Here is a 72,089-nt window from a genome sequence, read left to right as displayed (position 1 = left end):
GCTGGGATACTGAGCACAGTGGGTACTGAACAAGGCTATCATAGGATTTTCATTAGACTCCCAGTGACCAACAAAGGCCCCCTTGTGTTACCTGGAACACTTATATCTTTATGTTTGTCCAGCTCTAGGTAATTTTTCCTCCCATAATTAGCTTAACATGAAGTATACATTTTTTCTGTTCCCTCAATGAATTTGAATTAAGAAATTCTTTTGAAATTCTCTCTTTCATTTTTCTGGATCACTTACACCCTTGTTTGAAGTCCCTGTTATAGAGGTCTCAGTACTTTGAGTAGATGACTACCTGTAGCATCCACAGCCAACCATCTTTGCCTCACTTGTATATGGGGTCTGAACCAAACCCAGCCAAAATTTTATATGTGCATTCTAACTTAAATGTTTGTTATCAAAAGTTTGATGTGGAGACTTCATCTGATGTGGTGGAAGTTGGTTGGGCTCCTGGTCTATGCCAGAACTCAAAATGGAAGGTAGACAAAAGAAAAGTTTGGTAAGGAGCCAGGTGAGGAGAGGAGGACAGTGCAAAAGTCTTCATGCAATAGGCAAACTTGGCAAGCCCCTTGGGACAGGAGTGAGAAGCCCAGAGCAGGGTATGTGCTCCCCATCAGTCCACCACCAGCACAGTATGGCACGTGCAGCATGGGCCAAGGCGTACACGTGTTTCCTGCAGAGCTGACTGTTGACACAGGGACCTGTCAGAGAAGTCAGTGGCCTAATGTAATAGTCTTGTCCTATGTAGATGATACAATTACTTGTGGACTAGAGAATTGGTAGTAAAACATTGTTAGATGAACTAGTAAAAATTCTTCAGGATGTGTGTGAATGTGTGTGTCCTAAGAAGAAAACAAATTGAAAAGTAGTTCAGAGAGAACTTCATTTATTTATTTATTTATTTTTGGGTCCGGTCGTGGAGCCTGAACTCTGGCCCTGGGCGCTATCCCTCAGCTCTTCAGCTCAAGACTAGCACTCTACCACTTGAGCCACAGCACCACTTCCGGCTTTTTTCTTATGTGGTGCTGATGAATCGAACCCAGGGCCTTGAGCATGCAAGGCAAGCGCTGTACCACTGAGCCACCTTCCCAGCCCCAGAACTTAGACAGCCATGTTTTTTTGTTTTTTTGTTTTTTTGGGGGGGGCGGGGTCCGGTCATGAGGCCTGAACTCTGGGCCTGGGCGCTGTCCCTCAGCTCTTCAGCTCAAGGCTAGCACTTTACCACTTGAGCCACAGCGCCACTTCTGGCTTTTTTCTTTTTGCTTATGTGGTGCTGAGGAATCGAACCCAGGACCTCAGGCATGCAAGGCAAGAGCTCTACCACTGAGCCACCTTCCCAGCCCAGAGAGAACTTCAATGACAAGTGTGGGACTTAGGTGCACAGCAAAATAGATCCATTACTATCACAACAAAAAGGTGAAAAGGAAGGGCTTCCTTCACTTATTTTTACCTACCCTTACAAATCCCATTGTGTTCAAAATAATAAGAATAGAAATGTATGTGTTGATGCTTAATGTTGTACAACAGCTAGTTTATAAATGACAGCAGAGGCCTAAGGTCTCTTCTGTGTGCGGTCCCTGAACTCTCTGGAAAGGAGGACTATACTATTGAAAGTGAAGTTATGTCACTTGTAAGTTTGTCGTTTAAATTCCAGAGGAAGCACTGACTAATTTAAATGAGTAGACTTTTTTTTTTTTTGCTGGTCTTTAGGCTTGAACTCAGGGGTCAGGTGCTGTCCCTGAGCTGCTTTTGCTTAAGGGTAGCATTCTACCACTTGAGCCACAGCACCACTTCTGGCTTTTTCTGTGTATGAGAACCTGAGGAACCAGTTCCTCATTCCTGGGATGCAAGCACTGTACTACTTAGCTACCTTCCCTGTCCTATATGCACACTTTTTATGTTAAAAGAAGAAAGAATAGGTTGGTATGTAGTATCCACTTTCCATGTGCATTTCCAAAGGTTCAACCCCTCAAAGTGAAAGGAAGAATGTAGAAAATGGAATGACAGGAAGTATTTTGTTATAACTACAAAGAAAAGTAAAACAAAGGCAATGAGCAAGTAATTAGGTTTTTGTTTGTTTGGGATTGTTTCTTTTTTCTTTCAATTGTTAGCTGTGTGGTTTAAACTAAGGGAGGGCCTGGTATATTCCCTAATCTTCTCACTAAAGGCTGGCAGGCTACCACTTCTAGCCATACTGTCACTTGTAGTTTTCTGGCATTTAATTGGTGATAAGTCACAATGAATTTTCTGCTGATGTGGTGCTGAGGAATGGAACCCAGTGCCTCATGTATGCAAGGCAAGCACTCTACCACTGAGCCACACTCCCCGCCCTGCCTCCATTCTTAAAACAGTGTGGTTGGGGCTGGCAATGCTGGCGAGTGATAAAATGCTTGCCTAGCATGCATGGAATACTAAGTTTGATATCTCAGTAGCTAATAAACAAGAACAGCCCCCAAATAACCCTAAAAGCACTGGTGCTGTAGCTGAAATGGTAGAGTGGTAACCTTCAGCATAATGAAATTCAGGAACAGTTTTCAAGCCCTGAGTTTTAACCCCAGGAATGTCAAACAAGAACAACAAAAACAAGATGAAATGAGCAAATGAAACAAAAAACCCAATGTCAGCAAGTTTCATTGATAAACACAACACACAAACGCACACATAGACACACACGCACACACACAAATAGACTTTTATCAAACCATATTCCTCTCCTTTACCATGTCTGCTCACCCTCCCTGCACCAACTGCTACCTACATCCACTGGAGAACTTACTCTGTGTTTCTCTTGTTTTTGCATTTTTAAAAATTTTATTGTGAAGATTAAAATACAAAAGTATCAATAGTCATGAGAAAATTCAAATCAAAGGTACAATAAAATAACCATTTTATACATGTTAATGTGGCCATAGTTTTAAACAAAACAACAAAAATCCTTCCAAAGTCTAACAAAAGCTAGGAGAGATGTGACAACAATGTGAACTTGGTGCATTTTTCTTGAAAGACCCCTCCCCAACCAACCAGGCCCTGAGCCTCTTTGTAGGGGAACAGAGTTTTGTATCTAACCAAGCTATTTCTGGCTTCTGTAACATGCTTTGCTTTTCTATTACCCCACACTCCCCCTTTGATAACTAACCTCACCAGTTAATCAACAAGCCCACACCCTACTAACTAATCCCACCCCGCAGTCAGCCCCCTGGTGTGAGCGAAGGACAGGCGCTGACAAAGGTCACTTCCTCATACCAAGGGCGGGAGACACACAACTCGGCACGTACACCGAGGGACCCCCTCGAACAGTGATTGGCCAAATCAGATGATTTGTTTTAAAAGGATTGGCTGCCTGCGTGCAGACCAGGTTGTAACACTTTAAACTTACTGGCTGAAAAAAGCGCGGGCTCTACTGTAACGGACAGAGGGGTCCCATAAAAGGACCATCCCCGGGACTGCTCGGGGTTCCCAGCCACTGACCCGAACCTTGCGGATCTCGAGGTCACGTGCACCTGGGAACCTGGGCATGCCCAAATAAAACCCTCTTGCCTTTTGCATCTGGTGTCGTCTGACTGGTGCTTGGGGCAGGGAGGTCCTGATATGGGGGACACCCGAAGTCGGGGGTCTTTCATCTTGGGGGCTCGTCCGGGATCGCCCCCTGACCCACTCCAGTTCGGACCCACCAGGAGGTAAGCCGGCCTTTGTCTTTGTCTCTGTCTGTCTGGTGTTTGTCTCCGCGCAGCGTCTGTACTATTACGCGTAATAGCTCTGTATCTGGGCGGCTTGAGAAGGAGCTGACGAGCTCGGACTTCTCCCCCGCCACCCTGGGGGACGCCTCAGGGATTAGAGGGGCTCGATTTTTCGGAGCTCATGTCTGGAGGAAGGAGGGAACGTGGAATCTCTCTCCTTCCCAGGGAAAGGAGGGAACGTGGAATCTCTCTCCTTCCCGGGGATTTTGCTTCCCCGTCTGAAAATCTGCTTTCGGTTTGTGACCGGAGCCGCGCAGCGTTTGTCTTAACCTGTCCGTTTTTGGTTCTTTTTGTGTTCAGTGTTGGTTTAACTCTTGTTCTTTTTAACATGGGTCAGGCTGTTGTTACTCCTCTGTCTTTAACCCTAGACCACTGGAGAAGTAATCTCTCTCTTCCTGGCCCCGCCCTGGAGTCCTACTCCAGGGTGACCTGGAGGAAGGAGGGAACGTGGAATCTCTCTCCTTCTCGGGGAAAGGAGGGAACGTGGAATCTCTCTCCTTCCCGGGGAGTTTAGCCGTGGTCGGCCACTCCCATCTGAAGTTGCTTTTTCTGTTTGGCGCCTGTCTGTTTTTGTCTGTTTCTGTTTAGTGTTAATTGTCTCTGTTGTCTGTTTTGTTGCCCTTAAAGGGATGGGGCAGCAACTAACAACCCCCCTTAAGTCTGACTATAGATCACTGGAAGTTACAGCCTAAGTCGAGATTGTCAGGTTTTGGGAACTTGCTTGTTTGTCAATTATGAAATTGCCACTGACCACCTGCGAGTGGCCCCAGTTAGATCTCAGCCTCAGGCCTTGGCTTAGGGGGTCTGAGCGTGGGGGAGAACCTGTCAGTCTGAGGGGATGGCCGCTAGGGACTTCTTTCCCTTGCCCCAAGATGACTGGGAATTCTCCTCTGCCTTGGAAGGCCCCTGGGTCAACGTCTGCAGGAATCTAAGAGAAAAATTTCTCTGGAATGAGTAGAGGGGGTGTTGAGTCCCCTGGTAAGTGGTGAGATGTCGCCCCATTCACTGAGACCTGATTTTGTCTTTGTGGCCACTTGTTTGTCTTGTTAACTTTAGTGTGTTTGTTTTATGTTTTCTGGGGTAGGAAAGTTCTGGGTGAGTGTGGCAGGCTCACCCAGCAGACTCTGGATTCAGCTTGCTGAGTGAGAACAGCACAGAGTTCCAGTAGGGATAAACTGGGGCCCATTAGTCCCCAACTCAGCCTTTGGTTCTTGTCTAGTTCTGTTTTAAAATTGGTACCAGTTTTAAATGTGGATCCTTGGTTTTTGTGTGTATCTGTGTTTTTGTTATTTATTTATTTAAACATCTCTGAGGGAATAAAAGTTCCAACTGGGCTTGGTCACAGACCTGCTATGCCCACCCTCCCTGCGAGGCATGGAAGGTTACTGGGCTAGTTTGGTTCCCTTCAAGCCTCAGGCTGCACCTTCTCCCAGTGGAGGCTGCTGGAGGACAGGCGAGGGCATAGAAGGCTGTGTGCCTGGTTTGGACTTTTCAGCTAGTTCTGTCTAAAATTGGGTAAAATAAATAAATAAATAAATCAGGCCAGTTTTGTTTTAGGTGACTCCCTCCCCCAGCCCTCCTCCAACTCAGAAGAGATTCAAAAGCCTTGCTAACAAGCAAGCTCTGTGAAAATGAAGCCCAACAAAGGTACCTAGTTCTAAAAGAAATACTGTCTTAAATTTTTGTTTAAAAACTTTAGAAGGCGTACATACAACTGATTTTGATTTTTGCGCACTTTAAGATCTGTGTGAGTGTTTTGTGTGTGTCTGTGAACGTGTTCAAAGATGAAAATTGTCAGCATGCTGTAACAATTGGGTGAGTTTAAATTTAAAATTCAAAAGATTATGAGGTTTGGACATTACCAAAAATTTTAAAGAATCTTCACATTGTTTTAAATGGCTTTTTAAAGATTCTTTAACTTGCAAATTAGAAAATCTGGTATTTTAAAAGCTAATATTTTAAAATGCATAAGTCTGTTTATACTGTAATCAAGTTATCTGGCTTAACAAAATGCATTGGCAGTTTGGCATTTAATTCCCTTGGCTAAAATTTGGGGAAAAATAATAAAAATTTAAATGTAAAAGTTAGTTTAACACTGTCAAAGATGTTACCTGTTCTGTCTGTCTAAAACTGTGTATTTCATTCGAGAACCAAGAGAAGAGACAGGGGGAAAAACTTAGAAGCCAACAGAAGACCTATCTTTAGGGGTAAGGGGTGAACAAGCAGAAGTGCAGTTCAGCTGGTCATGCATGGTGGGACAGGCCCTGGGAGGAGTCCACCCATGGTGAGGCAAGCTGGCACAAAAGCAGTTCATCTAACCCTAAAGAGTCGGATTGGGTGTGTGCCTGCCTATTCCATAGGAGGGGCCAAGTGGCCCATCGTTGTTCTGTCTCTTTTCCCTGTGGATAGCGACTGAAAACATGATTAAAATGAGTGATGTGATGATCTGATTAGTATTGCTAAAACTTCCCCTTGGATGTGTTAACATTAAAATTAGGAAGGCCTTAAAAAGAGGGTTAAAAAGTTATTTGTATAATGTGACTTGCTTTTAATGTTTACAATTAGGATGTTTTTAAAAGTCATAAAGACGCTAAGTCTAACTTTTTGGTTCAGTTATGATGATTGTTATTTTCTCATTAAGGAAAAATTGTCATCTGAGTTTAAAAATCTTAATGTATGTCTGTTTTAAAACAAGAAGCCAAGAGGCAATGAGTGACACTTGGCCTCAAGATTTCAAGGGATCTTTTCAAAACGCAAATAATAACTAAAGTATAAAATATTAAAGGTGATTAATAAGAGGTTTAAAAAAATAGGGAATGGATTTTTGGATATAAAGTTTAAATGTAAAATTGTTCTTGACATTGGCCTCAATGTGCACAAAGGAAAAATTAGGATTACCAAAATAATTGCTATTCTAGTTTGCTCTTATAGGTTTTTCGAGTTTCCAGCAAAGTCCAGAGCAAAGCACAGAGGATTCCTATAGTTTGTCAGATGTAACTTTGACTCTTAATAAGTTTCAGGTAAGAGCATGCTTAAAAGCTACTTCTATGTTGACCACCTTGTTGCTTTCAATTGGAGTAAAGTGGCCTTTTATAAGACTCATTGATCTGCAAACTGGTTCAAAGCCAGCCCGGGCAGAAAAAGGTCCCTGTGAGACTGTCACCTCTACTCAGCCAGCAGAGTGCTGAAAGAGCAAGCAGAGATGCTTTGGGACTCACAGTGGCAGAATACTAGCCCTGGACTGAAGAGTTAAGGGACAGCATTCAAGCCCCGAGTCTGGGACTCAAAGTGGCAGAGTGCTAGCCTTGAACTGTAGAGCTGAGGGACAGTGCTCAGGCCCCGAGTTCAAGTCCAGCAACCAGCTAAGGAAAATGCCAATGAGGCATTTATCCAGTGTAGAGAAGACACTCCTGGGACAAAAACAATGGAGGAGCATCCAGAGGCAGTAAGCCACTGCTTGGATGGCAGAAATGTCAGATCCTAGAGTCATTTGTGCGTGGCCCTTCAAAACTGATCAGAACCGGGAGGTCATAGGAAGATAGTTTGGAAGCATGCCTAATGTTCATGACTACCTTGTAAGGGACAGGAACTTGCCAGTCCTCTGTGATAGTAAAAAAGCTAATGTTATAAAATATGGGGGGGTAGTTTAAATCTTAACCCCTTTATGTGCCAAAAGCTCTAATTGGCAGTAATATTGAGCTGACACCAGTTACATGAAATTCATCTTCTCAGGAAAAAGTTTGTAAACCTGAGAGTGTGTTTCTATTGATATCAGTCTAAAGGCCTGCAAAGGTAACTCAGGCATTGTGTTAGGGTCACTAGAGATCACATTCCTAAGTCATCCAGAAAGATGCTTTTACAAACCAGAGTGCTAAACAAGCTACACTGCTATAGCTGGAGAAAAGGTCTGTGCAGTTGTCAAAAGTTAAATATTGTTCTTAATGACATCTAACCCTGATGGCCTCTTTGTAAAATAGGCTAAGGTTATAGGCTCCTGGCTAGGTAAGATCAACGCCCCTAAAGTCAGCTTGAAGAAGTTACAGAAGATGGACCTTCGCCCTTCTACCCCCATTTTAAGATCAAGGGTCCAGAGTCAGTTTTGGAAAAATGAGGCAAAATAGATAAAATAATTTTAAAAAAGGGCATAAAAAATAGTGTTAACTCTTGTAGGTGTGCAAGGTGTGGAGACTGCATTTGTCAGAGATGGTTACAAGACTAAGCCTTCTGTGTCTATTTACTAAAATATCTGGTTAGTAAAAAGTTGTGATTTTGGTAAATTGTCCTCAACTATTGTTTAAAAGATCTTAAAAACCAACAGGATCAAAGCCTGCCAAGCCTATGCAATGTATCCTTAACCAGTCTGTGTAGGAATTTACAGCCGAGCATGGGGTGTGACAGTCCCTTGGAGCCACTGAGAGATCCTGCTGTTGCTGCTGCTGCTGCTGTTACGGTTGCTGCTGCTGCTGCATACCCTAATGGGTAAAGTTCAACGACGGCCTGACAGTCACTTGGAGGAACTCCTGCTTGATTCCATCACCTGAGTCTGCTTCCTGGTTGACTGCTGCTAAATCTAAGATCTTGTGGGACATTCTTTTGGGTGATATCCAGAAACCCTCTCTTCCCACAGTGGATATTGGGGACAAGGATATCACTGGCTTGCTTGTCTTAGGCACTTCAGTGCATAATGACTGGAAATCCACTCTATGGTCACAGCCTAGTTTGGCTCTGGTATGGTAATAACCTGAGTGTGTTATCAATGGAGGTAATACTCTTAGCCTTAAAATCTAGCAAGCTTCTGCATCACAGTGGTGCCTTAAGGCTGTTCTAAGATAAAGGTTCTGCAAGCCAAAGGAAAATTGGGCTTGTAACACTGGAATTACCCCGTGTGTGTCAGCAGCCGTTTTTAACCCAACTAGGGATTATTGTGTACTAGTGCAAATTTGGCCCCGCATCACCTACCATCCCGATGAATTTGTCCTCCAGTATTTCGAGAACCCTGTGTACAGGGACAACAGAGAACCTGTAACTCTCTCCCTAGCTGTTCTTTTGGGCCTTGGAGGAATAATGGCCGGAATCGCCACAGGAACCACAGCCCTGATGAAGGCAGATCAATACATGCTCCTACATCAGGCTGTAAATAAAGACTTAAAGACCCTAAAAAAGTCTGTCCGGGCGTTGACAGACTCCGTAAGCCCCTTAGCTGAGGTAGTCCTCCAAAATCGAAGGGGGTTAGACTTGCTTTTTCTAAAGGAAGGGGGCCTATGTGCAGCCTTAAAAGAAGAGTGTTGTTTTTACGCTAACAAAACAGGAGTAATAATCGAGACCCTAGACAAACTCAAAGAGAGGCTAGATGAAAGAAAGCGGGAATTTGAGTACCAACAGAGCTGGTATGAAGGATTATGGAACAAGTCTCCTGGTTCACTACCCTATTATCCTCCTTGATGGGACCACTTATACTACTAATGCTAATCCTTACTTTAGGCCCTTACATTGTGAACCGCTTGATACAATTTGTAAAAGACCGCCTATCGGTAGTACAGGCCCTAGTTTTGACCCAACAATATCAAGCCCTCAGGCAACAGGAAACTGGTAGTTAATATGAAAAAGGACAACACCGGCCTCTAAGGTTAGAGGCACTAACAAAAGAAATGGGGGAATGAAAGACCCCCTCCCCAACCAACCAGGCCCTGAGCCTCTTTGTAGGGGAACAGAGTTTTGTATCTAACCAAGCTATTTCTGGCTTCTGTAACATGCTTTGCTTTTCTATTACCCCACACTCCCCCTTTGATAACTAACCTCACCAGTTAATCAACAAGCCCACACCCTACTAACTAATCCCACCCCGCAGTCAGCCCCCTGGTGTGAGCGAAGGACAGGCGCTGACAAAGGTCACTTCCTCATACCAAGGGCGGGAGACACACAACTCGGCACGTACACCGAGGGACCCCCTCGAACAGTGATTGGCCAAATCAGATGATTTGTTTTAAAAGGATTGGCTGCCTGCGTGCAGACCAGGTTGTAACACTTTAAACTTACTGGCTGAAAAAAGCGCGGGCTCTACTGTAACGGACAGAGGGGTCCCATAAAAGGACCATCCCCGGGACTGCTCGGGGTTCCCAGCCACTGACCCGAACCTTGCAGATCTCGAGGTCACGTGCACCTGGGAACCTGGGCATGCCCAAATAAAACCCTCTTGCCTTTTGCATCTGGTGTCGTCTGACTGGTGCTTGGGGCAGGGAGGTCCTGATATGGGGGACACCCGAAGTCGGGGGTCTTTCACTCTCAGGTATCTAAAACTATCATATAAGGGACAAAAAGTCCTAAAAAGAACTGAATATAGAATTACATAGAAATATGATCCAGCACTTCTACACTTCTACATACCTTAGAGAAAAATAAAGATTTCTATAAATACCATCAAATAAGGACTAAGTTTCAAGAAAGACAAATACCACAAAGGAGTCCAAAAGTATTTACAGAGATTAATTGAACTACTTATAGCACACTCAGTCCTGTACAGCAGTCAAAATTATGTTTGACCACACTTTTTCAGCAAATCTATTAAAACTTCATTACGATAGTCTAATGTTATTTTTGTGGATGTGATGGCTGACCAGATTCTAGCCAACCTTTACCATCCATGAGAAGTTACCTCCTAGGTGTCATTGAATCACAAAAAAGTGAGGTAACTTTGTCCTCACATTAAAAAATGAGAAACAAACTAAAGCAAATCTGCACTTAACTTAGAAGGCAAGATTTGATCATCTACTAAATCTACAAGCCATCCTTAGCTTTTTTAGAAACATGTTCCTAAAGCTGAGTCTTTTTTTTTTCTTTCTGTTTTTCAATTTTGGACACAGTTAGGTTCATAACATGGAATGTCAAACAGAGTGAGAAATAAAATAATCTCATCAGAGATCCTTTCATTCTTTCTTGCTTTTGACAATGAGTAAAGATTCTGGAGCCATGGCTTTGAGAGAAGCCAAATGAGAGAGTCAGAAAAGAACCTGTGTGATTTTACCCTCGAAGTTTCTGGTCAGAACATGATAGTGGACTGGAAAAGCATAAAGCCTTCTTATGGGAGAAGAAACATTCCTGAATCAAGTAGAGCATTAAAGTCTCCACTAAAGACAAATCCACAGAAGAGTGAAGTCTTATGTTTTACTAAACAATATTAACAGAAAATACAACCCAAAATGTAGATCCATAAAATTTAAAAGAAACAACTTATATAGGGATGTGCTTTTGCTCATAATTGTTGGTATACAGGAAATTCTTTTATCCAGCATCCTGGTTTTTCTTACACTTACCCACAATGGTAATTGATAACATAAAATACATAAACTTTGCAGTGACATTTACAAAAAGAGAAAATCTATTCTGTTTACTTCAGTGAGGTAGTTTTTGATAGGAAAGACCATATGAATCCTTTAAAAGCAGGTTTTGCACATTAGTAATGGGTTTTCCTACATCACAAGAAAGTTTTCTTACTTTGAAAAACTTAAAGTGAATTTATTATAGTCTAAGTGTTCACATTCACAATACTTAAGCTGAGGAGTGTTACAAATTTCCTCATACACCTTAGTGACTGATCATCCTGCCTTGAAAATGTCAAGTTTTCTATTTCATATTATTGCATTAGAATAGAATGTGAATTTAAAAAAGAGCATTGTAACTGGGCTATCATGTCTAATAGCTTTAATCTTAGGTATTCAGAAGGCTGAGATCCGAGGAAAGTTAGTATTATTCTCACCTTTAGTCCTCAGCTCCACCAAGATCTGAGCTCCTCCCAGACCTAGAGTTCCCTCAGTACAGCTGGCCACTCCCTCTCTCATCTCAGACTCACCTGAGCATGTACTTAACTCAATTCCTGCCCCCCAGATCCTATTGCAACCAGAAGAGGGACAAATGCTTGTGCTCCCTGTCCTGGGAAATATGGTTCTTGTAATAAACCTTATAATAATTTTTCTCCTGTGCCTGCTTGTGTTCCCCTGGGATGGACATGAAGGAACCCTGCAAGGATCACAGATTGAAGCCAGGGGATATGAAAGTCTGAGAGACTTATTTCCAATAAACTACCAAAGTAGTGGGAAGTGGGAATGTGGCTTAAGTGGTAGAACATTATCATGGAACCAAATAATTTCAAGGTCATTTTCAGACCCTGAGTTCAAGAATCAGGACAGGCACACACATATCAAGTGCATTGTATTGTATTCAAATTATATTTTAACAATTGTTTTTGGTGTACATGTATAGGAAATCTCTCTGATTTTTTTTTGTCGGTGTGGGGCCTGAACTCTGAGCCTGGGCACTGTCCCTCTGACCTTCAGCTCAAAGCTAGCACTCTACTACTTGAGCCACAGTACACTGCTGGCTTTTTCTGCTTATGTGGTTCTGAGGAATCAAACCCAGGACTTCATTCACGCAATGCAAGCACTCTACCACTGAAACCCCTGCCCAGCCAGGCTCTCTCATTTTAAGTGATGTAATATAGGCTAATTAAATTAGTGGAGAAATTGTAATTTGTCAAGAACAGACACATTAATTGGAGTATATTGGTGCCAGCAGCATTTTGAAAGTTTCAAAAGCCCTAGAAAGTGCAGAGGATGAAAAGAGGATCAATACGTTTATATAAGACATTTTCAAGGAATGTTTACCATTCATTGGCTTCAATTCAAAAAACCAAGTTCATAAAGTCACATGTGTGCATACCAGAATCTCTAGGTTCAGGAGTATAAACGCACAACTCCTGACTCTCCTTGTCTCGAAAATCAGAGGTTTGTGAGCCACTTTCTGGCACCTGGAGGAACAAGTGCTAATGGCAGCACAAACCTATGAGCTCATAAAATATCATCCACCCCAGACTGGAGAAAAATATGAAGGGCCGACTCTGGCTAGGAGCCTCAGATCGCTTCCAGTTACAGCTCCCAAGATCCCCTGAAAAAGAGAAGCTGGGCTTCTACCTCTTGGCTCTGACTATGGAGTGCAAAGCTCTACTTCAGAGCACTTCCAGCAGCAAGGGAAAAGCAAAGTAACCCGAATTTGCAAACTAAAAACACCAACAGTGGGCAAGGAGGGACTGGTGCCTCTTCCCCCCACCCCTGCCTCCCTGATTCCCCCCCCCAAACGCTCCCTCCCCCCTCACAACCTCCCCCCTCCCCCGCCCACACAATTTCAAAGGATCTGTACCCCCATAGAAACTACAATTCCCAGAATGCATGCACAATTCACCTAGAGGAAGTGGGCTTGTTACAGGGTTTTGATTGGCACAAGGCACTTGGTCCTAAGTGTGCAAGGATGCATGGGGACCTTTCTCTTCCAGCTGTGGAATCTTAGGTGAGTTTCTTCTTGAAAATTCAGTTTACCAACATAAATATTGTGAGACCAATTAAAAACACAAATGTATTAGAAGCACTGCATAATTTGGCTTTTTAATTCTTAGTTCTTTTAATATAATTGAGGTTATGAAACTACGTAGTTTTTGTTTTTGTTTTTGTTCAAAAAGTACGTTCTGCTGAATATAAATTATGTCTCTGTTTTTCCTTAAAGTTTTGAATATCTCCCCTCTCATTTTACAACAGTATTTGCAGCTGGGTGCCAATGGCTCATGCTTGTAATCTTAGGTCTCAGGAACCTGAGATATGAGGATCCCAGTTCAAAGCCAGCCTGGAAAGTTCATAAGTCCTATCTCCAACTAACTACCAAAAAAAAAAAAAAAGGAAGTGGCCTTGTGGCTCAAGTGGTAGAGAGCTCACTTTGAGCTAAAAATGAAGGGACAGCGCTCAAGCTGGGTTCAAGCCACAAGATCGACCAAAAAAAAAAAAAAAAAAAAGGTACTTGCCGATAGTAAACTGATTGATTCTGGCACCATCTTACCCTGCTGTAATATGTATACTGGAATAAAATAACAAAATTGGAAGACAGATATACTTTATAATCTTTGAATTAAATTGATTTGTCAAATTCTACTCATTACTTTCCAAGAAACTCCCAAATTCCATCTATGAAATTTTAAGGAGTTTTTGGTTATTTGTGTCTGAAATTTGTCTTTCCTTATAAAGTTTTTCCCCCCTTTTGTTGTTGGTCCTGTGGCTTGGACTCAGAGCTTGGGCACTGTCTGTGAGCATTTGCTGTGCTGTACTTGGCTTTCTTTTATTAATTGCTTCAGGGGACTAGTGAAAACTTTCCTCCCAAGGCTTTCTTAGAAAATGGTACTCCTCCTCCAAGACTCTTCAAAAAAATGGTTGTCTAGGTAGATCAGGATGAATGTGGGAGGAGGTAGAGTTCAGGGCAGGTCTATGTTCATGTGAAGCTTGATTACTTGCTCCAAACCAGTCTGTTTTTACTTTTCTGTTTTGCATATCCTATTTTGTTTTGATTTTCTACCTCTTCTCGAAACCTAGAAGCTCCTGTCAGCAACTCTAGGCCACATATCTAGGGGTCCTCAGACTTGTCTTCCCAGACTGCATCCATTACACTATGGAATAAATCTTTTGCCTCCCTCCCTCATATCAGACATTCTAAGCTTGTCTCTTAAGGGTTTTTTGTGATTGTTGATGATCCTTTCCCCACATCATGATTTGGAAGGATTGTGTAGGAAATTTTCATGCCTGATATTCATTCCTCCAGCGTAAGGGTTTTCCATCCCTCTTTTAGTGGACCTGAGCTTTTCCTCATGAAAATGGAGATCGTGAGACACTTTTGGATGAATAGACGGCAACATTGGAGCACCTATAAAATATGAAGGAAAAATAATTATTTCTTTGTGTAAAAGTTAAAAGTAAGTTCCTGAGAAGCAAGGACATAAGGATCAGGTAAAAATGGGTGCTTCCTGGACTAGCTGTGTCCCGTAGTTGTCATTGTTCTTGGTTACATTTTTCAAACATTTATTTCTAAGCATTATGTTTATTATAGTAGTTTAAATAGAATTTACTTTGTACATTATTTTTGAATTGTTCATTGCTCACAGATGTAAGTCTCATTATTATACAAATATTATATCCTCTTACTTCATTGATCACAGTTATTGACAATTGCTGATCCTGAGGTAGAAGGTACAACTATGGTAAGGTATTCAGGGATAGATTAGGGTTCTGACTTCCTCTGGAGGAAAAGGTGAACCAATAGAAAAAGATGGAGCTTATGCATAACACTTGTAGAATTCCTTAGGCAGGAGATGTGGTGCATCCCTCTTGGGTTCCACTATGCCCAGTGATTCCAATGGTTGTGATGATCATAGCCCTGGAGGGCCTGTGGATTTCACACCTTGTCCACAGTTCTGGTGGTAGGAGTCTCCCAGTATGTAAGGTAGGACTGGTCTCAGAGGAGTGATGTGATCAGTGGTACCTTGCTGGCTCCGATGTTTTTCAGTTTATGTGGACAAGCTCACCCTGACATCTTGAGCCTGACTGCTGCCATGAGGCCTATTAGTTCATAATGCCTCTCACCATCCCATACCTCTGTTTCAGAGACCTGTCCTGTTTCATGGTTTTGTATCATTTACTGTGCAAGCTTGTGTTATGTATCCATACATGCTAGTAGTTGGGCTGGCTATGGTTTTCTAAGGTGGGGTGGTTTTTCCTGCCTCTTGCAGGAACAATTGTTTTCTCACTAACTGCATGAGTAATCCTAGCTTACTATGCAATCCCCATAACTTACATTGTATGTTCAGTTGATAGAACAATGGTATAATAAGTTTGGGTCTCTGTTGTCTATTGAGGTTCAGAGAACTCTTAGCCATTGCTGCAGATTTTGAGGAATATTGGTTGCCCTCATTATTGCTACTGTGACACTCCTTGCTACTTCCCTTTCCACACTTTACTCCAGTCTGGGGTTTGATAATTTGCTTGAGGTTCAGGAGTTTGTGCTGTCATTAGCCTCTGGGCCTTCAGATGCAAGAACCTGGTCCCAAATATCTGAGAGCAAGCTGGGTGATTTTCCAGACCAGGAGAGCCCAAGAGCCCTGCATTTGTACTCCAAGGCCAAGGAATTCTTCTATTAACCCATGTGACTTTATTTGCTTTGCCCAGGTATAAGAGGAGTACAGGAAGAATTCTATTGAAATTGTGACAAATATGACTGCCTTGAGTCCTCTTACATTGCACTTGTATTTGTGGCTTCTGTGTTGTTTTTCCTAGGGATAAGTTAATCTGTTTGGCTTGAGTTTTTAATCTCTTGGCTTGAGTTCACAAGCGTTTGTACATGACTCTGTTTCTAGAGACAGTTGTACATGGGATATTGGAGTAGTGAGTGTTGGTCCTGTATTTTTAGGAATGAAGCCTACCCATGTTTGAAGCAGAGCACCCTATGAATAGGAATTTCCATCCTAAATGGACAGACCTTGTCAATTCTGAGAAGCCCTAAAGGGAAGAAGCAGAAAAGCACAGGAAGAGAAAGATGTTACTAGCTTCCCTTGCCTTATGCAAAAATTGTTGCTACTTCCCTGAGCACCAGATTCACGTGGTACTCTTTCCTACAGCACTCTCAATCACTGTGTGTTGTTGCAAGATTTAAACTAATTCCCAGGAATTGTGATGCGCTGTATTGAGGAATAAGCCAGTGCATAGTTATCAGAGGGTACCTAAGGCTGTGGTTTGGGATGGTGGGGTAATTGTTATGACTGAAAGTATATATTCATGTAGTAATCCCTAATCCTCTTCTTGCTAATTTATTCAGCCTGTTACCACTAGGATTTTTAGTATGTCATCATGCCAACTCATGTTAAATGTCCCATCTAAGGATTTGCTAATGCTAGCTCTTATCGCTTGGTTGTGCCTGGTAGTACAGAAAGTATTGGTCAGGGACATTTGGCCTTAAAAGAAAAATCACAGAAGAAAACTTGAGGTTATATGTCTTACTCAAGGTTGTATGCTTTGTAGGTGTTGCTTATGTTCAGGTATGTCACTCCCATATGCAGTATTTTATGTTGTATCTTTAGGATGGTCAAGGTTCTTCCCATGACTGTTTAGGGAAATGAACATTAGGGACTTATCAAACCTGGGTTTACCTCATCTTTACTCATGTCCCTTTGGCCAAAGCATGTTAAATGTAAATTGCAAGTTATTGCATAGATGTGCAATGGGTACAGTGAAATGTGCCATTTGACAACTGTTGTTGAAATATTATAACACAAGAAATCTATTCTGTATACAATTTTTCTCTAACTTTGGGTGAAAACTACTGAGTTACATCATATATGCTTTCCCTGGTGTTTAAATATATAAGTGAATGAGGTAGAACACAAATTCCAGTGGATTCCTAGGATACCTTTGCATTAAAAAAAGCAGTTCCTACATCCCGAAGTATATTCAGTAATAAATACTTTTTGTGGAAATGTGATATGTTTTTGCTTTCAAGTATTCAATAATATTTGTGGGAACATTCATTTTTTCGAATTTAATGTGTACATAAACATAGAAATTAGTTGGTTTAATAATATCTATCTGTCAGGAAATGGATTGGATTTGTGTTTCTTGTAGACTTTAATGCTTTGTCTGAGATATGAAAGATTCTTTTAAGACAGCTTTATGGTTTTGCAGCTCATGTATTATGTTTGCAAGAGAAAATTCTGGACCCAAATTCTCACGCATTCATTTCTGAATACGTCATTTGCCTTATATCCCAGCCATGCTTCCAGAGTCTTCTGTTCATTGTCAGCAGCAAGACAGAATGAATGGATCTCTGGTGAGTTATTTATATTTCTCATTTGTTTTCCATTCCATTATATGCACCTAAAGATGACCAAGAATTAAAAATCCTACAAACCACACAGATTTAGCCTCAAGAACATATTCATAAATCAGATAAAGACAGCTTGTAGATTAGGAGATAAAGATTTCTTGTAGGTTTAGCAGATTAAATGGTTATATTCTTTCTAAGTTGAATTCAGATTGGCTTCAGAATGTCTAGGTTTCATCTTGTCATAACATGTAGTCACACCTGTTATGTGATGTAGTGACACCAAGCAGGATACATCTCATGGAAGGTGAAGGGTAGATTGCAACCAGATCTCATCCTCATGAGTAACATTAAACTATCTCAATGAAATTTTGCTGGAATTGCTGAAATAGTGTGGTCATACGTACCTTCGTGTGTTCTTAAGGAATGATTATCCTATATGTATTTAAATTACTCTCCATATATACTTCTTGGACTACTTCATGGTCTTGGTCTTACTTGAAGCTGAGGCTATATTTGTTGCTAAACTTTATGGTCGTTGTACAAAATCTTGTTTGTTTTCTAAAGTATCCTCACAAGATTTCTTTCCTCTATAATCTCTCTCTACTTTTGGTTTTCTACTCACTTGTGTTGGTTATTTTTCTCTTTCTCTCTCTTTGTATCTATCTTTGAATCATTTTTTCTTACTTTTCTCATTCTCTCTTTCCTCCATATGTCTCTCAGTTTTTTCATTTCTTCAATGATCTATCTGGAAATTAGTTTTTCTTAATGATTATTTTTAGTTTGCTGACATGGCTCTTAGGATTGACATTTTTCTTACCCACTGTATAGGAAAATTGTTGCCTAGAGAGTTCTACAGGAATCCAGAAACAAAGAAAGTTAGAGAAACACAAAAACATAAACAGATAGACTTAGGGGAAACCAGGGTTCTGAAGCCTCTCTGGCACTTGGTCTCTGGTTGTCAGTAAGCAAGCATAGTTCCTTGAGTTCACACAGGGAAGATTCCCATTGATAACATGCAAAATCGAAGTATCTATATTAATTTTACAATCTGAGCCACAACAGGTTGTTAGGCAAACATGTTTCCTTATTCTCCTGAGACAGAAGCCTGGTGCCCAGAGAAAATGCAGACATGAAGTTCACCTTACCTAGCCTTCAAGGTGAACAGCAGCTCATTTTCAGATGCTATCTTTCCCACCGTAAGGAAAAGGCCTGCACTCCAGTCTCTTAACCCTCTCCAGAATTCTCTTTTAAGCCTTCTGCAGCCAGCTCTCAGTGCTCGCAATGCTGTCAGGCTGGAATTCCAACCTCTCAAACCTTTTTCCCCCTTCAGCTCAACTTCAGAGTTCCATACAGAAAAGGACGTCTTTCCTCCAATTGATAAACTACAAGAAAATTTGATTTCACCTGATTCTGTTATCTTTGCTCTAACTTCATTTGTCATGGTACTCAGTTTTTTTTTTCCATACCACTACTTTTAAATATTTTCATTCACTGCCAGTATAAGATAGGTAGTTTTGATTTAAAAAAATTAATACAGTGATGAGGATTTCTCTATTAGAAATATCATTTGTTGCAAAATCTCACAGAAGTTTGCTCAGGAATTGATTTTGATCTCTGAGGAATTTTGCTATTAACTAATAAAAGTGGAAATATGTCTTTAGAGATCTACTGTAGAAATGACTCAGGAATATTTAACACATTTGAGCATTTGGTCATATTTATCATTTTTGTCATTTTGAGTGTTCCCTGAGTCTCTATCAATTTGCCTCCACCTTCCATGAAGGCCTATTAAAATGAAAATCTTCTTAAGGAACATTTTATTCCCCTCCCACCTATATTTTGTATTGTAGAATGTAGAGAAAGTTCACAAAACTTCATGGTAGCAGTTCTTATTTACATAGGAAGGAAATATCAGGTTGTCTATGACCACATTTCAATATTTAGTATTTAAACCAAACATGGTTAACCTAGCATATTTTTATGTGGGAACTAAATCAAATCTTATAAGGGCTCAATAAATCATTAGCTACGTTCTGGAGTACTGTTACTGTTTTTTGAGCATTCATGTGGACACTGCTTTTCTTTGATCTAGTAATGTTCTATGTTCTGTATACCATGTGATATCCTGAACGTGTTCTGCTTGCTTATGGGAGTACTTGCTAATAGAAGGTCTAAATAGAATTTATGGTGAAGCAGTAAATGTAAATGCAGAGAAAATATTTTTTAATTCATTGTTACCCTTATATGTACTAAAATTTTATCAAAAATAATAATATAATTTTTAGACACCACCTTAGACTTAATGTCATCATGCCAGATTATTATCCCCTTAGAATTTTTATCTTGTCTTTATTGCTAGCAGCAGAAATGTGTTTGCATGCATTACGGAATCTGTAACTTTTTATTGGTCTTGGGGCTTGAATTCTAGGCCTGGTTATTGTCCCTCAGGTCTTCAGGTCAAGGTGAGTGCTCTACTACCACTTGAGTCACAGTGCTACTTTCAGTTTTTTGGTGGTTTACTGGAGATAAGTGTCTCATGGACTTTCCTGCCTGGGGTGGCCTTGAACCTTGATCCTCAGACCTCAGCCTCCTCAATAGCTAGGATTACAGGCATAAGCTACCAGTACCCTGCAAATCTGTGTATTTTAATGACCAGGTTTATGTATTGTCAAATATTTCTAATTTGCTATTTAATTTTCCCTGTGAAAAAATAACATAGCCAGCTGCAAACATTTTATGTAAGACAAAAGCATACCTGCAGCATAATGGAATTCCAGATTGGAATTCTCATGACCCAGGCCTAATTTCTTGATGGAAATGTGCCATTACAGAAGCTGATATCATTTGATGATGTGGCTGTGGACTTCACCTGGAAGGAGTGGCAGCATCTGGATCCTGGTCAGAGGACACTTCATAGAGAAGTGATGCTGGAGACCTATAGCAACCTAATATCCGTGGGTGAGCAAAGGTCACTTTTATTTGGAAGGTCAAGTGCTTTTATTTTTGTAGACATTTGACTATGTTATTTAGGTATAAGATTCCTGTCCATTCCCAGGTAAAGAACTACTAGTATAAAATCCAGGCAAATTCAGGTCTGGGAGCTTGATGTTGTTTGCCTTTCACACTACTGCTTGAGCCACAACTCCATTTTGGATTTTGTTTTGGGGTATATTCTGGGTTTCTGTGCCCAGGTTGGTTTCAAGCCTGCCTCTTCTGATCTTACCTCCTAAATGTAGTGTTACAAGTGTAAGCCTTTGGACCATTACATTTTGTTAAAAAAAAAAAAAAGATTCCAGTCCATAGGAAGTGTCATTTCTTTCTAAGGGAAACTTCAACTCATTATATGTAACTCAAGAGCTAATTTTATTCTCATTCATTAAGAAGGCAAATTAGTTGTTGGACAAAAGTTCTAAACTATGATCCACTAACAGGAAACTGACTTCCTAGTCTTGGGGGTGATTATTATAGGTGGATCTACAGTCTAGATAGAATATACATTACTACTGTCAGTATTATCTGAAAATCAGTAGTTGAAAGTGTGAAAGTGTGTATTTGTAAGCCAAACCTGACATAGGTTGCATTGCTTCAAGCTTGGAATCCTAGATACTCTGTAGGCTGAAATCTGAAGATTTTGGTTTGAAGCCAGCCACTGTAGAAAAATGAACATGAGACTCTTATCTCCAATTAACCATTCAAAAACTAGAAATGTAGCCAAGACACAAACTAGTAGAATGCTAGATTTGAGCAAAAGAGCTGAGTTCAAGCCACACATTGGCAAAATAAACCCAAAGCTGCGGGAAAGTACACCATGGAGCTGTTAAGAATTGAGAAACCATGGGCTGGGAAGGTGGCTCAGTGGTAGAGCGCTTGCCTTGCATGCTTGTGGCCCTGTGCTCGATTCCTCAGCCTGAAAAAAGCAGAAAAAAAAAAGCCAGAATTGCGGTTGTGGCTCAAGTGGTAAAATGCTAGCCTTGAGTTTAGGAGCTGTGATACAGCTCCCAGGCTCAGAGTTCAGGCCCCACAACCGATCCCTCCACCCAAAAATAGAACAATTGAGAAACCAGATTTAGGAGCAACCCAGTGAACAGGATGTGTGCAACATTACATTAATGATGACCCAGCAAGAGCAATAGTTCTCCACTATTTCTTATTCACAGGGCACTGTGTGCCTAAACCTATATTGATTGTGAAGCTGGTGCAAGGTGCAGAACCATGGATGAGAGAAGACTCAGAAGAGAATTTCACAGGTGAGTTAAAGCATCTTGAATAGTGATGTTGGGTCCAGAGCCCAGTGGGTCTGTTTATCTTGAGCTCTACAGAGCAATAGTATTCCTAGTGCCCTGAGTCATGTATGGAAGAGAACTAGGTGATCCTTTGTCTCAAGGGATTGTCAATCCAGAATTCTCGTGGAGACAAACTGAATTTGATGTTCCAGTGTAGTTAATGTTAGCAATTCTTTTTGTCTGTAGAGAAGTCATTCATAGAGAGAAAAAGACAATAAGAAATATAGTAAGGAGATCTCATTTTATTTTAAACTAGTAGTGATACTAGCAAGTCTTCATGTCAGACATAAATAGAAAAGAAAATATATGGAGGAGGGAGAGAAGGGAATCCAAAGGTCAGGGAAAAGAAGGAAGAAGAGGAGACAAAAGAGTAGTAGAGAGAAGGGAAAAAGGTGAGAGGGAAAGGAGGAGAAGAAGACAGGAAAGGAAAAAAGCCTTATGGCATTAGATTTGACAGTAAATCCTTAAATCAGACACCAAACGTGACTCATGCAAAAAACAAACAAACAAACAAACAAAAGCCAGGCTCTGGTGGATCACACCTGTAAACCTAACTACTCAGGAGAGTCAGATCTGATGATCATGGTTCAAAGCCAGCCTGAGCAAGAAAACCTGTGAAACTCTTATCTCCAATGAAGCAGTTGCCCAAGTGGTAGATTGCTAGGCTTGAACTGATGGTCTGAGGCACAAGCTCAGATCCAGACTTCAAGCCCCATGACCCACAATAAATAAATTAGTGAATAAGGGCTGGCAAGGTGGCTCAGTGGTAGAGTACTCGACTTGCATGCATGAGGCCCTGGGTTCCATTACTCAGCACCACATAAGCAAGAAAAGTCAGAAGTGGGTGCTGTGGCTTAAATGGTAGGATGCGAGCCTTGAGCTGAATAGCTGAGGGATAGTGCCCAGGCCCAGCATTCAGGCGCTACAACCGACCACAAAAACAAAACAAAAGCAAGAAAATGAATAATACGTAAAACTTAAAAAATAAATACAAAGCCAAACAAGATTAAGTGCACATAATCCAAACCTTGTATAATGAAAAGAACTATCAGCGAAGAAGCAAAAGCATGGTAGGAGAAAATATTTGCATATGTCTTTAAATAGATTCCTAACAAATCTGAATTAGAAAATATAAAGAAAATCCTACAAGTAACCCCCACACAACAAAATCTAATTTTAAAATAGGAAAAAGATTCAAGAGACTTTTCTAAAAAGGACATATACAAATAGCTGATTAAAATATAAAAGTAGTATCAATAGTCATGAGTAAAATTCAAATCAAAAGTACAATAAAATAACTATTTTACACATGTTAGTATGGCCATAGTTTTAAACAAAAGAATAAAAATCCTTCCAAATTTCAACAAAAGCTAGGAAAGATGTGACAACAATGTGAACCTTGCTGCATTTCTCTCAGGTATGTAAAAGTATTAAAGATGGGACAGAGTCCTAAAAAGAAATTAATATAGAATTACATAAAAATATGGTCCAGCACTTTTACACTTGTACTTACCTTAGAGAAAAACAGAGATTTCTATAAATACCATCAAAAATACAGCCTAAGTTTCAAGAAAGACAAATATCACAAAGCAGTCCAAGAGTATATACAGAGACTAATTGAAGTACTTATAACACACTCAGTCCTGTACAACAATCAAAATTATGTTTGACCACACTATTTCAGCAAATCTAGGAAAACTTCATTAGGATAGTCTAATGTGTGTATGAGGATGTGATGTCTGACCAGTTTCTAGCCAACCTTTGCCTTCCATGAGAAGTTACCTCCTAGGTGTCATTGAATCACATAACAAGGGAGACAACTTTGTCCTCACATTAAAAGCTGAAAAACAAACAAAAGCAAACCTGCACTTAACTTAGAAGGCAAGTTTTGATCATCTGCTAAATCTCCAAGCCATCTTTAGCTTTTTTAGAAACATGTTCCTGAAGCTGAATCTTTTTCTTTTCTTCTGTTTTTCAATCTTTGACATCGGTTCATAAAATGGAATGTCAAACAGAGTGAGAAATAAAAGAATCTCATCAGAGATCCTTTCATTAATTCTTGCTGTTGACAATGAATAAAGATTCTGGAACCATGGCTTGGAGAGAAGCCAAATGAGAGAGTCAGAAAAGAACCTGTGTGATTTTATCCTAGAAGTTCCTGGTCAGAACATGATAGGTGGGCTGGAAAAGCATGAAGCCTTCTTATGGGAGAAGAAACATTCCTGAATCAAGTAGAGCTTTAAAGTATCCAGTAATGACAAATCCACAGAATAGTAAAGTCTTAGGTGTTACTAAACAATATTAACAGAAAATACACTCCAAAATGTAGATCCATAAAATTTAAACGAAACAACTTATATAGGGATGTGCTTTTGCTTATACTTGTTGGTTGATGACACAGGAAATTCTTTTATCCAGCATTCTGTTTTTTTTTTTTTCCATGTACCTACAATTGTAATTGTTAATATAAAATGCATGAACTTTGCAGTGACATTTACAAAAAGGGAAAAATTTATTCTGTTTACTTCAGTGAGGTTGTTTTTGATAGGAAACACAATATGAATCTTTTGAAAGCAGTGTTTGCACATAAGTACTGGGTTTTTGTACATCATAAGAATGTTTTCTTTCTTTTAAAAATTAAAGCGGGGCTCAGAAGGTGGCTCAGTAGTAGAGCACTTGCCGTGCATACCTGAGGCCTTGGGTTGGATTCCTCCGCACCACATAGCAAAAAGAAAAACCCAGAAGTGGCACTGTGGCTCAATTGATTAGATGGCTAACCTTGAGCTGAAGAACTGTGGAACAGCACCTAGGCCCAGAATTCAGGCCCCACGATTAGACCCCTCCACAAAAAGAGAGAAATCTAAGCAAATTTATTATAGGCTAAGTGTTCATATTCACAATACTTAAGATGAGGAGTGTTACAAATTTCAAAGTGGGATATTTTCTGCTTGTTTTGGGATTTGCACTGTCCTTATCCACATTAGTGACTGAACATCCTGCCTTAAAATTGTCAAGTTTTCTGTTTCATATTATTTTTTTAGAATATGGTCTGAATTTTAAAGAGAACATTGTAACTGGGCTCTCATGTCTAATGGTTGTAATCTTAGGTACTCAGAAGGCTGAGATCTGAGGAAAGTTAGTATTATCCCCACCTTTGCTCCTCAGCTCCACCCAGACCTGAGCTCCTCCGAGACCTACAGTTCCCTCCATACTGCTGACCACTCCCTCCCTCTACCCACACCTACCTGAGCATGTATCTACCTAACTTCCTGCTCCCCAGCTCCTGTTGCTACCTGAAGACAGACACACGCATGTGCTCCCTCTCCTGGGAAATATGGTCCTTCTAGTAAACCTTATAATTTCTCCTATGCCTACTTGTGGTCCCCTGGGATGCACCTGAAGGATCCCCACAAGGATCACAAAATGAAGCCATTGGTAAAAGAATGTCAGAGAGTCTTATCTCGAATAAAATAGCCAAAGAAGCTGGAAATGGAGGTGTGGCTTAATTGGTACAACATTATCATTGAACCAAATAATTTCATGGTCCGTTTCCAGACCTTGAATTGAAGAATCAGGACAAGCACACATATATCAAGGTCATTGTATTGTATTCAAATTATATTTTAACAATTGAATTGGAATACATATATAGGAGATCTCTCTCTCTCTCTCTCTCTCTCTCTCTCTCTCTCTCTCTCTCTCTCTCTCTCTCTCTCTCTCTCTCTCTCTCTCTCTCTCTCTCTCTCTCTCTCTCTCTCTCTCTCTCTCTCTCTCTCTCTCTCTCTCTCTCTCTCTCTCTCTCTTTGTCTGTTGTGGGGCCTGAACTCTGAGCCTGGGAAAGATGCTAAAGGCAGAGTCTGGCTGGTGACTCAGATCGCTTCAAGTTTCAGCTCCCAAGTTCCCCTGAAGAAGAGACACTGGGCTTCTACCTTTTGGCTCTGACTATGGAGTGCAAAGCTGTACTTCAGAGCACTTCCAGCAGCAAGGCAAAAGGAAAGAAACCCAAATTTGCAAACTAAAACCACCAACAGTGGCAGCCAAGGAGAATCAAGCGCTTTACCTCAGCCCCCCTGCAGTCTTTCAAAGAATCTGTGCCCCATAACAGGATGCATTCAACTAGAGGAAGTGGGCTTGTTACAGGGTTTGGACTGGCACCAGACACTGGGTCCTAAGTGTGCATGGATGCATGGGGACCTTTCTCTCCCAGCTGTGGGAAACTAAGGTGAGTTTCTTCTTGAACAATCAGTTTACCTCCTGAAACATTGTGAGATCAACCAACACAAAGAATTGTATTAGGAGCATTAGATAATTTGGCTTTTTAATTCTTAGTTTTATTAATGTAATTGAGGTTATGAGACTCCATGGTTATTGATTTTGTTTTTGTTCAAAAAGTATGTTCTGAATATAAATTATGTCGCTGTTTTGCCTTAAAAATGTGAATATCTCTCCTCTCAGTTTAAAAAGGTATTTGCATCTGGGTGCCAGTAGCTCCTGCCTGTAATCCTACATACTCAGGAGGCTGAGATCTGAGGATGCTGGTCCAAAGCCAGCTTGGGCAGGCAAGTTCCTGAGCTTTCTCTCCAAATAACCACCAGAAATACGGAAGTGTCTTTGTGGCTCAGGTGGTGTAGAGCTCACCTTGAGTTGAACAGCTCAGGGATAGAGCTCAGGCCCAGAGTTCAAGCCACAAAATCAGGTATTTACATACACTTAGCTGATTGATTCTGGGATCATTTTCCCCTTCTTTAATATATACATATATATGTATATATATGTGAAGAAAATAGCAGAATTTTAAGGTAGACATACTTTATAATCTTAGAATTAAATAGATTGGTGAAACTCTACCCCTTACTTTTCCAGAAACTCCCAAATTCCATCTTTGAAAATTTAAGGAGTTTTTGGTTATTTGTGTCTGACATTTGCCTTTCCTTTAAAAGTTTTTTCCCCTCATTTTGTTGTTGGTCCTGAGGCTTGAACTCAGAGCATGGGCGCTGTCTGTGAGCATTTGCAGTGCTCTACTTGCCTTTCTTTTATTAATTGCTTCAGGAAACTAGTGAAAAGTTTCCTTCCAGGGGTTTCTTAGAAAATGGTACTCTTCCTCCAAGACTCTTCCAAGAATGGTTGTCTATGGTGATTAGGGTGCACATGGGTGGAGATAGAGTACAGGGTAGGTCTATGTTCATGTAAAGCTTGATCACCAGTCTGTTTTTACTTTTCTGTTTTGCATATCCTGTTTTGTTTTTATTTTCTACTTGTTCTCTCATGCTAGAAATGCCAGCTAGGGGTCCTCAGACTTGTCTTCCCAAACTGTATCCATTACACTGTGGAATAAACCTTTTGCCTCCCTCCCTCATATCAGACATCCTAAGCTTGTCTATTAAGTATTTGTTGAGATTGTTGATGATCCTTTCCCCACATCATGATTGGGAAGGACTGTGTAGGAAATATTCACACCTGATATTCAGTCCTCCGGTGCATGGGTTCCCCATGCCTCTTTTAGTGGACCTGAGCTATTCCTCATGAAAATGGAGATCATGAGGCACATTTGGCTATATAGATGTCAACTTTGGAGCACCTATAAAATATGAAGCAAAAATAATACTTTCTTTCTGAAAAAGTAAAACGTAAGTTTCTGAGAGGCAAGAAGATAAGGATCAGGTATAAATCAGTGCTTCCTAGACTAGCTGTGTCACATAGTTTTCATTGTTCAAGGGTACATTTTTCAAACATTCATTTCTAAGCATTATGTTCATTGTACTAGTATAAATAGAATTTACTTCCTACATTATTTTTGAATTGTTCATTGCTCACAGAATAAGTCTCATTATTTGCTATACAAATATTATATCCTCTTTCTTCATTCATCTCTATGATTGACTGTTGTTGATCCTGAGGTAACAGGTACAAGTATGCTAAGGTAGTCACGGATAGATTATGGTTCTGACTTCCTCTGGAGGAAAAGGTGAATGAATGGAAAACATGGAGCTTATGCATAACACTTCTAGAATTCCTTTGGCAGGAGATATGGTACACCCCTCTTGGGTTTCACTATGACCAGAGATTCCTGTCTTTGTGATGATCCACCATTATGGAGGGCATGTAGATTATGGAGGGCTTGTGGATTTCACATCCTGTCTACTGTTGTGCTGGTGGAAGTCTACCAAAATGCACTGCACAACTGGGCTCAGAGGAATGACATGATCAGTGGTACCTTGCTGGCCCCCATGTTTGTCAGTCTGTTTGGACAAGCTCACCCTGACATCTGTAACTGACTGCTGCTGAGGTCTTATGGAATAATGCCTCTCTTCATTCCATACCTCTGTGTCAGAAACATGTCCTGTTTCATGGTTTTGTATCATTTACTGTGCAAGGTTGTGCTATGTATCCATACATACTGGTAGTTGAGCTAGGTATGGTTTTGAAGGGTGGGGTGGTTTTTGATGCCTCTAGCAGGAACAATTGTGTTCTCACTAACTGCATAAATACTCTGAGGTTACTATGCAATCACCTTAACTTATGTTGCCTGTTCTGTTGATATAACCATTATGGTATAATAAGTTTGGGTCTCTGTTTGCTATTGAGGTTTATAGGCTCTTAGCCATTGCTGCAGATTTTTGGAATATTGGTTGCCAGCATTTTTGCTACCCTAAATGTTCTTGCTAGTGCTACTGATTCTGCTGTGAACCTTATCCAAACCATATGTACAACATAACATGTTAATACTTTGGCTTGATATGTTTCTGGTGCCCTGGGATGCAGGTGGGCTTAGATAAAAAGATTGTGTTATGTTTTATAATTTGGAAACAGCAATGATGTTTGTTGATAATCAGGTAGACGTGCTAAAGACTCGGTAAAAAATGATGTGCCATGCTAATGGTTAGTACAACTGTGTTCTCATTCTTAAATATGGTGGAAATAAGATTTTGGCCAATATCCAGTGACATATTTGAGCAATCTAGTACTTTGATAATTTTTGGGGGGGTACGGTAATGGGGCCTGAACTCTGGGACAGGGCACAGTCCTTCAGCTCTTCCCCTCAAGGCTAGCGGGTTACCACTTCAGCCACAGCTCCAATTCCGGCTTGTTTCTTTTTGCTTATGTGGTGCAGAGGAATCGAACTCAGGACCTCATGCATGCAAGGAAAGCGCTCTACACTGAGCCACCTTCCCAGCCCTCCTTTGATAAATTAAGCTTAGACATTATGGAGCTTCAGGGTCAGAAATCTGATATTGGTCACTCCACCCTACAGGTAGCACACCCTGCAGACTTAGCTACATCAGTTCTCCACTACCTGCAGGGATTTAACCTGGGAAATAGCAATCCTTTTACCATTTCTAAGCATTTTCCTGTTTCTTGTTTTGTTATTCATTTTCTTCCATTTTTCCTGAGATATAAGATGTGCTGCTTTTTCCAGGTTCAGGCTGATAGATACTTGCTCAATTTACAAAATAAAAAGGAGGACTTGTTGCAGACTCAGAGGTGCCAGGAGCTGGCAAGGTGAGAGCAGAAGCTCCACAACCCCAGACTACAACCTTCAGGGCTATAAGTACTTGCCCTTTTCATAGGAGGGAGTGTTCTTTTTAGCTTCTGGGCCTGGGGCCTTACCTGTAGGAGTTTGGTGGACAAAGGTTGAACTAGAATGAGGAAGGATGCATATGATATGCAGTTGTTGCCACATTGAGTCCTAGAACAGTGATGCAAGCACTGGACAGATATACAAAGAGTCTATAGCTAAGGTTATTTCTGAATTAAAGAGAGATTCATCATTGGTCTGGTCTCTGTCTCTTCCATTATAATCCCCTTGTGCTTCTGGAGCACTGCTGGTGTTGTGGCAGGCCCCCAGCAGTGGTAGTATGCTTACCTAGCATGCATGAAGCCCTGGGTTCAAGTCCTCAGTACCACATACACAGCAAAGCAAAATGTGGAATTGTCACTCAAGTAGTAGGCTGCTAGTCTTGAGCAAAAGAAGTTCAGTGACAGTGTCCATGCACTGAGTTCAAGCCCCAGCGTTGGGACATAAAACACAAGAAATGTAAGCTGGGTGCTGTTCCTCATGTCTGTAATCCTTGCTGTTCAATAGGCTGAAACCTGAGGATCCCAGTTCAAAGTCAGCCTGGTCAACAACATGTGAGACATTATCTCCAGTGACCACTAGAAATCCAGATGTGTGTTATGGCTCACATGGGAGAGCCTTGAGCTCAAAGTTGGTTCCCAGGCTCAGAGTACAAGTGCCATGACCAACCAAAAAAAAAAAAAAAAAAAGGATAAAATAATAAATAAATGCATCAGAAATATAGGCTTCAACAATGAAAACTAAACTTCACATGTAATCTTGGAAGTACTCCAGTTCTTTCTGATCCTTTTCTCCTTGCTTCTCAGGAATTGACTTTTACAGGATGAAATTAGGTTTTCTTTATATTATTAGAGGTGCTTTTTAGGTGAAGTCTATACATCCAAATATGCCCGTTGATTCCCATTTTAATGAGGATTAGTTCAGGTCCACAAAAGAGTCATGGAAAATCCATACACTAGAGCACTAATATCAGACGGGAAAGTTTCTAATCCAAACTATCCCAATTATAGTGCATGTAAAGGATTAACAAACATCACAATAAACATTTAAGAGACAAGTATAGGATCTCTGATTATGAGAGAGGGAGACTGTTGCAGACCCTGGGGTGCCTGCCAGAAGCAGGCAAACTGAACAAAGGCTTCAGGGCCATTGACTCCCACCCTCAGGACTGCAAGTCCTTGCCCTTTATGGTTTGAGAAAGTGTGTGTTCTAGCTGATTGGCCTGGGGCTTTAAGTGAAGGGAGGCTTTGGTGGAAAAGATAGATTGAAATAGAATGAAGAAAGATGCGTGCTGTTTGCACTTTTTGGCAGAGTGTGCCTAGACCTATTTTATACAAGCATTTGAGAAATACAGCAGAATTGTGCCATCAGCCATCTTTCTGTCTCCTTAATTATTATCCCGGTGTCCCAGAGAAGTCTTGCTTGTGCTCTGATGACACTGTGGAAGAAGACAAACATTTATTCCACAGCTTAATGGATAAGGTCTGAGAAGACAAGTCAGAGGTCCCCTAGATATGTAGCCTAAAGCTACTGAGAGGAACTGTTAGGATCAGAGAAGAGGTAAGAATTGTAAAGAGATTTTCACATGCAAAATGAAAAGACAAAAGCAGACTGGTTTGTAAATGATTAAGATTCACATCAAAATAGACCTACACTAAACTTCACTCTTCTACTCACCTGCATTCATTCTGACCCCCAAATCAGTCTCTTTGTAGGAAAATCAGGGAAATGTGCCATGCTCTTAAGAATCCCTGTGAGGAAACTTTTCACTAGTTACCTGAAGAAATTATTAAAGGAAATCCAAGTAGAGCACAGCAAATGCTCACAGACAGTGACCAAGCTCTGAGTTGAAGCCTCAGGATGAACAGAAAAAGAAAAAACATAAAACCCTTAAATGAAAAGCAAAATTCAGAAACAGCCAAAAACTCATTTTCATTTAATAGATAGAATTGGGGATTTTCAGGAAACTTAATTGTTTGATTTTGTGAAATCCAAATCAACAGAAGGATTATGATGCATATCCACATAACCATCTTCTTATTCTATGCCAGTGTGTACATTACACTAATGGAAAATGACCCGGTATAAGTTCAGTGTCTATGAGTATGTTTGTAGTGGAGAGGGGAGGTATTAAACAATGTAAAGCAAAACAGAGATATAATTTACACTCAGCAGAACACAGGCATAGAACAAAAAGAAAGGTATGAGAAACAGTCTCATAACCTCAATTTCATTATTAGAACTAAGTACCAAAAAGTCAATGCATCTAATTCTCCCCATGTATATCCATTTTCTGGTTGGCCTTACAATATTTCACGAAGGAAACAGTGGTTTTGAAGAAGAAACTCACCTTAGCTCCCACAACAGGGAGAGAAAAGTCCCAATGCATTCAAGCACTCTTCTCAGCAGAGGTGAAGCAAGGTGGCGCCGAGCATTATGGGAAATGTAGTCTCAGTGGAGGGCTTTTGGTTTGAAAGTCCTGAGTTGTTTTTGTTTTTGGAGGGCGGAAGTGGCGCAGAGATCCTTTTGCGCATGCGTCTCCCCGCCAACCTTGGGCGTTTTAAGTCTGCCCCTTCTGGGTTCTTTTCCTTTGCCTTGCTGCTGGAAGTGCCCTGAAGTAAAGTTTGGCCTTCATAGGTGGGAGCCAGGAGGCAGGCGCCCAGCTCTGTGCAGTGGAGCTTGGGAGCTGTAACTTGAAGGAATCTCAGGCTTTGGAACTGATGTCAGGTAGGAACTGTGGGATTGTTGCCGGACTCTATCCTCCATGGGTTTCTTTTTCTGGTTCTGTTTTTTTGGTCGTTGGTGGGGCTTGAACTCTGGGCCTGCAAGCAATGTTCCTGAGCTCGTCAGCTCGATAGGAGAGCTTTACACTTGAGCCAAAGCACCCGCTTTTTCCTGCACGCTTTTCTCCAGTCTGGGATTGATAATTTGCTTGAGGTTCAGGAGTTTGTGCTGCCATTAGCTTCTGGGCCCTGAGCTGCAAGAACCTGGTTCCCAAATGTCTGAGAGCAAGCTTGGTGATTCTGCAGACAAGGAGAGCCCAAGAGCTGTGCATTTGTACTCCAAGACCAAGGGATTCTTCTATTAATCCATGTGACTTTATTGGCTTTGCCCAGGTGGAAGAGGAGTACAGGAAGAATTCTAGTGAAATTGTGAGGTGTGTGCCTGCCTTGAGTCCTCTTACATTGAAATTGTATTTAGGGCTTCTGTGTTGTTTCTCCTAGAGATATTTTAATCTGTTTGGCTTGAGTTTTTAATCTCTTGGCTTGAGTTCACAAGCGTTTGTACATGACTCTGTTTCTAGAGACAGTTGTACATGGGATATTGGAGTATTGAGTGCTGGTCCTGTATTTTTAGGAATGAAGCCTAGCAATGTATGAAGCAGAGCACACTATGAATAGCAATTGCCATCCTATATGGACAGACCTTGTCAATTTTGAGAAGCCCTAGAGGGAAGAAGCAGAAAAGCACAGGAAGGGGAAGATGTTGCTAGCATCCATTGCCTTATGCAAAAATTATTGATACTTCCCTGAGCACCAGATTCACGTGGTACTCTTTTCCTACACCACTGTCAATCACTTTGTGTTGTTGCAAGATTTGAACTAATTTCCAGGAATTGTGATGCACTGGATTGAGGAATAAGCCAGAGCATAATTATCACAGGGTACCTGAGGCTGTGGTGTGGGATGGTGGGGTAATTGTTAGGACTGAAAGTATCTATTCATGTAGTAATCCCTAATCCTCTTCTTGCTAATTTATTCAGCCTGTTACCACTATTATTTTTAGTATGTAATCATGTAAACTTATGTTAAATGTCCGATCTAAGGATTTGCTAATGCTAGCTCTTACTGGTTGGTTTTGCCTGGTAGTTCAGAAAGTATTGGTCAGGAACATTTGGCCTTAAAAAATCACAGAAGAAAACTTGAGATAATTATGTCTTACTCAAGGTTGTATGCTTTGTAGATGTTGCTTATCTTCAGGTGATATCACTCCTATATGGAGTATTTTAGGATGGCCAAGGTTCTTCTCAAGACTGTTTAGGGAAATGAACATTAGGGACTTCTCAAACCTGGGTTTACATCATCTTTACTCTTGTCCCTTTGACCAAAGCATGTTAAATGGAAATTGCAAGTCTTTGCATATGTGTGCAATGGGTACAGTGAAATGTGCCATTTGACAATCATTGTTGAAATATTTTAACACAAGAAATATATTCTGCATACATTTTTTTCTCTAACTTTGGGTGAAAACTACTGAGTTACATCATACATGCTTTCCCTGGTGTTTAAATATGTAAATGAATGAGGTAGAACACAAATTCCAATGGATTCCTAGGATACCTTTGCATTAAAAAAAGCAGTTCCTACATCCCGAAGTATGTTCAGTAATAACTACTTTTAGTGGAAATGTGATGTTTTTGCTTTCAAGTATTCAATAATATTTGTGGAAACATTCCTTTTTTTCGAATTTAATGTGTACATAAACATAGAAATTAGTTGGTTTAATAATATCTATCTACCAGGAAAGGGACTGGATTGGGTTTACTGGAGACTTTAATGCCCTGCCTGAGACATTAAAGATTCTTCTAAGACAGCTTTATGGTTTTGCAGCCCATGTATCATGTTTGCAAGAGAAAATTCTGGACCCAAAATCTCACAGATTCATTTCTGAATATGTCATTTGCCTTATATCCCAGCCATGCTTCCAGAGTCTTCTGTTTATTGTCAGCAGCAAGACAGAATGAATGGATCTCTGGTGAGTTTTTTTTTAATTTCTCATTTGTTTTCCTTTCCATTTTATGAACCTAAAGATTTCCAAGAATAACAAACAATACCAACCACACAGATTCAGCCTCAGGAATGTATTCATAAATCAGAAAAAGATGGCATGTAGATTAGGAGATAAAGATTACTTGTAGGTTTAGCAGATTAAATGGTTATATTCTTTCTAAGTAGAATTAAGATTGGCTTCAGAATGTCTAGGTTTCATCTTGTCATAACATGTAGTCATACCTGTTATGTGATGTAGTGACACCGAGCAGGATACATCTCATGGAAGGTGAAGGGTAGATTGCAACCAGTAACATTAAACTATCTCAATGAAATTTTCCTGGAATTGCTGAAATAATGTGGTCATATGCACCTTCATGTGTTCTTAAGGAATGATTAACCTATATGTACTTAAATTACTCTCCATATATAATTCTTGGACTACTTCATGGTCTTGGTCTTACTTGAAGCTGAGGCTATATTTGTTGCTAAACTTTATGGTCTTTTTACAAAATCCTGTTTGTTTTCTAAAGTATCCTCACAAGATTTCTTTCCTCTATAATCTCTCTCTACTTTTGGTTTTCTATTCACTTGTGTTGGTTATTTTTCTCTTTCTCTCTCTTTGTATCTATCTTTGAATAATTTTTTCTTATTTTTTTGATTCTCTCTTTCCTCCATATGTCTCTCAGTTTTTTCATTTCTTCAATGATCTATCTGGAAACTAGTTTTTCTTAGTGATTAGTTTTAGTTTGCTGACATGGCTCTTAGGATTGGCATTTTTCTTACCCACTATATGGGAAATTTGTTGACTAGAGAGTTCTACAGGATTCCAGAAACAAAGAAAATTAGAGAAACACAAAAACGTAAACAGATAGACTTAGGGGAAACCAGGGTTCTGAAGCCTCTCTGGCACTTGGTCTCTGGTTGTCAGCAAGCTAGCATAGTACCTAGAGTTCACACAGGGAAGATTCCCATTGATAACATGCAAAATTGAAGTATCTATATTAATATTACAATCTGAGCAACAACAGGTTGTGAGGAAAACATGTTTCCTTATTCTCCTGAGACAGAAGACCGGCGCCCAGAGAAAATGCAGACATGAAGTTCACCTTACCTAGCCTTCAAGGTGAACAGCAGCTCAGTTTCAGATGCTATCTTTCCAACAGTAAGGAAAAGGCCTGCACTCCAGTCTCTTAACCCTCTCCAGAATTCTCTTTTAACCCTTCTGCAGCCAGCTCTCAGTGCTCTCAATTCTGTCAGGCTGGAATTCCAACCTTTCAAAACTTTTCTCCCATCAGCTCAACTTCAGAGTTCCATACAGAAAAGTACGTCCTTCCCCCAATTGATAAACTACAAGAAAATTTGATTTCACCTGATTCTGTTATCTTTGGTCTAACTTTATTTGTCGTGGTACTCAGTTTTGTTTTTCCATATCACTACTTTTAAATATTTCACTCACTGCCCGTATAACATAGGTAGTTTTGATAATTAAAAAAAATACAGTGAGGAAGTTTTCTCTATTAGAAATATCATTTGTTGCAAATTCCCACATGTTTGCTCAGGAATTGATTTTGTTCTCTGAGGAATTTCGCTATTAACTAACACAAGGGGAAATGTATCCTTAGGGATCTACTGGAGAAATGACTAAGAAATATGTAACACATTTGAGCATTTGATCATATTTATCATTTTTGTCATCTTGAGTGTTCCTTGAGCCTATATTAATTTGCTTCCACCTTCCATGAAGATCTCTTAAAATGAAAATCTTCTGAAGGAACATTTTATTCTCCTCCCACCTATATTTTGTATTGTAGAATGTAGGGAAAGTTTACAAAACGTCATGATAGCAGTTCTTTTTTACATAGGAAGGAAATATCAGGGAATCTATGACCACATTTCAATATTTAGTATTTAAACCAATCATGGTGAACCTAGGATATTTTTATGTGGGAACTAAATCAAGTCTTATAAGGGTTCAATAAATCATTAGCTACTTTCTGGAGTACTGTTACTGTTTTTAAATATTCATGTGGACACTGCTTTTCCTTGATCTAGTAATGTTGTATGTTCTGTATCCCATGTGATATCCTGAATGTGTTCTGCTTGCTTATGAGAGTACTTGTTAATAGAAGGTCTAAATAGGATTTATGGTGAAGCAGTATATGTAAATGCAGAAAAAATATTTGTTTAATTCATTTTTATGCTGATATGTACTAAAATTTTATCAAAAATAATAATATAATTTTTAGACACCTCCTTAGGCTTAATGTCATCATGCCAGATTATTGTCTCCTTAGAGTTTTTATCTTGTCTCTATTGCTAGCAGCACAAATGTGTTTGCATGCATTACGGAATCTGTAACTTTTTATTGTTCTTGGGGCTTGAATTCTAGGCCTGGTTGTTGTCCCTCAGTTCTTCAGGTCAAGGTGAGTGCTCTACCACTTGAGTCACAGTGCTACTTTCAGTTTTCTGGTGGTTTATTGGAGATAAGTGTCTCATGGACTTTCCTGCCTGGGCTGGCCATGAACCTTGATCCTCAGACCTCAGCCTCCTCAATAGCTAGGATTACAGGCATCAGCCACCAGGTGCCCTGCAAATCTGTGTATTTTAATGGCCAGGTTTATGTATTGTCAAATATTTCTAATTTGCTATTTAATTTTCCCAGTTAAAAGATAACACAGCCAGCTGCAAACATTTTATGTAAGATAAAAACATACCTGCATCATAATGGAATTCCAGATTGGAATTCTCATGACTCTGGTCTAATTTCTTGATGGAAATGTGCCATTACAGAAGCTGATGTCATTTGATGATGTGGCTGTGTACTTCACCTTGAAGGAGTGGCAGGATCTGGATCCTGGACAGAGGAACCTTTATAGAGAAGTAATACTGGAGATCTATAGCAACCTAATGTCCTTGGGTGAGCAAAGGTCACTTTTATTTGGAAGAACAAGTGCTTTTATTTTAGTAGACATTTGACTGTTTATGTTATTTAGGTATAATATTCCAGTCCATTCCCAGGTAAAAAACTGCTAGTATAAAAGCCAGCCAGAGTCAGGTCTGGGAGCTTGATATTGTTTGCCTTTCACACTACTGCTTCAGCCACAACACCATTTTGGCTTTTGTTTTGGGGTATAGTCTGAATTTCCATCCCAGGTTGGTTTCAAGCCTGCCTCTTCTTATCTTACCTCCTAAATGTAGGGTTAGAAGTGTAAGCCTTTGGACCATTACATTTTGTTTTAAAAAAAAAAGATTCCAGTCCATGGGAAGTGTCATTTCTTCCTAAGGGAAACTTCAACTTCATTGTATGTAACTCAGGAGCTAATTTTATTCTCATTCTTTAACAAGGCAAATTAGTAGTTAGACAAAAGTTCTAAACGATGATCCACTAACAGGAAACTGACTTCCCAGACTTGGGGTGATTATTATAGGTGGATGTACAGTCTAGAAAGAATATATATTACTACTGTCAGTACGATTTGGAAATCAGTAGTTGAAAGTGTGAAAGTGTATATTTGTAAGCCAAACCTGACATAGGTTGCATTGCTTCAAGCTTGGAATCCTAGATACTCTGGAAGCTGAAATCTCAAGATTTTGGTTTGAAGCCAGCAACTGTAGAAAAATGAACATGAGACTCTTATCTCCAATTAACCATTCCAAAACTAGAAAGGTAGCCAAGACTCAAAGTAGTAGAATGCTAGATTTGAGCAAAATAGCTGAGTTCAAGCCACACAATTGGCAAAATAAATGCGTAGCTGGGGAAAAGTCCACCATGGAGCTGTTAGAATTGAGACACCATGGGTTGGGAAGGTGGCTCAGTGGTAGAGCGCTTGTCTTGCATGCTTGAGGCACTGTGTTTGATTGCTAAGCACCACATAAGCATAAAACAATCCGGAATTGGCGTTGTGGCTCAAGTGATAGAGTGCTAGCCTTGAGCTTAAGAGCTGAGAGACAGCTCCCAGGTCCAGAGTTCAGGCCCCACAACAGAACCCACCCACCAAAAAATAAAACAATTGAGAAACCAGATTTTGGAGCAACCTTGTGAGCAGGATGTCTGCAACCTTCTATTAATGATGACCCAGCAAGAACAATAGTTCTCCACTATTGCTTAATCACAGGCCTCTGTGTTCCTAAACCTAAATTGATTGTCAAGCTGGAGCAAGGTACAGATCCGTGGATAAGAGAAGACTCAGAAGAGAATTTCACAGGTGAGTTAAAGCATCTTGAAGGTGATAATTGGTCCAGAGCCTATTGGTCTGTTTATCTTGAGATGTTTAGAGGGAAATATTCCTTGTACGCCTGAGTCATGTGTAGCAGAAAAGTAGGTGATCTTTTGTCTCAAGGAATTGTAAATCCAGAATTCACGTGGAGACAAACTGAATTTGGTGTGCCAGTGTAGTTAATGTTAGCAATTCTCTTTTTCTGTAGAGAAGTCATTCATAAAGAGAAAAAGACAATAAAAAATGTAGAAAGGAGATCTCATTTTCTTTTAAACTAGTATTATGAAGTTGGGAGGAAAATAGGATTTGCTAGGGCTGCTATCCTCTGCTGTGACAATTTCTCATCAGTTATGCTGTGCATAGAGTGAGATTCAGAATGGAAGCATTAAAAGTACATAGATGAATAATTTGAGTAAATATTTCCTTGACAAAAAAAGAAAAATCTGAAACACAGAAAAACATTATTTTCCATTGTAAAATGTCAGTACTACTTTCTTAATTACTACATTGCATAGAAAATATATATTCTGCATAAAGGAATGCTTTGATATTTGAAAATCTTGTAACAGAGTGTGAGAAAATACCTTTACATTAAGGAATTTATGGATCTCATTTATGTTTTTGTCTTTTTTCCTGTTATTCATTTTAGATGTCCCAGAAATGGAGGATGAAATTAGCACCTGTCAGGAAAGTCACAATAAATATCTCTCTGAAGTAGCAGTCATGAATAGTAACCCAGGGGAGGAAAAAGTGAGACTTATAAGAAGTTTTAATTTGAGCTCAAAACAGAAGTCAGAACTGATTAACAATAATGGGAACTCCATAGGGATGAGGATAGAAAAGGTCACTGGATGTCAGAACATGGGTGTTTTCAGTGAACCTGGTAAGATGTGTGCTGCATATAGTCCTCATGTGCCTTCTGTAGTTGAAGAATATAAACAATGTGAAAGGTCTTTCACTGAGAAGACATACCCTATCATCCCTCAGAGAAAACAGACAGGAGAGAAACCTTATGAATGTAACATGTGTGGAAAGATTTTCACCTGTAAGGCATACCTTACTGTGCACCTGAGAATTCACACAGGAAACAAACCATATGAATGTAATGTGTGTGGAAAATCTTTCACCCAGAAGTTACACCTTACTGTCCACCAGAAAAGCCACACAGGTGCGAAACCTTTTCAATGGAACATGTGTGATTTGTCTTTCACCTGGAAGTCAAACCTTAGTACCAACCAGAGAACACACACAGGAAAGAAACCTTATGAATGTAACATTTGTGGAAAGTCTTTCAACTGGAAGTCAAGCCTCACTGAACACCAGAGAACACACACAGGAGAAAAACTTTATGAATGCAATGTGTGTGGAAAGTCTTTTGTCAAGAAGGCATGCCTTACTGTCCACCAGAGAACACATACTAGAGAGAAACCTTATGAATGTAACATGTGTGGAAAGTGTTTCACCCAGAAATCAAAGCTTACTCGCCACCAGAGAATACACACAAAAGAGAAACCTTTTGAATGTAACATTTGCAGAAAGTCTTTCACTTGCAAGGAATACCTTACTAGACACCAGAGAACACACACAGGAGAGAAAATTTATGAATGTAACTTGTGTGGAATGTCCTTCATCTGGACGTCAAGTCTCACTGTCCATCAGATAACACATACAGGAAAGAAACCTTTTCAATGTAACTTGTGTGGAAAGTCATTCATCTGGAAGTCAAACCTCACTGTCCACCAGAGAACACACACAGAAGATAAACCTCATGAATGTAATGTGTGTGGAAAGTCTTTCACCTGTAAGGCATATCTTACTAGACACCAGAGAACACACTCAGGAAAGAAACCTCATGAATGTAATGTGTGTGGAAATTCTTTCATCCAGAAACCAAAGCTTGTTGTTCACCAGAGAACACACACAAAAGAGAAACCTTTTGAATGTAACATTTGTGGAAAGTCTTTCACCTGTAAGGCATATCTTACTAGACACCAGAGAATACACACAGGAAAGAAACCTCATGAATGTAATGTGTGTGGAAAGTCTTTCACCCAGAAGGCATACCTTACTGTTCACCAGAGAATACATACTGGAGAGAAACCTTATGAATGTCCCATGTGTGGAAAGTCTTTCACCCAGAAATCAAGGCTTACTAGACATCAGAGAACACACTGGAGAGAAACCTCATGAATGTAACAGGTGTGGAAAGTCTTTCACCAAGAAGTCATACATTACTGGCCACAAGACAACACACACAAGAGAGAAACCTTATGAATGTAACATGCATGTCATCTATCACCTGGAGGTCAAACCTCACTGTCCATCAGAAAAGACACACAGGAAAGAAACCTTATGAATGTCATATGTGTGAAAAGTCTTAGCCAGAAGCTACACCTTACTGTCCACCAGAGAGCACAAAAACAGGAGAAAAATTTTATGAATGTAAGCTATATGGAAAGTCTTTCACCCAGAACATACAACTTTCTGTCCATCAGAAAAAAACCCACCAGAGAGAAATGTTATGTATGTAGCAGGCATGGAAATTCTTTCACCTGTAAAGCACACCTTAACATCCATCACAGAACACAAGGAGAGAAACCTTATGAATGCAACCAGTGTGGAAAGACCTGGAGGTCACAGCTTAATACACATAAGTTGATTCACACAAATGAAATAACTTAGGATTGTACCAAATGGACAAAATTTTCGATCTGTAAGAAAATTGAAATTGCAATAAAGAACCAATACAGGATAGAGACCTTATGATATAGCAGATGTGGAGTCCTCCAACTAGAAAACACAGCTCAGGGTTGATCACAGAACACACAAAACACACAGACAGAGACACACCCTCTCACACAAAGAGGAGAGAAATCCTATATAGGAAAAATAAATGGAAAGGTTTTCAAGAAAAAGTCCTAACTCAGTTTGCATCAGAGAACAGACACAGATGAGAAAATACAAATGTAACAAATGTGGAAAGTCTTTTACCAAGTATTCATGGACCCAAGTTCATAGAACACACACACTGAAGAAATCTTACAAATATTACAAATGTGGAAATCCTTTGATCAGAAAGGAATACCTCATGTTCATCAGAGAACTGACTCAAATAGGAGAAAAGAAAGTAGTGCATAGAACCTATGTGAAATGACTTTCAATCAGAACTGAATCCTGAGCATATGTGAGAGCATAGACAGGAAAGAAATTATGAGTATAGAAATCATTTTGCCAGAAGTCACATCTGTACAGGTTCCAGAGACCGGGACACATAGCAGAATTTCTATAAATATAAACATGAGAGGAAGTGTTTCAACCAGAAGCCGTCCTTTAGCAATTAGTAAAACATTCACCCAGGAAAATAGCCCAATGTAGGAAAACATTTGTCAGAAAACCTCTATAAATTATATAGAGAAATGCTTCCTGGCAGAGGTAAGCTAGGTATGATGGGAAACCATTCTTCACTCTTCAGCTTTCTTTGAGCCAACATTTCTCATCCTCTCATCGTGTTGAGTGGATATGGTGTCCTTCAATATTATCCAAAGCATGTGGAAACAACCAATCACAACAAGTAATTCAGAGATTCAAGTTATTAACTTGTGTCTTTTATACTAAGGAATGGTGTGTCAGGGTAATTGGATAAACTCTTCTTAGAAACATGAGCTCTGGCCCTTTGGGACTGGATTCAGGTCATCTCCAAAATGGTTAGGGGAACAATAGATAGGTAAAGAATGTGATGATTGGAGGCAAGAACATGAGAACAACCATTTTTCTACTGCTCCCTTAAGTCTCCCTCCGTATGTGTGATCCATGCCTTATAGTACAAAGGCCTAACTTATTCCAGTTCAGTTTCTGAATGGAAGATCTAATGGAAGATATTAGTCCTTATTGCAGTACATGCATAGTAGTAAAGTCTTTCTCGGAGGGGTAACAATGCTCAATAGGAAATGTATTCATGACCTAACTCATATAATGGTATAACGAATCTATATAGTATATCTACAATATATATTTTAAAAAAATATGGTGGAGGGCTTGGAAGGTGGCTTAGTGGTAGAGTGCTTGCCTTGCATGCATGAGGCCCTGGGTTCAATTCCTCAGCACCACATAAGCAAAAAGAAAAAAGCTGGAAATGGTGCTGTGGCTCAAGCGGTAGAGCACTAAGCTTGAGCTGAAGAGCTGAGGGAGAGTGCACAGGCCCAGAGTTTAGGCCCCAGGACTGGACGAAAAAAAAAAAAAAAGAACAAATGAAAAAATATGGTTGATAAATAAAGACAAGAGTCTCTGCATTTTTCCTTGGGGCAGAACCCCAAAGTGTCTTCAGTGCTTGATCTTTTCTTTATTTAATGACTGGTGATGAGCAACTTGTGATTGATTCACTCTTAGCCCATTAAGTTCTGCTGAGTAAGCTATAATAAAACACCAGTGTGGAAGATGTGTCATGCCTGTGTTATCTCATAGAGGGCAAATGTAGATATGACATTAGGGAAAATAATCAGGCACAAAATGATATTGATCAATCTCACAAAAATTAAAGTTAACAAAAACATAAAACCATCTGCCACTTGAGCTACAGCATCACTTCTAGGCCCTGAGACAAGGGAAGGAAGGAGGGAAGTGAGAGAGGGAAAGAGGAAGGGAAGGAGTGAGGAAGAAGGAAGAAATAAACTATTCAAAAGAAGAATGTTTAATTTTTGGTGAATGTGAGAATATTTCTTTCAGAGTTGGGGCTCAAGAAAAATGGCTTTTACAAAAAGCAAATTCTTTAACTGTTTACAAAATGATAAAGAGGATGTAACATTTTGTAAATTAATTTAATAATTCAGTAATATTAAGTAAGGAAGTCAGGTGTGGCTGGTGTGCTATTGGCCACAGGGTGGTTGGTGGCGTCTGCCGTCTGTTATTTATGCTCGGGGAAGGAAATGACAACATACATCACTTGCCACCCAACAGATGGGTGTGTCTGGTTTCCTAGAAGCAGGGGTGATCATTTGGCTGATATGTTACTCAGTCTGTTAGTCTAGTGCCTGGGACTGGAATTTCCTGTAGACCTGCCTCCTGCTTAGGTCCTATTTAGGCTTGACAAGCAGTGGCACCAGATACAATGCCACATGTCTCTGTGATCATGTCCGGTGTCCTTTCCCCTGGCTTGTCTCTGGTCATCCTAGTGTTCCAATTCAACACTCTCTTGGTGCTGATTGGTTTCTTGGTGTTGGTTTTATTCTTTTTTTTCCTTTCTGTCCTATTTTCAAGCTGTCTAAGTGTATTTGTGGACTTCAAGTCTTTGTTACTACAGGCTGCTTGCAGACTGCTAGCTGTGTAATAAACACTGCAGTATTCCATTTTCTAAAATGTGGCTTCCAACAAATATACTGTCTTCTTTTACAGAAACACAAAGGTGGACCTAACATTAGAATTTCTAGAGCCAAGATAGATGCCACAGTATAGTGATGTAATTAAAGATATCCTGGAGGCATTTACAAAATATGTCTGTTACATCAGAAAGTGCTTAATTAGTAAACCAAGACCAAGACTCCAGATCCTATATAAGCCAGTCATTCTAGATATGTCCAGAGCTGTTTGGTTACATGAAGAGCTCTACTTTCACACTTTCTTATTTTTAATTTTAATTTATAATTTTATATTGTGAAAATACTCTACAGAGGAGTTACAATTCCATGGGCGATATAATGAGTACATTTCTTATCAAGCATTGTAACCTCTTCCTTTGTTTCCCCTTCCCATCCCTTCCCTTCGTCCCCATCCCCCCCAAACCAATCATCCCCGCTTACCCCCCCTGTCCCCCCCCACCAAAGTTGTAAATTTCCTTTTTTGACATAACGACTTGTACATCTCATTGTTGCAATGGGTCCACCTGTATCCCTATTTACTTTCACACTTTCATGAAGGAATGTTTTTGTGCCATATGAGGTGTTGAACTCAGGAACTGAGTTGAAGCCAGCTAGAGCTGGCTTGAAAGTTGATTCTTTCATCTTGGCCTCCATAAAAGCTAGGAATCAAAGCATGAGCTCTGTGGGCTGTTCTGAAGAAACCTCTCGCTGGTAACAGGAGGTTTCCTTCAGTGCTTTACCTCATGCTTCCTGTGCCTTCAACAATTTCAGTATTTATTTTAATTGTTCAAAGAGAATCCTTAAATACTGCCTATGATTCCATGTACAAGAAAAGGACAGTGGACTTCACATTGTAAGATTTAGCTAGTTGCTAGCTGAAACCCTTCTGTCACACTGTTCACCCTTTTGCTTTTTGGGGGCGGAGGGATATGGATGTGTGGCCTGAACTCTGGGCCTGGGTGCTGTCCCTCAGCTCTTCAGCTCAAGGTTAGCACTCTACCACTTCCAGCTTTTTTTTTTTCTTTTTCTTTTTTTTTTTTTTCTTTTTGCTTATTTGGTGCTGGGGATTTGACAGGGCCTCATGCGTGCAAGGCAAGCACTGTACCACTGAACCATCTTCCCAGCCCAACACTTCTGCTTATCTACAGAGGACTAGTCAAAAAAATTGGGGGATTGGGAGGCACCTGTGCCCTTGGCCTTCCTACTTGTACCCCCCCCCCCCACACACACCATCCATTTGGAAATAGCTCATTCTCCCACGTTTACAAACTGGATGCTTTCTGAGAAGGTATGGTTCACAGACTGGAGTCCTACCTTGGCCTGTTATATAGCTCAATTTATGAATCAACATACCACATTCATTTAAAGTATGCCTGATGATAACATTTTATTAATGTTTTCTATTATTTTGTTATTATCATGTGGACAACTCTTTGCTTGAACTCACAATTTAAGGGACTTAATGCTCATTGAATTGGTAATGTACCCTATCCTTCTTTTAATTTAAGACCAGCAATTAAAAATGAGCAATTACACTCCCTCATGTGTGGAATCTTAGCAACTCAGGAAGCCGACATTAGATATTATTTGTAGGGTATCCCATGCAAAAGCTTCATGAAAATGGTATCTTAGCCAATAAAAGTGTGGCTCTGGTTATATGTGCCTATCTTGTTTGCTACTTGTGATATGTAATTATAAAATTAGTGTGTCAAAAGACCAAGGCAGAGAAGCAAGACCCTAAGGTGAAAATTCAGTGATACGAAAGGGCATCTGGTACGGAAGGTAAAGGAAGCCTCACAAATTTTTGTCCCTAAATTCAACCTGAGGACCAATAATAGGATCTGTGCAAACAATGCATTCTTCCAAATATTTAGTGGAAGCATTTGAATGTAGTTTACAGAATGATAGGTAAACAGTCTTTTACCAAGTTATTGCAAAAGGAACTTTGCATATGGCTATATGATGTTATGAATTTTATATCCTGTTATGTGGACACCATGAGTCCTGCTTGGATCAAGAAATTAAGATCTCCTGATCTAACAGGGCACTGATGCTTCACATGTGAATTATTAGTTGCTCAAGAGGATGAGCTTTAAAGATCACAATTGAAAGGCAAACTAGGTAGGAATAGCTGTGAGAGTGTTATCGCCAGTTATCACCAAATTTCCCACAAGTAGTGCTGTGAATAAAATTGATAGATTGTCAACACTTTTGTTCCTTTATTACCAAAGCTCAAGGACAGTACCCAGGGCCTGAGTAGAAAGCACTCCAAGGCCAGGGAAGATATTTTGTAAAATGGGTTCTTTGGCCCTCGTGCAGTAAAGTTACCATTCCTGAGAAGGCCTAAAGTCCTCCATATTGTATAGTCATTGACCTCAATTGAAGTTGATATTGAAATGTCTGATAGATTGTCACGAATAGATTGGTATCTTTTTTCATGTGAACCCACATGCGCATACCTTTATGTTTCTGACTAGTTCATAGGTCCTTGCAGAGGTTCAAGTTACTATGTAGGACAATGTGGTCCATGTGTGTAAAGTGCAGAATGAGACCTTCAAAGAGAGATCTCAACATATAATATATGACCACATATTTCAGTATCCCTGAAACAGTATCACAAGAAAAGAAGGAATCAAGTAGTGATGATTTAAGGTTCCAGAATACCAATATATTTGAACGATAAGACTGTGGTCTTGTGCTGTGTGCATATAGATATAGGAGAAATATTATTTTCAGTCTGAGCTGTTCAAATGTGTTTAAGCATTTTTGTTGTTTTCCCTTTCTGATTGCACTTTATTTCAAGGCCACTCCCAGGGGTGAATGACAGGATATTTAGTTTCAGCTCATTCTAAAAGCTATGTCCTCAGAAGAGAAGTGGTGAACCATGACTTAGGTACATATTCACCCTAGACACAATCACTAAGAGTGGGTCAAGTTACATAAGTTTTCAGAATGTCAAGGGTCCTACCACATGGTTCATCCTGTAGCCCTTTTCAAAATTAGGCTTTAGAAGAGTTCTGCCTTTGTATGAAGATTGTAGCTCTAAATTAGATTATTTTCAATAGCCATTCAGTGAATGTTACTGGATAAAGTATACAAATGAAGTCGTATTTATTTTAGAGAAAATTCTGATATCATCAGCAGGGGCAGGAAATATGAATCAAAGTCAGGACCCTGAAGAGTTTGCTCTCCAGAGATCTCAGTATTTAACCAAGAACCTCCAATTCCCAAGCAATCTTGATCCCAATGAGAGAACAAGATGTTAGGAGAGCCCTTGTTTCTTCCTCAGGTTAACCTGGAATGATGCACCTCAGAGTGACTGGAAGGGACAGAAGCTGGGATACAGAACACACTGGGTACTGAACAAGGCTATCATAGGATTTTCACTAGACCCTCAGGGACCACCCAAGGCCCTCTTGCATTATCTTGAGCACTTATATCTTTATGTTTGTCCAGCTCTAGGTCATTTTTCCTCCCATAATTAGCTTAACATTAAGTGTATATTTTTTTCTGTTCCCTCAATGAATTGAGAAGTTCTTTTAAATGTTTTTCTTTCATTTTTCTGGATCATTTACACCCTTGTTTGAAGTCCCTGTTATAGAGGTCTCAGTACTTTGAGTAGATGACTACCTGGAGCATCCACAGCCAACCATCTTTGCCTCACTTGTATATGGGATCTGAGAAAAACCCAGCCAAAACTTTATATGTGCATTCTAACTTAAATGATTGTTACCAAAAGTTTGATGTGGAGACTTCATCTGATGTTGTGGAAGTTGGGTGGGCTCATGGTCTATGCCAGAACTCAAAATGGAAGGTACAGGAAAGAAAAGTTTGGTAAGGAGCCAGCTGAGGAGAGGAGGGCAGTGCCAAAGTCTTCATGCAATAGGCAAACCTGGCAAGCCCCTTGGGACAGGAGTGAGAAGCCCAGAGCAGGGTATGTGCTCCCCATCAGTCCACCACCAGAACAGCATGGCACCTGCAGCATGGGCCAAGGTGCACACGTGTTTCTTGCAGGGCTGACTGTTGACACAGGGACCTGTCAGAGCAGTCAGTGACCTAATGTAATAGTCTTGTCCTATGTAGATGATACAATTGCTTGAGGACTAGAAGAATTAGTAGTAAAACATTGTTAGATGAACTAGTAAAAATTCTTCAGGATGTGTGTGAATGTGTGCGCCCTAAGAAGAAAAGAAATTGAAAAGTAGTTCAGAGAGAAATTCAATGACAAGTGTGGGACTTGAGTGCACAGCAAAATAGATCCATTACTATCACAATAAATAGGTGAAAAGGAAGGGTTTCCTTCACTTATTTTTACCAACCCTTACATTTCCCATTGTGTTCAAAATAATAAGAACAGAAATGTATGTGTTGATGCTTAATGTTGTACAACAGCTAGTTTATAAATGACAGCAGAGGCCTAGGGTCTCTTCTGTGTGCTGTCCCTGAACTCTCTGGAAAGGAGGACAATGCTATCGAAAGTGAACTTATGTCACTTTTAAGTTTGTCACTTAAATTCCAGAGGAATATTGACTAATTTAAATGAGCAGACTTTTTTTTTTTGCCGGTCTTTAGGCTTGAACTCAGGGGACAGGTGCTGTCCTTCAGCTGCTTTTGCTCAAGGGTAGCACTCTACCACTTGAGCCGCAGCACCACTTCTGGCTTTTTCTGTGTATGAGAACCTGAGGAATAGAACCTATCTCCTCATTCATGCGGTGCAAACACTGTACCACTTAGCTGCCTTCCCTGTCCTATAAGGAGACTTTTTATGTTAAAAGAATAAAGAATAGGTTGCTTTGTAGGATCCACTTTCCATGTGCAAGTCTGAAGGTTCAACCTCCCAAATTGAAAGGAAGAAAGTAGAAAATGGAATGACAGGAAGTATTTAGTTACAACTACAAAGAAAAATAGGACAAAGGCAATGAACAAGTAATTAGGTTTTTGTTTGGCATTGTTTCTTTTTTCTTTCAATTGTTAGCTGTGGGGTTTAAACTCAGGGAGGGTCTGGTATATTCCCTATGCTTTTTAGTAAAGGCTTGCATGCTACCACTTCCAGCCAGAATGTCACTTCTAGTTTTCCGGCATTTCATTGGTGATAAGTCACAATGAATTTTCTGCTGATGTGGTGCTGAGGAATGGAACCCAGTGCTTCATGTATGCAAGGCAAGCACTCTACCACTGAGCCACACTCCCAGCCTGCCTCCTTTCTTAAAACAGTGTGGTTGGCAATGTGTGTTAGTGATAAAGTACTTGCCTAGCAGGCATGGAACACTATGTTTGAAATTTTAGTACCTAATAAAAAACAACAGCCCCCAAATACCCTTAGAAGCAATGGTGCTGTAGCTCAAATGGTAGAGTGGTAGCCTTCAGCATAATGAAATTCAGGAACAGTTTTCAAGCCCTGAGTTCTAGCCCCAGGAATGTCAAACAAGACCAACAAAAACAAGATGAAATGAGCAAATGAAAACAAAAATCCCCATGTCAGCAAGTTTCATTGATAAACACCACACACAAACACACACATAGACACACATACACAAATAGACTTTTATCAAACCATATTCCTCTCCTTTACCATGTCTGCTCACCCTCTCTGCAGCAACTGCTACCTACATCCACTGGAGAACTTACTCTGTGTTTCTCTTGTTTTTGCATTCTTAAAAAAATTTATTGTGAAGATTAACATATAAAAGTAGTATCAATACTCATGAGAAAAATTCCAATCAAAAGTACAATAAAATAACCATTTCATACATGTTAGTGTGGCCATAGTTTTAAACAAAACAACGAAAATCCTTCCAAAGTCTAACAAAATCTAGGAAAGATGTGACAACAATGTGAACTTGGTGCATTTCTCTCCGGTATGTAAAACTATCAAAGATGGGACAAAAAGTCCTAAAAAGAACTTAATATAGAATTACATAGAAATATTGTCCAGTACTTCTACACTTGTACATAACTTAGGGAAAAACAAAGATTTCTATAAATACCATCAAATACGGACTAAGTTTCAAGAAAGACAAATACCACAAAGAAGTCCAAGAGTATTTACAGAGATTAATTGAACTACTTATAACACACTCAGTCTTTTACAACAGTCAAAATTATGTTTGACCACACTTTTTCAGCAAATCCATTAAAACTTCATTAGGATAATCTAATGTTATTTATGTGAATGTGATGTCTGACAAGATTCTAGGCAACCTTTACCATCCATGAGAACTTACCTCCTAGGTGTCATTGAATCCCAAAAAAGTGAGGCAACATTGTGGTCAAATTAAAAAATGAGAAGCAAACTAAAGCAAATCTGCACTTAACTTAGAAGGCAAGATTTGATCATCTGCTAAATCTACAAGTCATCTTTAGCTTTTTTAGAAACATGTTCCTAAAGCTGAATCTTTTTTTTTTTCTGTTTTTCAATCTTGGACACAGTTAGGTTCATAAAATGGAATGTCAAACAGAGTGAGAAAAGAATCTCATCAGAGATCCTTTCTTCTTTCTTGCTATTGACAATGAGTAAAGATTATGGAACCATGGTGTGGAGAGAAGCCAAATGAGAGAGTCAGAAAAGAACCTGTGTGATTTTACCCTAGAAGTTTCTGGTCAAAACATGATAGGTGGACTGGAAAAGCATAAAGCCTTCTTATGGGAGAAGAAACATTCCTGAATCATGTAGAGCTTTAAAGTCTCCTCTAAAGACAAATCCACAGAAGACTGAAGTCTTATGTATTACTGAACAGTATTAACAGAAAATACACTCCAAAATGTAGATCCATAAAATGTAAAAGAAACAACTTATATAGGTATGTGCTTTTGCTTATACTTGTTGGTTGATTACACAAGAAATTCTTTTATCCAGCATTCTGGTTTTTCTTACACTTACCCACAATGATAATTGTTAATATAAAATGCATGAACTTTGCAGTGACATTCACAAAAAGAGAAAATCAGTTCTGTTTACTTCAGTAAGGTGTTTTTGATAGGAAAGACGATATGAATCCTTTAAAAGCAGTGTTTGCACATTAGTACTGGGTTTTTCTAATTCACAAGAATGTTTTCTTACTTTGAGAAACTTAAAGAGAATTTATTATAGGCTAAGTGTTCACATTCACAATATTAAAGATGAGGAGTGTTACAACTTTCAAGGTTGGGTATTTTCTGTTTGTGCTGGGATTTGGACTGTCCATATCCACATTAGCAACTGGATATCTTGCCTTAAAATTTTCAAGTTTTCTATTTCGTATTATTTTTTAGGATATAATGTGAATTTAAAAGAGGACATTGTAACTGGGCTCTCATGTCTAATGGCTGTAATCTTAGCTACTTAGAAGGCTGAGATCTGAGGAAAGTTAGTATTATCCCCACTTTTGCTCCTCAGCTCCACCCAAACCTGAGCTCCCCCCAGACCTAGATTTTTCCTCCATACTGCTGACCACCCCTCTCTCTACCCACACCTACCTGAGCTTGCACCTACCTAACTTCCTGCTCCCCAGCTCCTCTGGCTACCCTAAGAAAGACAGATGCATGTGCTCTGTCTCCTGGGAAATATATTCCTTCTAGTAAACTTTATAATAATCTTTCTCCTGTGCCTGCTTGTGGTCCCATGGGATACACATGAAGGATCCCTACAAGGATCACAAAATAAATCCATGGGTAAAAGAATATCTGAGACACTTATCTCCAATAAAGTACCCAAAGTAGCTGGATGTCGAGATCTGCCTTACATGGTACAACATTATCATTGAACCAAATAATTTCATGGTCATTTTTGAGACCTTGAGTTCAAGAATCAGGACAAGCACACACATATCTAGGGCATTGTAATGTATTCAAATTAAATTTTATCAACTGATTAGGAACACATACACAGGAAGTCTCTCTTTCTTTTTTTTTTTTTTTGGTCGGACATGGGGCCTGAACTCTGAGTCTGGGAACTGTTCCTCAGCTCCTAAACTCAAAGCTAGCACTCTACAACTTGAGCCACAGTGCACTGCAAGCTTTTTCTACTTATGTGGTTCTGAGGAATCAAACCTGGGACTTATTCATGCAGGCAAGCACTCTACTACTGAATCACTTGCCCCCGCAGTCTCTCTTATTTTAAGCGATGGAGAATAGGCTAATTATATTAGTTGAGAAATTGTAATGTGTCAGAACAGATACATAGAGTATATCTGTGCGAGCAACATTTTGAAAGTTTCAAAAGCCATAGGAAGTGCAGAGGTCAAAAGAGGATGAATATGTTTATATAAGACATTTTCAATGAATCTTTAAGATTCATTAGCTTCAATTCACAAAAAGCAAGTTTATAAAGTCACATGGGTATGTACCAGAATCTCTAGGTTCAGGAGTATAAGCGCACAACTCCTGACTCTCCTTGTCTAGAGGACCAGAGGTTTGTCAGCCAGTTTCTGGCACCTGGAGGAACAAATGCTAATGGCAGCACAAACCTATGAGCCTATAAGATATCATTAAACCCAGACTGGGTAATGACTCTCCCTAGGATCCTCAGATGGCTTCAAGTTACACCTCCCAAGAAGACAAGCTGGGCTTCTACCTCTTGGCTCTGACTATGGAGTGCAAAACTGTACTTAACAGCAAGACCAGCAGCAAGGCAAAAGGAAAGAAACCCGAATTTGCAAACTAAAAACACCAACCGTGAGCAAGGAGGCATTGGCTTCTTTTCTCCCCTTTCCCCCAAACACACTTTCAAATGATCTGTGTCCTGATAGAAACTACAATTCCCATAATGCGATGCATTCACCTAGAGGAAGTGGGCCTGCTACAGGGTTTTCACTGGTGCCAGACACTTGGTCCTAAGTGTGCATGGATGCATGGGGAACTCTCTCTCCCATCTACGGGAACTAAGGTGAGTTTCTCCTTGAAAACTCAGTTTACTTCCTGAAACTTTGTGAGATCAACCAAAAGAAAGAAATGTATTAGGAGCATTAGATAATTTGGCCTTTAAATTCTTAGTTCTATTAATGTAATTGAAGTTATGAGACTCCATGGTTTTGTTTTTATTATTGTTAAAAATGTGTGTTCTGTTACATATAAATTATGTCCCTTTTGCCTTAAAATTTTGAATATCTCCCCTCTCACATTAAAAACGTATTTGTAGCTGTGTGCCAGTGGCTCATGCCTGTAATCCTAGGGACTCAGGAGGCTGAGATCTGAGGATGCTGGTCCAAAGCCAGCTCGAGCAGGAAAGTTCATGAGCTTTCTCTCCATTAAACCACCAGAAAAATGGAAGTGGCCTTGTTGCTCAATTGGTGTAGAGCTCACTTTGATCTGAAGGGATCAGGGATAGTGCTCAGGCCCAGAGTTCAAGTCACACAATCAGGTATTTACAGACATTTAACCGATTGATTCTGGAATCATTTCCCCCTGCTCTAATATATATATACTGAAATAAGATAGCAGGATTTTAAGGTAGACATACTTTATACTCTTTGAATTAAATTGATTTGTCAAACTCTCCCCATTACTTTCCCAGAAACTCCCAAATTCCATCTATGAAATTTCAAGGAGTTTTTGGTTATTTGTGTATAAAGTTTGCCTTTCCTTAAAAAGTTTTTTTCCCTGGTTTTGTTGTTGGTCCTGTGGCTTGAACTCAGAGCATGGGCATTGTGTGTAAGCATTTGCTGTGCTCTACTTGCCTTTCTTTTATTAATTGTTTCAGGGAACTAGTAAAAAGTTTCCTCCCAGGGTTTCTTAGAAAATGGTACTCCTTCCCAAGACTTCAAAAAATGCTTGTCTAGGGAGATTAGGTTGAATATGGGTGGAGGTAGAGTTTAGGGTAGGTCTATGTTCATGTGAAGCTTGATCACTTGCTCCAAACCAGTCTGTTTTTACTTTTCTGTTTTGCATGCCTTGTTTTGTTTTGATTTTCTACCTCTTCACTGATCCTAGAAGTTTCTGGAAGCAACTGTAGGCTACATATGTAGGGGTCCTCAGACTTGTCTTCCCAGACTGTATCCATCACACTGTGTAATAAACCTTTTGCCTCTCTCCCTCATATCAGACATCCTAAGCTGTCTCTGAATGATTTGTTGTGATTGTTGATGATCCTTTCCCCACATCATGACTGGGAATGATTGTGTAGGAAATATTCATGCCTGATATTCAGTCCTCCAGTGCATAGGTTCTCCATGCCTCTTTTAGTGGACCTGAGCTATTCCTCATGAAAATGGAGATCATGAGGCACATTTGGATGTATAGATGGCAACATTGGAGCACCTATAAAATATGAAGCAAAAAGAATTCTTTCTTTCTGTAAAAGTTAAAAGTTCCTGAGAGGCAAGGAGATAAGGATCAGGTAAAAATGGCTGCTTCCTAAACTAGCTGTGTCCCATAGTTTTCAATGTTCAAGGTTACATTTTTCAAACATATATTTCTAAGTATTATGTTTATTGTACTAGTATAAATAGAATTTACTTCCTACATTATTTTTGAATTGTTCATTGCTCACAGACTTGTCTGACTATTTCTTATACAAATATTATATCCTCTTATTGCATTGATCTCAATTATTGAGTGTTGTAGATCCTGAGGTAGAAGGTACAAGTATGGTAAGGTATTCAGGGATAGATTATGGCTCTGACTTCCTCTGGAAGAAAAGGTGAATGAATGGAAAAAGTGTGAGCTTATGCATAAAACTTGTAGAATTCATTTGTCAGGAGATGTGGTGCACCCCATTTGGTTTCCTGTATTCCTAGAGATTCCTTTGTTGGTGATTATCCACCACCATAGAGGGCCTGTAGATCTCACTTCTTGTCCGCTGTTCTGGTGTTCGGAGCCTCCCAATATTCACTGCAGGACTGGTCTCAGAGGAGTGACGTGATCAGTGGTAACTTACTGGACCTCATGTTTGTCAGCCTGTGTGGACAAGCTCACCCTGACATAGACTGGATGCTGCCTTGAGGCCTATTTGCATGAATGCCTGTCTCAATATCATACCTCTGCTTCAGAGACCTGTTTTGTTTCATGATTCTTTGATCACTTACAGTGCAAGCTTGTGTTATGTATCTGTACAAGCTGGTAGTTGAGCTGTGTATTGTTTTAAAGGACGGGGTGTTGTTTCATGCCTCTTGCAGGAACAATTGTATTTTCACTAACCTTATAAATCCTCTGAGATTACTATTCAATTACCTTAACTTATGTTGCCTGTTTAGTTGATAGAACAATGATGGTAGATTAAGTTTGGGTCTCTGTTTGCTATTGAGCTTTAGAGGGCTCTTAGCCATTGCTGCCAATTTTTGGGAATATTGGTTGCCAACCTTATTGTACCACAACTCTTCTTGCTAGTGCTATTGCTTCTGCTGTGAACCTTATGCAAACCATATATACAGCACAACATGTTAATTCTTTAGCTTGATAAATTTCCGGTGCCCTGGGATGCAGGTGGAAGTAGATAAAAAGATTGTGATAAGTTTTATGATTTGGAAACAGCAATGATGTATGTTGATAATCGGGTGGACCTGCTAAAGATGTGGTTAAAAATGATGTGTCATGCTAATGGTCAGTACATCTGTGTTATCCTTCTTAAATATGATGGAAATATGACTTGGACCATTATCCAGTGTCTTATTTGAGGAATCTGGTCCGTTGATAATTTAAGCTTAGACATTATGCAGCTTCAGGGTCAGATATCTGAGATTGGTCACTCCACCCTATAGGTAGCACACCCCCAGAATTAGCTGCATCACTTCTCCATTACCTGCAGGGATTCAACCTGGATAATAACACACCTTTTGCTATTTCTTACGCCTTTTGCTCTTCATTCTTTTTGTATGCGTTTTTTTCCCATTCTTCCTGAGATATATGATCTGCTGTTTTTTCTAGGTTCAGGCTGATGGACACTTGCTCAATTTACAAAATGATAAAGGCGAGACATTGGAGACCCAGAGGTGCCAGGAGCTGGCAAGGTGTGAGCAAAACCTCCACAACCACTACCCTATTCATAGGAGGGAGTTTTCCTATTACTTCTGGCCCTGTGGGCTTACCTGTAGAAATTTGGTGGACAAAGGTTGAACAGGAATGAGGAAGGATGAATATGATCTGCACTTGCTGGCACATTGAGTCCTACAACAATGTGATGCAAGCAGTGTGCACATATAGAAAATGTCTATAGCTAAGGGCATTGCTGGAATAAAAAGAAATTCATCATTGGTCTTGTCTCTGTCTCTTCCATTATCATCCCCCTGTTCTTTTGGAGCACTGCTGGTGTTGTGGCTGGCCCAGCAGTAGTAGTATGCTTACCTAAAATGCAAGAAGCCCTGGTTTCAAGTCCTCAATACCACATACAGAGAAAAAGCAGAATGTGGAAATGTGGCTCATGTATTAGGGTGCTAGTCTTGAGCAAAAGAAGTTCAGTGACAAGCCGGGCACTGGTAGCTCTCGCCTGTAATCCTAGCTACTCAGAGGCTGAGGTCTGAGGATCCTGGCTCAAAACCAGCCCGGGCAGGAGAGACCATGAGACTCCTATCTCCAATAAACCACCAGAAAACCGGAAGTGGCGCTGTAGCTCAAGTGGTAGAGCACTCGCCTTGAGCTGAAGAGCTGAGGGAGAACGCCCAGGCCGAGAGTTCAAGCCCCAGGGCCAACCAAAAAAAAAAAAAAAAAAGAAGTTCAGTGACAGTGTCCATGCACTTAGTTCAAGCCCAGGGTTGGGACATAAAACACAAGAAATGTAAGCTGGGTGCTGGTGCTTCGTGTCTGTAATCGTCCCTTTTCAATAGGCTGAAACTGAGGATTTCGGTTCAAAGTCAGACTGGCCAGCAACATGTGTGAGACACTTATCTCCAGTGACCACTAAAAATCCCGAAGTGTGTTGTGGCTCACATGGTAGAGCACTTGAGCTCAGTGATGGTTCCCAGGCTCAGAGTACAAGTGCCATGACCGAACAACAAACACAAAAAGGATAAAAGAATAAATGAATACATCAGAAATATAGGCTTGAAAAATGAAAACTACACTTCACAGGTAGTCTTGGAAGCACTCCAGTTTTTCCTGATCCTTTTTTCCTTGCCTCTTAGGAATTTACTTTTACAGAATGAAATTAGGTTTTCTTTATATTATTAGAGGTGCTTTTCAGTTGAAGTCTATAATCCAAATATGGCCTTTGATTCCCAGTTTTCATGAGGAATAGTTCAGCTCCACAAAATGGACATGCAAAACTCATACACTGGAGAAATAAAATCAGGTAGGAAAGTTTCCAATCCAATCCATCCCAATTATGTTGTATGTAAAGGATCACCAAAAATCACAAGAAACCTTAGGAGACAAGTGTAGGATCTCTGATTATGAGAGAGAGAGAGAGAGAGACTGTTGCAGACCCTGGGGTGCCTGCAGGAGCAGGCAAAATGTGAGCAAAGGCTTCAGGGCCATTGACTCCCACCCTCAGGACTGCAAGTCATTGCCCTTTATGGTTTGAGGAAGTGTGTGTTCTAGTTGATTGGCCTGGGGCTTTAAGTGAAGGGAGGCTTTGGTGGAAAACATAGATTGAAATAGAGTGAGGAAAGTAGTGTGCTGTTTGCACTTTTTGGCAGAGTGGGCTTAGACCATTATTACACAAGCATTTGAGAGACATAGCAGAATTGTGCCATCAGCCATCTCTCTGTCTACTTAATTACCATCCCATTGGACCACAGAAGCCTTGCTTGTGCTCTGATGAGACTGCGGCGGGAGACAAAAGATTTATTACACAGTTTAATGGATAAGTCTGAGAAGACAAGTCTGAGGTCCCCTGGATATGTAGCCTAAAGCTACTGAGAGGAACTTATAGTTTCAGAGAGGAGGTAAGAATATTGAAGAGATTTTCACATGCAAAAATGAAAAGACAAAATCAGACTGGTTTGCAAGTGATTAAGCTTCACATCAACACAGACCTACCCTAAACTTCACTCTTCTACACACCTGCATTCATTATGACCCCCAAATCACTCTCTTTGTAGGAAAATCAGGGTAATGTGCCATGTACTTAAGAATCCCTGTGAGGAAACTTTTCACTACTTACCTGAAGAAATTATTAAAGGACATGCAAATAGAGCACAGCAAATGTTCACAGATAGTGCACAAGCTCTGAGTTCAAACCACAGGACCAATAGCAAAAACAACAATAATAACACCTTTAAATAAAAAGCATATTTCAGAAACAACCTAAAACTCCTTTTAATTTAATAGATAGAATAGGGTTTTTTCTGGAAAATTAATTGTTAGATTTTTGTGAAATCGAAATCAACACAAGGATTATGCTGCTTTTCCAGGTAACAATCTTCCTATTCTAGGCCTAGGTCTAGGAAATGACCCAGTATAAGTTCAGTGTCTGTGAGTACCTTTGCAAGATGAGAGGGGAGGTATTAAAATTTTTACGGCAAAACAGATATATAATTTACATTCAGCAGAACACAGGAATTGAATAAAAAGAAATGTATGAGCAACACAGTCACATAAACTCAATTTCATTATTAGAACTAAGAACCAAACAGTAAATGCATCCAGTTCTCCTCATATTGTGGCTGGTTTCTGGAAGGAAATAGTGTTTTTCCAGTAAAATTCAGCTTAGTTCCAAAAGCTGGGAGAGAAAAGTCCCACTGTATCCAAGCACTCTTGTAACCTGGGTGGTGCCGAGCATTGTGGGAATTGTAGTCTCCAAGAAGGACATTTTCATTGAAAGTCCTGGGTTGTTTTTGTTTTTTGCAGGGCGGGGGGGGGGGGGGGGGGGGGGAGCAGAAGATCCTTTTGGGCATGCGTCTCCCCGCCCACCACGGGCATTTTAAATTGGTCTCTTCTGGATTCTTTCCCTTTGCCTTGCTGCTGGAAGTGCCCAGAAGTAAAGTTTGGCCTTCCATAGGTGGGAGCCACGAGGCTGGCGCCCAGCTCTGTGCAGTGGAGCTTGGGAGCTGTAACTTGAAGGAATCTCAGGCTTTGGAACTGATGTCAGGTAGGAACTGTGCGATTGCTGTGGGAGTCTCCCCTCCATGGATTTCTTTTCCTGTTTCTGTTTCTGTTTGGTCATTGGTGGGGCTTAAATTCTGGGCCTGCAAGCACCATTCCTGAGCTCCTCAGCTCAAAGGGAGAGCATTACACTTCAGTTAAAGTTCCTACTGCCCCCTCCACACTTTTCTCCAGTCTGGAGTTGATAATTTGCCTGATGTTCCGGATTTTGTTCTGGCATTAGGCTCTAGGCCCTGAGGTGCAAGAACCTGGTTCCCAAATATGTAAGAGCAAGCTGGGTGATTCTGCAGATGAGGAGAGCCCAAGAGCTGTGCATTTGTACTCCAAGACCAAGCGATTCTTCTATTAACCCATGTGGCTTTATTTGCTTTGCCCAGGTATAAGAGGAGTACAGGAAGAATTCTAGTGAAATTGTGAGGTGTGTGCCTGCCTTGAGTCCTCTTACATTGCAGTTGTATTTGGGGCTTCTGTGTTGTTTCTCCTAGAGATATTTTAATCTGTTCGGCTTGAGTTTTTAATCTACTGGCTTCAGTTCACACATGTTTGTACACGACCCTGTTTCTAGAGACAGTTGTACATGGGATATTGGAGTAGTGAGTGCTGGTCCTTTCTTTTTAGGAATGAAGCCTAGCAATGTTTGAAGCAGAGCACCCTATGAATAGGAATCTCCATCCTAAATGGACATACCTTGTCAATTCTGAGAAACGCTAAAGGGAAGAAGCAGAAAAGCACAGGAAGGGGAAGATGTTGCTAGCTTCCTTTGCCTTCTGCAAAAATTGTTGCTACTTCCCTGAGTGCCAGATTCCCGTAGTGCATTTTCCTACACCACTCTCAGTCACTTTTTGTTGTTGCAAGATTTAAACTAATTTCTAGGAGTTGTGATGAGCTGTATTGAGGAATAAGCCAGAGCATAGTTATGAGAGGGTACCTGAGGCTGTGGTTTGGGATGGTGGGGTAATTGTTATGACTGAAAGTATCTATTCATGTAGTAATCCCTAATCCTGTTTTTGCTAATTTATTCAGCCTGTTAACACTGTTATTTTTAGTATGTAATCATGCAAACTTACATTAATTGTGCCATCTATGGATTTGCTAATGCTAGCTCTAAACGGTTAGTTGTGCCTAGTAGCACAGAAAGTGTTGGTCTGGGACATGTGGCCTAAAAAGAAAATTCACAGAAGAAAACTTGAGGTATTATGTCTGACTCAAGGTTTTATGCTTTGTAGGTGTTACTTATCTTCAGGTGTGTCACGCCTAAATCGATTATTTTATGTTGTATCTTTAGGATGGCCAAGGTTCTTCCCATGACTGTTTAGGGAAATGAACCTTAGGGACTTCTCAAACCTGGGTTTTCCTCATCTTTACTCATGTCCCTTTGGCCAAAGCATTTTAAATGGCAAATTGCTAATCATTGCATATGTGTGCAATGGGTAGAGTGAAATGTGCTATTTGACACCCATTATTGAAATACTATAACATAAGAAATATATTCTGTATAAATTTTTCTCTCTATCTTTGGGTGAAAACTACTGAGGTACATCATACATGCTTTCCATGGTGTTTCAATATGTAAATATATAAGGTAGAACTCAAAATCCAATGGATTCCTAGATACTTTTGCATTAAAAGAGCAGTTCATACATCCCGAAGTATATTCAGTGATCACTACTTTTAGTGGAAATATGATATATTTTTGCTTTCTATTATTCAATAATTTCATTGGGAACATTCATGTTTTTTGAATATATTGTGTACATAAACATAGAAAATAGTTGGTTTAATAGTATCTATCTATCATGAAATGGGCTGGATTTGTGTTTATTGGATACTTTAGTGCTCGGCTTGAGACATTAAAGATTCTTCTCTTATAAGAAGGCTTTACATTTTCACAATAAAAAATAAATAAAAATTTTTTAAAGAGAAGGCTTTAAGGTTTTCCAGCTCATGTATCATGTTTGCAAGAGGACATTCTGGGCCCAAAATCTCACAGATTCATTTCTGAATGCGCCATTTCCCTTATATCCCAGCCATGCTTCCAGAATCTTCTGCTCATTGTCAGCAGCAAGACAGAATGAATGGATCTCTGGTGAGTTGATTTTTTTATTTTTCATTTGTTTTCTATTCCATTATAAGAACCTAAAGGTGTCCAAGAATTAAAAACAATACCAACCACACAGATTCAGCCTCAGGAATATATTCATAAATCAGATAAAGATGGCTTGTAAATTAGCAGATAAAGATTGCTTCTAGGATTAGCAGATTAAATGGTTATATAGTTTCTAAGTTGAATTCAGATTGGCTTCAGAATGTCTAGGTTTCATCTTGTCATAAAATGTAGTCACACCTATTATGTGATGTAATGACACTAAGCAGGTTACTTCTCATGGAAGGTGAAGGATAGATTGCCACCAGATCACATCCTCATGAGTAAAATTAAAATATCTCAATGAAATTTTCCTGGAATTCCTGAAATAGTGTGGTCAAACACACCTTCGTGTGTTCTTAAGGAATGATTAACCTATATGTACTTAAATTACTCTCCATATATAGTTCTTGGACTACTTCATGGTCTTGGTCTTACTTGAAACTTTGCCTGTATTTCTTGCTAAGCTGTATGGTCTTTCTACAAATTCCTGTTTGTTTTCTAAAGTATTCTCACAAGATTTCTTTCCTCTGTTTTCTCTATTTTTGATTTTCTACTGGCTAGCGTTGGTTATTTTTCTCTTTCTCTCTCTTTGTATCTATCTTTCTATTATTTTTTCTTTTTTCATTCCCTCTTTCCTCCATATATGTCTCAGTTGTTTCTTTTCTTCAAATGATCTATCTGGAACAAGATTTTCTTAGTGATCAGCTTTATGTTGCTAACATGGCTCTTGGGATTGACATTTTTTTATCCACTGTATAGGAAAATTGTTGTCTAGAGAGTTCTTCAGGATTCCAGAAACAAAGAAAATTAGAGAAACAAAAAAAAAAAACATAAACAGATAGACTTAGGGGAAACCAGGGTTCCAAAAGCTCTCTGGCACTTTGTCCCTGGGTGCCAGCAAGCAAGCATAGTTCCTTGAGGGCACCCAGGGAAGATTACCATTGATAACATGCAAAAATGAAGTATCTATATTAATAGTACAATCAGAGCCACAATAGGTTGTGAGGAAAACATGTTTCCTTATTCTCCAGAGACAGAAGACTGTTGCCCAGAGAAAATGCAGACATGGAGTTCCTCTTACCTAGCCTTCAAGGTCAACAGCACCTCACTTTCAGATGCTATCTTTCCAACAGTAAGGAAAAGGCCTGCACTCCAGTCTCTTAACCCTCTCCAGAATTCTCTTTTAACCCTTCTGCGGCCAGCTCTCAGTGCTCTCAGTGCTGTTAGGCTGGAATTCCAACCTCTCAAACCTTTCCCCCTTCAACTCAACTTCTGAGTTCCCTACAGAAAAGTACTTTCTTCTACCAATTGATACACTACAAGAAAATCTCTTTTCTCCTGATTTTGTGTTGGTCTAACTTCATTTGATGTGGTATTCAGTTTTGTTTTTCCTTCCCACTACTGTTGAATATTTTAATTCACTGCCAGTATAAGATTGGAACTAGTGTTGAAAAAAAATAATACAGTGACGAGATGTTCTCTATTAGAAATACCTCTTGTCGCAAAATCTCACAGATGTTTGCTCAGGAACTGATTTTGATCTCTGAGGTATTTCACTATTAGGTAACACAAGTGAAAATATATCCTTAGAGATCTACTGGAGAAAGGACTCAGGAATATGTGACCCATTTGAGCATTTGGTCATATTTATCATTTTTGTCATCTTGAGTGTTCCTTGAGCCTCCCGATATTTGCCTTCACCTCCCATGAAGGCCTATTAAAATGAAAACCTTGTCAAGGAATATTTTCCCCCCCCTACCTATATTTTGTATTGTACAATGTAGGCAAAGTTTACAAAATTTCATGGTAGCAGTTCTTTTTTACATAGGAAGGAAATATCAGTGTGTCTATGACCACATTTCAATATTTAGTATTTAAACCAAACATGGTAAACCACGGATTTTTTTATGTGGGAACTCAATTAAATCTTATAAGGGCCTAATCAATCATTAGTTACTTTCTCGAGTACTGTTACTGTATTTTTTAATATTCATGTGGACACTGCTTTTCATAGATCTAGCAATGTTCTATGTTCTGTATTCCATGTGATATCCTGAATGTGTGCTGCTTACTTTTGAGAGTACTTGTTAGTAGAAGGTCTAAATAGGATTTATGGTGAAGCAGTATGTGTAAATGCAGGAAAAATATTGGTTTAATTCATTTTTACCCTGGTATGTACTGAAATTTTATCAGAAATGATATTATAATTTTTTAGAAACCTCCTTAGAATTAATGTTATCATGCCAGATTATTGTCTCCTTAGATTTTTTATCTTGTCTCTATTGCTAGCAGCAGAAATGTGTTTGCATGCATTATGGAAACTGTAATTTTTTATTGGTCTTGGGGCCTGAATTCTCGGCCTGGCTGTTTTCCCTGAGCTCTTCAGGTCAAGGTGAGTGCTACCACTTGAGTGACAATGCCACTTTCATTTTCTGGTGGTTTATTGGAGATAAGTGTCTCATGGACTTTCTTGCCTGAGCTTGCCTTGAGCCTTGATCCTCAGACCTCGCCCTCCTGAATAGCTAGGATTACAGGCATAAGCTACCAGCGCCCTGCAAATCTGTGTGTTTTAATGACCAGGTTTATGTATTGTCAAATATTTCTAGTTTGGTGTTCAATTCTCCCAGTGAATAAATAACAAAGCTAGCTGCAAACATTTTATGTAAGACCAAAGCATACATGCAGCATAATGAAATTCCAGGTTGGAATTCTCATAACCCAGGTCTAATTTCTTGATGGAAATATGCCATTACAGAAGCTGATGTCATTTGATGATGTGGCTGTGGACTTCACCTGGAAGGAGTGGCAGGATCTGGATCCTGGTCAGAGGACCCTTCATAGAGATGTAATGCTGGAGACCTATAGCAACCTCATGTCCTTGGGTGAGCAAAGGTTATTTTCCCTTGGAATATCAAGTGCATTTATTTTAGTAGACATTAGACTATTTATGTTGTTTAGGGAGAAGATTCCAGTCCATTCCCAGGTAAAAAACTGCTAGTATAAACGCAAGTCAAATTTGAGTCTGAGAGCTTGATGTTGTTGGTCTTTCACACTAGTGCTTGAGCCACAATTCTATTTTGGCTTTTGTTTTGGGGTATATTCTGTGTTTACATGCCCAGGTTGGTTTCAAGCCTGCCTCTTCTGATCTCACCTCCTAACTATAGGATTACAGGTGTAAGCCTTTGGACCATTACACTTAAAAAAAAAAGGCTTCCAAGCCATGGGAAGTGTCATTTTTTTCTAAGGGAAACTTCGACTTCATTATATGTAATACAAGAGCTAATTTTATTCTCGTTGTTTAAGAAGGCAAATCAGTAGTTGGACAAAAGTTCTAAGCTGTGATCCACTAATAGGAGACTGACTTGCCAGACTTGGGTAATTATTATAGGTGGATCTACAGTCTAGAATAGAACATACATTATTACTGACAGTATGCTCTGTAAATCAGTGGGTGAAAATGTGTATTTGTAAGCCAAACCAGGTACAGTTTAGTGCTTCAAGCTACAAATCCTATATACTCCAGAGGCTGACACCTGAAGGTTTCAGTTTGAAACCAGCAGCTGTAGAAAAATGACCATGAGACTCTTATCTCCAATTAACCATTCAAAAACTAGAAATGTAGCCAAGACTCAAACTAGTAGAATGCTAGATTTTAGCAAAAGAGCTGAATTCAAGCCACACAGTTGGCAAAATAAACACAAAGCTGGATGCTACTCCACCATGGAGCTGTTAAGAATTAAGAAACCATGGACTGGGAAGGTGGCTCAGTGGTAGAGGAATTGCCTTCCATGCATGAGGCCCTTTGTTTGATTCCTCACCACATAAGCAAAAAAAAAAAAAAAAAAGCCAGAATTGGGGTTGTGGCTCATGTGATATATACAGTGCTAGCCTTGAGCAGAAGATCAGCTGGACAGCGCCCAGGCCCAGAGTTCAGACCCCACAACTGGACTCCTACCCCACAAAAAACAATTGAGAAACCAGATTTAGGAGCAACCTTGTGAACAGGATGACTTCCACCTTACATTAATGATGACCCAGCAAGAGCAATAGTTCTCCACTATTTCTTAATCACAGGACACTGTGTTCCTAAACCTGAATTGATTGTCAAGCTAGAGCAAGGTGCAGATCCATGGATAAGAGAAGCCTCAGACAAGAATTTTACAGGTGAGTTAAGCATCTTGAATGGTGATGATGGGTCCAGAACCCAGTTGGTCTGTTTATCTTGAGCTGTACAGAGCGATAGTATTCCTAGTGCCCCTGAATCATGTATGGCAGAGAACTAGGTGATCCTTTGTCTCAAGGAATTGTCAATCCAGAATTCTCTGGAAGACAAACTGGATTTTGTGTGCCAGTGTAGTTAATGTTAGCAATTCTCTTTTTCTGTAGAGATGTCATTCTTTAAGAGAAAAAGACAATAGGAAATGTACAAAAGGAGATCTCATTTTCTTTTAAACTAGTATTATGCACGTAGGAGGTAAATAGGAGAATGATAGTGCTGCTGTTCTCTGATAAGGACAATATCTTATGAGTTGAGCTGGGCATAGAGTGAGATTCAGAATGGAAGCATTAAGAGTACGTTGATGAATAATTTCAATAAATATTTCCTAGAAAAAAATAGAAAAATCTGAAATACAGAAAAACATTATATTCCATTATAAAATGTCAGTGCTATATTCATAGTTAGTACATTGCAGTGAAAAGTTTATAAAGCATAAAACAATGCTTTCATATTTGAAAATCTTATAACAGTTAAAATGTGATAAAATACCTTTACAGTAAGGAATTTATGGATCTCATTTATGTTTTTGTCTATTTTTTTGTTATGCATTTTAGGTATCCAAGAAATGGAGGATGTGATTAGCACCTGTCAGGAAAGTCACAATAAATATCTCTCTGACATAGCAGTCATGAATAGTAACCCAGGGGAGGAAAAAGTGAGACATATAAGAAGTTTTAATTTGAACTCAAAACAGAAGTCAGAACTGATTAAGCATAATGGGAACTCCTTAGGCATGAGGACAGAAAAGGTCACTGGGTGTCACAATATGGGTGTTTTCAGTGAGCCTGGTAAGATGTGTGCTGTATATACTCCTCGTGTGTCTTCTGTAGTTAAAGAATATAAACAATGTAAAAAGTCTTTCACTGAGAAGACACACCCTATTGTTCCTCAGAGAACACACACAGGAACGAAACCTTATGAATGTAACGTGTGTGGAAAGTCTTTCGCCAAGAAGGCATACCTTACTATCCACCAGAGAACACACACAAAAGAGAAACCTTTTGAATGTAACATTTGTAGAAAGTCTTTCACCTGCAAGGCATATCTCACTGACCACCAGAGAACACACACAGGAAAGAAACCTTATGAATGTAACATGTGTGGAAAGTCTTTCACCAAGAAGTCAAACCTTACTGTCCACCAGAGAGCCCACACAGGAACTAAACCTTATGAATGTAACATGTGTGGAAAATCTTTCACCCGGAAGTCAACACTCACTGTCCATCAGAGAACACACACAGGAAAGAAACCTTATGAATGTAACATGTGTGCAAAGTCTTTCACCAAGAAGTCACGGCTTACTGTCCACCAGAGAAGACATACAGGTGAGAAACCATATGAATGTAACATGTGTGAAAAGACTTTCACCCGGAAGTCAGAGCTTACTGTGCACCAGAGAACACACACCAAAGAGAAACCTTATGAATGTAACATGTGTGGTAAGTCTTTCACCCAGAAGACAAACCTTACTGTCCACCAGAGAACACACACAGGAATGAAACCTTATGAATGTAACGTGTGTGGAAAGTCTTTCACCCATAAGTCAAACCTTACTGTCCACCAGAGAACACACACAGGAAAGAAACCTTATGAATGTAATGTGTGTGGAAAGTCTTTTACCCAGAAGATACACTTTAGTGTCCACCGGAGAAACACACACAGGGGTGAAACCTTATGAATGTAACATGTATGGAAAATCTTTCACGAAGAAGTCATAACTTACTGTCCATCAGAATACACACGCAGGAAAGAAACCTTATGAATGTCATATGTGTGGAAGGTATTTCAGCCAAGAGTTACACATTACTGTCAACCAGATAGCACACACAGGAGAGAAATTTTATGAATGTAACGTGTGTTGAAAGTGTTTCACCCAGAACATACACCTTTCTGTCCATCAGAAAAGTCCCACCAGAGAGAAATATTATGTATGTAGCAGGCATGGAAATTCTTTCACCTGGAAGGCACAACTTAACATCCATCACAGAACACAAGAAGAGAAACTTTATGAATGCAACCAGTGTGGAAAGACCTGGAGGTCACAGCTTAACACACATAAGTTGATTCACACAAATGAAATAACTTAGGATTGTACCAAATGGGAAAGTCTTTGACCTGTAAGAAAATTGAAAATGCAATACAGAACAAATACAGGATAGAGACCTTATGATATAGCAGATGTGGAATCCTCCAATGACAAGACACAGCTCAGGGTACATCCCACAACACACAAAACACACAGACACACACACACACCCTCACACACAGAGGAGAAAATCCTATGTAGGAAAAATAAATGGAAAGGCTTTTAAGGAAAAGTCCTAACTCAGTTTGAATCAGAGAACAGACACAGGCGAGAAAATACAAATGTAACAATTGTGGAAAGTCCTTTACCAAGTATTCATGGATCCAAGTTCATAGAACACATACAGCACAGTAATCGTAAAAATATTACAAATGTGGAAATCCTTTGATTAGAAAGGAATACCTCATGTTCATCAGAGAACTGACTCACATAGGAGAAAAGAAAGTAGTGCATAGAACATATGTGAAATGACTTTCAATCAGAACTGAGTCCTCAGCATATGTGAGAGCAGAGACAGGACAGAAATTATGAGTATAGAAAACATTTTGCCAGAAGTCACATCTGTACATGTATCAGAGACCTGGACACATGACAGAATCTCTGTAAATATGAACATGAATGGAAGTCTTTTAACCAGAAGCCAAACTTCAGCAAGTATTAGAACATTTACTCAAGAAAGAAGCCCAACCTAGGAATATCTTTGTCCAAAAACCTCTGTAAATTATACAGAGAAATCCTTCATGGCACAGGTAAGCTAGGTGTGATGGGAAACCATTCTTAACTCTTCAGCTCTCTTTGAGCCAACATTTCTCATCCTCTCATCGTGTTGAGTGGGGATGGTGTCATTCGATATTATCCAAAGCATGTGGAAACAACCAGTCTGGACAAGTGATTCAGAGATTGAAGTTATTAACTTCCGTCTTTTATACTAAGGAATGGTGTGTCAGGGTAATTTGATAAACTCTTCTTAGAAATATGAGGTCTGTCCCTTTGGGACTGGATTCAGATCATCTGCAACATGGTTAGGGGAACAATAGTTGAGTGAAGACTGTTATGATTGGAGGCAAGAACATGAGAACAACTTTTTTTCTATTGCTCTCTTAAGTCCCCCTCTGTATGTGTGATCCATGCATTACAGTACAAATGACTTATTCCAGTTCAGTTTTTGAATGGAAGATCTAATGGATGATATTAGTCCTTATTGCAGTACATACATGGTAGTAAAGTCTTTCTTGGAGGGGTAACAATGCTCGATAGGAAATGTATTCATGACCTAATTCATACAATTGCATAACCAATTTGTACAGTATGTTTACAATAAAATATATATTCTAAAAAATATGGTGGATTAATAAAGACAAGAGTCTCAAGATTTTGCCTTGGGGGAGATATTTTCTCAAAATGTCTTCAGTGCTTGCTCTTTTCTTTAATTAATCACTGGTGATGAACACCTTGTGATTGATTCACTCTTAGCCCATTTATTTGTTCTGCTGAGTGAGCTATAACAGCAGTGTGAACGATGGGTCACACCTGTGTTATCTCAAAGAGGGCCAATGTAATATAACATTAGGGGAAATAATCAAGCACACAATGATATTGATTAATCTCTCCCAAAAATTGAAATAATAAAAAAATACTATCTGCCAATTGACCTACAGCATCACTTCTAGGCCTCAGAGGAAGGAAAGAAGGAAGCAGGGAAGTGAGAAAGGGAAAGAGGAAGGGAAGGAATGAGGAAGAAGGAAGAAATAAACTATTCAAAAGAAGAATGTTTAATTTTTGGTCAATGTGAGAATTGTTCTTTCAGAGGTGGGGCTCAAGAAAAATGTCTTTTACAAAAAGCAAATTCTTGAACTGTTTACAATACGATGAAGAGGATGTAACATTTTACAAATTGATTTAATAATTCAGTAATATTAACTAAGGAGGTTAGGTTTGGCTGGTGCCCTATGCTGAAAAGTAAAGTCTACAACGACATGATTAAAAGGCCAAAGCATGATAATTTGTTTAATCTATCAATATGATTGGAAAACTAATACTCCTCTTAATGACTGAATAACTAGACAAACGGTCAGTAGAAACACACATATGGATGGTGTTATCTTTACTAAATGCTGTTTATAAAGCACTATGCTATCATATTTACCAAGACAGACACACTGAGAATAGATATGAAGACAAATTGTCTAGAAATCAGTACGACAAATAAATCTGTGTTGTAAACACAATAAAATCCAACAATATGTTTCTAATAATCGAACAGTAAAACAAACAGATGGAAACTAGAATACATCTGTAAAAATGCATGCTTTCATTGTGATTTATTCAATATTAAAGGGAGCCACTTTCTTCACTTGTGAAATAAAAACAATTGCTTTCAATTATATATGGTGTTTTCACATGTATATCTTCTGGCTCTGTGTGGCAGAGCCATAGAATGTGAGGGAAAGAGGGTGATGAAAGTGAAGTATACAACTCAAGAGTAGAGATAGGAGGGAGGGATTGGGAGAGAGTGAAAACATGGAAGACACTGTATGAAAGGAAAGGCATTTATTACCTGACTCATGTCATTATAATCTCTGTATATATGACTTCCATAATAACATCAAATTACCTTAATTATAAAACACTACCTCCAGCATAAACGATTTGCTTAGTGAAGAAAATCTACCACAGTTAGAACGGTTACAATTGTTAGAAACACAATACAACACTTAATTTGAAAGATAAACTATGTCAGTGTAGGTTGAATATTAATTCTACATAAACCAGTAACAATAATCCTTTCATTGTAGTATCCAATTAACTGTTAATGTTAAATGTTGAGGTAAGAAAAACCAAGGCAAGTACTTCTGGCTCAAGACTGTCACTTTAGCCTAGCTACTAAGGAGGAAACTGAGGTCTGCATGCCAGCCTGAAAAGACAACTCAAACTAAGCAGCTAATGAACAGGTTAGAGGTATGGCTCCAGTGATAGTGCCAACAGTGAGTGAGGAAGTTGACTGACTGTGAGACCTGGAGTTCAAGCTCCAATAGTAGCTCAAAAAAACCATGAGGTATGTGTATTACATGTGTTTCTAAGTTAGACACCTAACTGCAGTCATACTAGCAAGGCTTCATCTCAGATATAAAGGGAAAAGAAGATGAGTGGAGAAGGGAGAGAATGGAAGCAAAAGGTCAGGAATAAGAAGGAAGAAGAGAGGACAAGAGAGTAATGGAGAGGAAGGGAAAGAGGGAAAAGGAAATGAGAAGAAGGAGAGAGGAGGGGAGGAAAGCTTCATGGCATCAGATTTGACAGTAACAGGTCTGACAAGATTGCTCAGTAGTAGAGTACTTGCTTTGCATGCATGAGGCCCTGGGTTCGATTCCTCAGCACCACATAAGCAAAAAGTTGGAAGTGTTCCTTTTTTCAATTTGTAATGTACTTTCCTTGAACTGAAGAGCTGAGCAACAGCGCCCAGGCCCACAGTTCAGGACCCACGGGTGAGCTAAAAAAAAAAAAAAAGAAAACAAAAAAGAAAGAAAGATTTGACTGTAACCCCATAAATACAACTCCAAAAGAACCTGCTGGAAAAAACAAAGAAACAAACAAACAATGTGAGTCTCTGGTGGATCACACCTGTAATCTTAGGTAGGTACTGAAGAGGGTGAGATCTGAAGATTGGGTCTCAAAGTCAGCCTCGGCAGGTATAGCTGTGAAACTCTTACTTCCAGTAAATCACCAGAAAACCGAAAGTGGTGCTGTGGCAAAAGTGGCAGAATGCTAGTCTTGAACTTAAGAGCTGAGGGACAGTGTTCAGGCTCAGAGTTCAAGCCCCATGACCTACAATGAATAATAAATAAATAAATAAATAAACAAAACAAATGAAAACCTTGTATATTGAAAAACACTACGAACAAAGAAAAAATAGCATGGTATGAGAGAACTATTTGCATACCTCTAAATAGATTGCTAACCAATATGAATTATAAAATATAAAGAAAATCCTTCAAGTAATCCACACACAACAAAATCTAATTTTAAAATGGGAAAAAGATTGAAGAGACTTTTCTAAAAAGGACTACACATGCAGTTGATTAAAATATAAAAGTAGTTTAATATCAGTAGTCATGAGAAAAATTCAAATCAAAATTCCATTAAAATAACTATTTTACACATGCTAGTATGGACATAGTTTTAAATAAAAACAACAAAAATACTCCCAAAGTCTAAAAAAACCTAGGAAAGATGTGAGAAGAATGTGAACCTTGATTCATTTCTGTCAGGTATGTAAAACTATCAAAGATGAAGCCAGGTGCCCATAGCTCATGCCTGTAATCATAGCTACTCAGAAGGCTGAGATTTGAGGATCACAGTTCAAAGTCAGCATGGGCAGGAAAATCCGTGAAACTCTTATCTCCAATACAACCACCAGAAAACCAGACGTGGTGTGGTAGCTCTAGTGGTAGAGCGCTAGCCTTGAACTAAAGTGCTGAGTTACTGGGCTCAGGCCCGGAGTTCAAGCTCCTTGATCAAACAAACAAACAAACAAACTATCAATAGTACATCAGTAATGATGATATAAACACAGATTGAGAAGTCCCTCACTTTCCTAAGTAGTCATATTAAGAATCATGTCCATTCTGCTGGAGATACAGGGCCTAATAAAGATGCAACATAAAATGCTGGTCAGAGGAGTGACAAAATCCCAGGCAACCATCCCCAGCCAAGGCACTAGTAGATTGAAGTCTTCTGTGTTACTAAACAATATTAACAGAAAATACACCCCAAAATGTAGATCTATCAAAATTAAAACCAACAAATTATATCCCTAGGTGCTTTTGCTTGTACTTATTGGTTGATTACACAGGATATTCTATTATCCAGAGTACTGGTATAGTTTTTACAATTACATAGAATGGTAATTGTTAATATAAAATACATGACCTCTACAGTGACATATACAAAAAGTGAAAATCTATTCTGTATACATCATTGGGATTGTTTTTGCTCAGAAAGACACTA

General features: G+C 39.5%; 1 protein-coding gene and 1 pseudogene across 1 annotated transcript; both read left to right on the top strand.

Moving 5' to 3' along the window:
• Positions 1 to 17,369: 17,369 nt before the first annotated feature.
• LOC138824955 (zinc finger protein 182-like) lies at positions 17,370 to 40,461 on the top strand. The gene is made up of 7 exons (XM_070019348.1): positions 17,370 to 17,426; positions 20,255 to 20,381; positions 21,581 to 21,670; positions 33,979 to 34,037; positions 36,845 to 36,971; positions 38,170 to 38,259; positions 39,098 to 40,461. Exons 1-7 carry the CDS (start codon positions 17,370 to 17,372, stop codon positions 40,459 to 40,461), a joined length of 1,914 nt encoding a protein of 637 aa, XP_069875449.1.
• Positions 40,462 to 65,765: 25,304 nt separating this feature from the next.
• LOC138824954 (zinc finger protein ZFP2-like) lies at positions 65,766 to 66,861 on the top strand (annotated as a pseudogene).
• Positions 66,862 to 72,089: the final 5,228 nt, after the last annotated feature.

Source organism: Dipodomys merriami, unplaced genomic scaffold, assembly GCF_024711535.1.
Source record: "Dipodomys merriami isolate MVZ:Mamm:240054 unplaced genomic scaffold, mDipMer1.0.p SCAF_130, whole genome shotgun sequence".
In the NCBI taxonomy this organism is placed as follows: domain Eukaryota; kingdom Metazoa; phylum Chordata; class Mammalia; order Rodentia; family Heteromyidae; genus Dipodomys; species Dipodomys merriami.
This window is presented reverse-complemented; position numbering and strand designations above follow the sequence as displayed.

Excerpts from the sequence above, each read along its gene's own strand:
- LOC138824955 (XM_070019348.1), top strand. The coding sequence starts at position 17,370 with ATGCTTCCAGAGTCTTCTGTTCATTGTCAGCAGCAAGACAGAATGAAT. Across the intron at positions 17,427-20,254 it reads ACAGAATGAATGGATCTCTG|AAGCTGATATCATTTGATGA; the intron begins GTGAGTTATTTA and ends GTGCCATTACAG. Across the intron at positions 34,038-36,844 it reads ACAGAATGAATGGATCTCTG|AAGCTGATGTCATTTGATGA; the intron begins GTGAGTTTTTTT and ends GTGCCATTACAG.